Below are 66,003 nucleotides of genomic sequence, written 5' to 3'. Positions count from 1 at the left end.
CCCCTATTATTAGGTACACCTTGTTGTGTTTGTTGTTTTGCTCGATCGAATTAGGAAGTGTTTTATATAATGTCTGCTCTCGGAACAGCAGCAGCGGGGCCACACTGCGTAGATCTTATTCGGCTGATGCTGCCGTCGGCAATCGGCCATCGCCTGCCAACATAAACGCACTCTGGACTAGATCGGAGCGGACTGGAACAGGTTCGTCGCCTGCTAATCTGTCAGCGGCGCGCAGCACACGAGTCCCCCCAGGCGCAAGGCTGTGGACTTGCAGCGCTGCTGGTTTGATTGATTGGGGCCGCGTGAGATTATGTCACAGTGTGGCCGGTTGTGCTATAACCGAACGGTAGGACGATGATGATGTCGGATATGGCCGCCGCGGTAGACCAGCAATTAACGTTATCTGCAAATATTAGGTCAATTACACAATGACACGCAAAATGCTGTGTAAAAGCTTAGGAACATGCGATGGCAAGTTGCGATAGGGAAACTAATACCCTGAGGCGTCCATGATATAAGAATAAAGTATTTAGAATAACAAACTTTCACTAAAGATAATTTTCTTTTTTTTTTCGTCGTAACACGCAGTCAGTACCTTTAGGAATTTCCAAAATTAGGAAAATTTTCCAAAACATGAATTTAAAAACTTTACAGAAACATTTATGTTCATCGTTCTCGCTTGTTCCCGGATGCCTTAACACATCGAATTTTAAACCACCCAAGAAGTCAGATGGGTAGAATATTGCGACGCCACTTAAACGGAAATGAAACATTGTGATTTTCTGAAACTGGGACGTGGCTTTAATGTGACTCGATGTATTGCCAGTGTCTTCAATGCAATTTATTAGGAACAAACACCAAATTGAAAGATGTTGCGCGTGCTGCTTGGCTTAGTTCAAAACGTTTTTCCTACATACTTTTATTTTTACTTTGGATTTTTTAAAAATAATTCTGCAGTTATGTAGCCCTTGATTCACGCTGCAAATAATCGCAGTGTTTTTCCTCACAGCTAACAAGACTAAGATGCAGCATAATTCAATTGCAGTGGGAAATCTCTTGTCCACCTGAACGAAACAATATCGTCACCATCAGCGGCAGCAGGAAAGCCCACATAGGAATTGTATTTGTTTTTCCGTGACATCGTGTCGTAAAAAATGGCGCAAAGACTAGCAGAACCGATGCCTGCGAAACGGGGTGAAAAACATTTCCGCGGAAGTTGATGAAGCGTGCGAAAAAAGTAAACATACCACAATTGGAGCAAAGAAAACCATGCGGCTCCGGCTATTGAATTATTCAAAGAATGGTGCGATAAATTTCCCATCTTCTGCTTAGGTTTAGGTCGGTCGGTGTGGTACAATAATGCTATTGTCGTTGGATGATGATGCAATAAATAACAGCCGCCAATGCGATTTACGAGCTGGTCTTAGCCGTTCGGTAAGAACTTCGCTCTTCGCTGCTTCCCTGCGAGTTTTGCAAGATGAGAAACGAAAACATTAAAAAACACTAATCAATCCATCTAGCGGTGTTGACGACTTTCCTGTGCATACCAACAAATGTGAATAAGTCGTTTTTAGCCCGCAGCAAAACAAAATTTCCATGAAGAATTAGAAATTTTCCATAAAAAAAAATCGACAGTTGCTTATAAAGAAATCGGGGAAGGGTCGTTTGGCCGAAACCCATTTGGCCAAATGCCACTAGGCCGAAAGCTGTTTGGCCGAATATACCATTAGGCCGAAAGTCATCAGAGCAGACCAAAAAGCCGAAAGGGTCATTTGGCCGAAAGAGTCATTTGGCCGAAAGGGTCATTAGGCCGAAAGGGTCATTAGGCCGAAAGGGTCATTAGAACGAAAGGGTCGTTTGACCGATAGGGTCAATTGACCGAAAGGGTCATTTGGCCGAAAGGGTCATTTGGTCGAAAGAGTCATTTAGCCGAAAGGTTCGTTTGACCGAAATGGTCATTTGGCCGAAAAGGACATTTCACCGAAGGGGGCGTGTGGCCTAAAGGGTCATTTAGCCGAAAGGGTCATTTAGCCGAAACGATCATTTGGCCGATAGAGTCATCTGGCTGAAAGGGTCATTTGGCCGAAAGGGTCATTAGAACGAAAGGGTCGTTTGACCGAAAGGGTCATTAGGCCGAAAGGGTCATTTGGCTGAAAGGCTTATTTGTCCGAAAAGGTCGTTTGACCAAAAGGGTCATTTTGCCGAAAGGATCGTTTGGCCAAAAGGGTTATTTGGCCGAAAGGGTAATTTAGCCGAAAGAGTCGTTTGACCGAAATGGTCATTTGGCCGAAAGGGTCATTAGGCCAAAAGAGTCATAAGGCTGAAAGGGTCATTTATATGAATAGGACATTTGGCAGTGTAACTTCTGAACCCTTTGGCAATTTTCAAGTTGGAATGTAGAGCCAAGCAGGCCAAGTTTCAGTTTGACTGTAGATCCATTGAAGAAGAAGTTATGGAAGATTTCTAATTTTTCAGGGGAAGTTTTAGTCTTTTTGGTGTATTTGTATCGTGTTTCATATCGGACGCAGAACTTTCCCGAGATCCGGGTGTATAGCTCTGTTGTGTGCGATGTTTATCTCTGTAGTAAGGACGATCAACATTGGCGAAAATAGGGGGGGTGGCAGGGGGCCTGGATACGATGAATGCAACGATGCCTGTGAAAGACGCGAATGATCAGTTATTGACCGACCGAACTGACCAGCTGAAACGCTGGTTCGAGCACTTCGAACAACTTCTTCAAGTGCCAGCCCGGCCATCACCACCTCGGCATGATCTGCCTAGGATCCGACGTATAACACGCGTCAATAGCGAAGCTCCATCACTGCTAGAGATTCAAACAGCCATCCAAAGCATGAAATCGAATAAAGCTCGAGGGGTCGATCGCATGTCAGCCGAGATGCTCAAAGCTGACCCCATGACATCTGCTCAACTACTGCATCGTTTATTTCGTAATATCTGGGACACCACAACTTTCCCGGTCGACTGGATGCAAGGTATCTTAGTGAAGGTGCCCAAAAAGGGTGATCTGTCTGTATGCGATAACTGAAGAGGCATTATGCTGCGACTAAGATAGAACTCCCCCTAAAAAAATAGAAATTTCCCATAAAAAATTAGAAAATTGCCAATACAGAAATAAAAGCAATAAATAAACATAAAATTTCCACAAATAAAACAAAATTTCCATAAACAATTAAGAATTTTCCACAAAACAAAAATAAATAAGCAAAAATTGCAATTATGAAAGAAGAATTCCATAAAAAAATCTAAATGTTCCACGAAAAAATACAAAATTTTCATAAATAAATGATCAATAAAGAGAAATAAAAAAATAAGAAAATTTCCATGATGAAATATAAAAAAGCAATCAAACTGTGCTTTTTTTTCATAGATGACCCCTTCTTTAAAACCGTTTAAAGTTCATATAAAATTTCATCAGCTTTATTGTTTTCTTGTTTTTTTTTTAATGGAAATTTTCTTATTTTTTTATTGCTCGTTATTGATTATTTTGTGGAAAATTTTTATTTTTTATGGGAAAAAATATTTATTTTGTGGAAAACTGTGTAATTGTTTATTGCCAATATTGATTTATTTATGGTAATTTTGTATATTTATCCTGGAAGATTTTGATTTCTTTATGAAAAATTCTTCTTTTGTAATTTCTATTTTTGCTTTTAAAAATGCTCATTTATTTTTGTTTTGTGAAAATTCTTAATTGTTTTTGGAAATTTGTTTTATTTGTGGAAATTTTATTTATTGCTCATACCCTGATTTCTTTATTGGCAAGTTGTTTATGGAAAATTTCTAATTTTTCATGGAAATTTTATTTTGCTGCCATGTATTCTATCACCGTTACTGTTCCTCATCGTAATCGACGAAATTCTGGTAGGTGCGATTGACCGTGAACCAAACCGCGGGCTGTTATGGCAACCTATAACCATGGTGCACCTAAACGGCTTCGAATTGGCTGATGACGTTTCACTCTTCGCTCAACGGCCCTCTGATATGCAGAGTAAGCTCAACGATCTTGCCAAGCGCTTCTCTTCGACAGGCTTAGTAATCAACCCCTTCCAGTTTCACAGTAGCCGGGCAACCAGTGGAGAATGTTGGAAGCTTCCAATATCTTGGTAGCCAAATGGCTTCAGACGACAGTACCAAGATGGACATAGGCGCACGGATCGAGAAAGCAAGGGCTGCCTTTGCGAGTTTAAGAAAAAAATCTGGAAAAACAGGCAGATAAGTGAAAGCACCAAAATACGAATTTTCAACTGTAACGTGAAATCCACGCTGTTAAACGCTAGTGAAACATGGTGTGTATCAGTGGAGAACACTCAACGGCTGCAGGTGTTCATCAACAGATGCCTGCGGTATATAATTCGGACCTGGTGGCCTCACAACTGGATCTCAACCAACGAGCTCCATCGTCGTTGTCACCAGAGGCCGATAACAACAGAAATTTGGGTTCGGAAGTGAGGCTGGGTCGGCCACACTCTACGTAGGGGCGGAAACGAACTCTATAAACAAGCATTAGACTGGAAACATCACAGCAGAGGCAGAAATAAAAGAAGTCGACGAAATCTAACCTGGCAGCAGGTTAAAGCGATAGCTGGGCAACGCTCAGGACGGAGATCTTTCAAGTCGGCCCTTTGCACCACTGAAGGTGTACAGGATCCATAAGTAAGTAAATAAAGGTTTTTACTCGGATTATGATGGCCTTTCCGCAAACGTGACCTTTAACACTAGAAGTACCGAGCCAAGATTTGTAACGTAAAGTACCAAGGTCGCAAAAACGTGAAACGGCATCTTTTAGCACCAAGATCTCAGCCGATTTTCAATCAAATCTCTTGATTTTCTCACAGAACAATCTTTGGGATGTCAAAAATCGGCTGCTGAAGACAGATTACAACGGGCACTGAGAACCAGTCGGATAGATCCGTTCCACGTTTTTTGCAGCCTGTTTGTGGCCATCCAGCATGTTGCATGCAAGTCGTGCCGCACTGCTTGTATGCAAAATTATATGGAGCAGGAGAAACGTTTGGAAGAATCATAGTTCAGCCCAAGATTTTTGTATGTACAGGTTATCCGACTTGTCAATATCTCCAACTCAGCCATCTTGGATTTTTGTATGGAATTTATGCTCGTTTGTTTACGTTTTGCACTGAAAATGTATGTTTCCCCCTGCGCTGGTTATTCCCATCTACTGACGAAGTCGGATAACCTGTACATAAAAAAATCTTGGTTCAGCCATGAAAATCTAAGGATTATTTTGTGATTTCAAAGAATATGCGGAAACTAGATCCTTCCAAAACAAAACCTAACGCGTTTCTAAAAGTATGACAATTTTAGATGTTCAGTGCAGATATCGTGAAGAAGGAAAGCGGCGTTTTGAATATTGACAATTTCCACGTGATACACGCGATATACATTATTCTTCTGATTTTTTTTTATGTAGCAGAACAGAACAATGTTTGAATGAGTACAATATGATAGCAAACAATCGACAAAAAAGTAAATAAAATCTTTTATTATAATTGAAATTGTGGAAAGTAGGTACACAATTAGTTCATCATGCTATTCATGTTTACAAAATCTAAAATCTAATGAATATTGAAAACTAATTGTTTATTTCGGTATCAACATTACGTTGCAAGGTTTCCTTAGCCGTGCGGTGAGATACTACAAAGCGAGATCATGCTGAGAGTGGCTGGGTTCGATTCCCGGTCCGGTCTTGGAAATTTTCACGACTTCCATGAGCATAAAAGTATCATCATGCTAGCCTAATGATATATGAATACAAAACTGATCGAAGTGCTTAGAAACCTTGTAGTTAATAACTGTAGAAGTGCTGATCGAACATCCAACAAGCATATCCACAGAGCCTCTGATTTATTTTTCAAATATCTTTTTCTTTCTCTTTCTTTCTTCTGTGTATATAAATGAGTGTACATTTCCTCTGAGACAATATAACTTACGAATTGATGAACCGATTAGTATTATTTATGCACGGCTCGGTTTGGTTTAAAATGAGCTGTGTTTTATTGTAGAAAAGACATGAATTTTCACGGGGATAGTTAAAAAAAAATAATATGCAAAAAGTTGTTGAGTTGTGAAGAAATTCAAGACGATTTTACATAAATCGATCTAGAGTTCGTTGCTGCAATATTTGACATTTACAAAGCAAAAGTGTCGATCCCGGGCAACGCAGGGTCCGATCTGCTAGTTAAGCAGGAAAACTGAAAAGTATAAATAGCTTGCATATAGACCACATCACCACACTTCGGGCCACAATAGTATCCAATATTTCCTTTCTGGAGGCACCATTTTACGAGCTGAACCAATCTTTGTAAAGGATGTCATCGTAACCTTACGTTTAGTAACATTACGCGAATGAAGCCAAGTGTAATATGTCATGTCTATGCAGGCACTAGAAACAGAAAGCTGCTGTTACGCACAAAATTTGTTGAAAGCTACCAGATACCACAATTTGCACATAAATAATCAGTCTGGGATAAATTTGAAGGGTTCTTGTTGTAATTCCACCAAAAACTCTGTGGATTTCCATCAAAAATTTTCTTTTAACGGTCCAAAACTCTCTGAAAAACTGAAAACATTGGCAATTTCGAAAAAAGCCAAATTCTAAAAGCTTTTACAACAGTTCTCGGATATCCTGAGATAATTTTAAAAAATCATTCAGGAATATCAACATCATACATGTAACTCTGAGCAGATTCTAAGGGCCGATATGATCTGGGGATGTTCCTTTGAAATTATGGGGAATTTATTCTATTGAGACAGGACGGGCTTTCAGTGAAGATCCTAAAGAGTTTTCAGTTGATTTTTTGGAAGGATTGCCATTGAAGAAGCTGGATAATTTTCCAGTTATGCTTCTGAAAGCTAGTAGAATTATCAACGGAATTCCTGGGAGATATTGCTGAAGTAATAACCGCAGGAATTCGTTGATAAATACCTGAAGGAGTTGAAGGAAAATATATGAATTACTGCAGAAAATACAAAAGTAGTTCCAGGAGGATTCCCATGAGAAGTTTCTTCAAGGAATTCTAGTAGGAATATTTGAAGAAAGTTCATAAATAATTTCTAGAGCAGTTCCAGGAGGAACCCTCAGAGAAATTTGAAGAAGAACAGCTAGATTATTTTCAGGATCAATTGCAGGAGGAACTATGAAGGAATTCCAGAATGAACCTATATGTTAGTTCGTGGAGGATCTCAAGAGGAATTTATGTAGGAAATCCAGGAATTATTAGAGAAATTCCGGAAGAAACATCTGCAGGAATTCCCTGAGATACATCCTTAAGTATTCACGGAGGACCTTCTGAAAGGATTCTAACAGAAACGTCTAAAAGAATTCCAAGAGGAACTTTAGGAAGAACTCCTGGGTGAATTCCAGGAGGAATTTCTTGAGAAACTTCTTCTGGCATTCATCATACAGTCCATCCAGAAATTTCTCCTGGCGCTAGTCCAGAAATTCTACCCGAAGTTCCTAAAGAAATTTTTTCCGAAGTTCCTAAAAAAAATTCTTCCCGAAATTCGTCTTGAAGATCCTCCTAGAATTCTGTTCACAGTTCTAGAAGTTTATCTTGGAGTTATACCAGGAATTCCTCTCAAAGTTCCTTCAAGAATTCCTTATGGAATTGCTCCAGAGATTCCTCCTGAACTTCCTCCAGAATTCCTCCTAGAGTCACTTCAGGAATTTCTCCAAAGATTCCTCCTAGCGTCCCATCGGCAATTCTTCTTAGATTCCCTCCAATAATTTGACCTGGGGTTCATTCATGATTTTTATAGTTCCTGCAGGAATTCTTCTTGGAGTTTCCCCAAAAATTCTTCTTGGTGCTCATCCAGAAATTACTTTTGGTGATCTCATCCAGGAATTCGCCCTGAATTCCTCCAGGAATTCATTCAGAAATATTCCAGAAATTCATTCTAAGCTCCCCCAGGAATTCATTCTTCATTCCCCGGGAATTCATACTATGTTCTCTCGAGAATTCACTTTGAATTCTTCCAGGAATTCATACTGAATCTCCCCAGGAATTCGTTCTGAATTTCTCCAGGAAAATTCATTCTAAATTCTAAAAAAAAAATCTTTCTGAATTCCTACAGGAATTATTTCTGAATTCCAACAGGCGTAAGTTATTCCAAAAATTCCTGGAGTAACTCAAAAATAAGTTTCTGGAGATACTCAAAGATGAATTTTTGAAGAAACTCCATGATAAGCTCCACGAGGAATTACTGGATGAAATCCGGGATGAATTGCTGGAGGAACTCCAAAAAGGAACTTTGAGAAGAATTCTACAAGAACTTTAGAAATTCCTGAAAGAGCTCCTGAAAATCAAAGGAGAAATATTTGGAAGAACTCCAGAAAAAAAAACTCTGAGAGGAAATCCTGGGGGAACTCTAAGAGTAATTTCTAGAAGAACTCCAAGAAGAATTTTCGGAAGAATTCTCGTAAGGATTCCAAAAAGATATCCTGGATAAACGTCAGGTAGAATTCCTGGAGGAACTTCAAGAAAAATTCCCGAAGAAAAGCGAAGAAGAATTTCCGAAAAGACGCTTGGAGGAATCCGTGAAAGAATTCCCGAAGGATCTTCAGGAGGAACTCTAGCAGGAGTTCCCGGAGGATCTCCAGAAGTAATTTCTGAAGGAACTCTAAGAATAATTTTTGAAGAAACTCCAGGAAGGGTTCCTGAAGGAGTTCCAAAAAGATATCCTGGATGAACCCCATATAGAATCCCTGCAGGAATTCCAGGAAAAATTCCTTAGTGAACTCAGGAAGGAATCCTGGAGGAACTCCAGTAGAAATTTCTGGTGGAGCTTCAAGCAGAATTTTTAGAGAAATTCTTGTGCGATTTCCTGAAAGAACTACAACAAAGCAATCCTAAAGTACCTTCAGAATGAATTCCTGGGTGAATTTAAATGAATTCTTGAGGACATTCTGAATGAATTCCTGAGGGGATTCTGAATGCATTTGTGGTGGAATTCACAATGAATTCTGGGGGCTTTCAGAATAAATTCCTGGGGAAATTCAGAGTGTATTCCTGGAGGAGTTTAAGATGAATTACTGGAGGAATTCAGGAGGAAATCCTGGAGGAATTCAGAATGAATTTTTGGAAGAATTCAGAATGAATTTTTAGAAGAATTCAGAATGAATTCCTGGAGGAACTCAGAATGGATTCCTGGAGGAACTCAGAATGAATTCCTGGAGGAACTCAGAAATTTGGAAAAATCCCCGCAGCAAATTCAGGAGTATATTGTAAATAAAATGTAAATTTCAAAATTTTCTAAAATCGTGAATTCCCAAGTTTCTAAATTCCTGAATTTCTAAATTCTTGAATCTCTAAATTCCTTAGTTCCTAAATTCATCGCCGCCCACAACCAGGACGTTAGGCAAAAAGATTCATGTCTCGATTGTGTGCTGTTCAATAGATGGTATCTATTGCCTCCCATTCACATTTCGTCGCTTCATACTAAAGCGAGAGGCTTTCAATGTGTTGATTTTCAAATTATAGCTTTTGTTTATCGATTATCCCTCGTTCTTTGAGAAGGACGGAAAATAAGTAGGATAAAGCGGATAAGTAAATGAATATAAATCCCTAAATAAATCATGAGTCCTAATTTCCTAAATTCGATATATCGTCATTACTTGTCATTACTTACCAGTTCAGATTGCAGTTTTCAGCCTGGCCTGGCGCACTTGCGCTGCGAACCAACTTCCTTTCCCCCAATAACCATAATCTTATCAACAGCAATTTCTAATTCCGTTTTCTCGGTATAAGAAAATTATTTATTTTTCTTGCCCATTTTTCACAAACTGGATTTTTAGGAACACAGATAAAACTAACTATTAATGAAACATAATGTTAATTTTCGTTTGGCGTAAAATATTTGATGGTTTCAATTTGAACAGCTTTCATACAAGCAGTGCGGAACTACTTGCAAGCAACATATTGCGACTTGTAAGTGTTGCAAAAAACGTGGAACGGAATATTCCGCCTGGTTCTCAGCGGCCAATGTACGGATTTACAATCTTTAGTCTCTAACGAAATCCTGAAATCCTACAGATTGTAACTGTAAAGAATCATGACAATTGTACTGAAAACACCTGAGATGTATCGGGGCAAAGTTGCCGTTTGCAGTGTTAAATGGTCTTGTTGTGTAAGATTATCACGTCTATCTAGAGAGGAGAAGGTTGAGGGTTCGAGTCCCTCCAAGACACGTAGATTTTTTTTCGCGAATTTAGAATCAATTTGTCTATTTCGGGAACATGTTTTGACATGGACATTTCGTAGACTCCGTGATTGACCAAAACAATCGCAATTGCACAGAGAACCAATGGATGGAAGCATGGGACTTGCTCTCCAACCTCAATGTACACAGGCCGAGAGCTCTAGTATTTTTAAAATGGTCAATAACGGCGGGTGGTGTATTCAAATTGGATGTCGGAACGAGCTTTTTTGCTCATTTCGAATTCTAAAAGTTTCCTGTCAAATTGTTGGCAAGCTCATTTCCAGTTCTAGCGATTGCTAGAACATGAGAAATATATGGAAAGATACAAAGTAGGAGATATATGGGACGGGCCTGGGATTGAACCCACGACCTCCTGCGTATGAGGCAGAAGTGGTACCCATATGACCACGAAGCCCGTTTGTGCACATATTGCAGATATTTAACGAAAAGTTTCATATTTCTTTACGTCTTTATTTTTAATTACATGATACAGAACCTATTTATAAAAATATTAAACCTTGTTGAATTCCTCATGCCTGATGACCACCTTGACAATCGGCAAACTTCATCACCACATCGTCAACCCACAAAACCGATTCATCTCGAAGATGTTGGCTGTGGCAGAAAAACGTCGAAACGCCTTCATTTAATATTTAACCAATCGGTGGCGGCCGTAGGTGCACCACGGAAAGGGTTATTGATATTGAAGTTGTAAAGTTTTAACGCGAGGTAACTTTCAATTTCCAAAATCATTTAGCTGTGTGGCGGATGCAGCACTGCTTGCCTCGATGCTGAACCGTGAGGGCACTGCAAGAGGGAAAACTGGTAATAACAGAGTGGCATGTGTTCCTCGGTTTCAGATTGTGAGATCAACTGACCAACAGAGACACAGTGCTATGGGCAGTTAAATCGAAATGGTCAGGTTTGGTTTTCGGTGGCTTTGCAAGCACCTTCGTCATGTCATCGGCTTGCAGCCGTGCCTACCGATTGGATACGTAATCTCGATCACGTTTACTACTTTTATGCTTCCTATACTTAAGAAGCTTAATGGAGTTGAATGCAGCAAATAGGATCAAACATCCGTATCTAATTAAAACCAAGAAAGTTCAATCCACCTTATGATGGAGTTCAATGATCTCAAATAATGTGTAGATACTATAATTCAAATGATGATGAATTTGATCCGGTGGAAAAAAAAAACTAGAAGGGGTGTAGACTTGTAGTTGTTGGATGTTGATATATGTAATATGTATGTGACATATTTTGACTAATGTTTGCCAAAAAGGGTCAATTAGATTTTAATTTTACTGCGACAATTAGGCTAGAGTTGGTATGGCATATAGCCTTTTGGTCAAGGAAAATACATTTGTTTTTATTTGGCGGAAAATGTTCAAGGTTATTATTATTGTCTTTGAACCTCGCTAATAAAGACAACAATAATAACCTTTGAACATTTTCCGCCATATAGCAACAAGGATAATTGACCTTCTAGGTTAAATAGAATCACTAATTATTCTTATAGTTGAATGCATCATGACATGTATTCAGAAAAAATAGCACAAAACTTGATCTGCTCAAACCTGCAACTCAGCCAACTCGAAGCGCACCGCATAAGACAAATTGAGATGGAACTCAATTCCGGTCGACCGTCGACAACGTCTGTCCGATCGTAATTGCATTAATGGAAGACATGTGAATGTGGGTTTTTGCCCATATATGATAAGTACTAGGTTTGAACTTCTGGATCCCGCCAAAAGTTGTAGTAACCGTCTCGGTCTCCACAAACGAACGTGACGTTTGAATGGGCCAGACCTGAATGTTTTTGGCAAGGATCGACGCACGCTACTTTCCCTTGATAACTGGCGGCACCGTTCGATCTTGCGTCACGAGTTCTTTTACACAGATTCGTTAGTTAGCCATCGTCGTCGTCGTCGTCGTCGCGAGCCACAAAAACAAATAGAAGAGAGGCCTTGATTGAGATTTGCAAAACGCGGATCTCCCGCCGGCCGTCATCATGGCTGGGGAGACCACCGACCTCGTTATGCGGTTCGTAAGATGACTCCACTGATTTACTCTACGACATTGACTGCGGGTGGCAGTGATTGTCAACTTTCAACCCGGAATGCTAATCCATAGTTTAACACCGACAATTTTTAAACGATATTCGGCTATGTGTTACTTTATAGACTAGCTGCCTATGTTATGATACGATAGTTATTCTTATGTTGTTTAAACAAGTAGAACTTTGAGAGAAATTGAACGCGAATTGATACCCGACCGAGAAACACTGCTCCGCTGCTGTCGACAGATTCATTCCAACTTGCACATTCCATCAAGTTGTGGTTCCATTGAACAGAAGATCAAAAACGAAACAAATCGTGGTGAGTGGGTGCCTTTGGGCTTATTGTTTCGGCCCTGAACTGAAAGTAGGTACCACGCAGGAACTGTGACTTGGATTGAACTTCGCCGTGATGCTGATTGGCATATGTTCGATCCAGCCGGCGTTATAAGTTTGTCCTATGGAGGGTTTGAAAATGAGATATCTAATGGAGTTGAAAGTTGATTTTTCATCTAATGATGTAACGACGTTGACATGGTTGTCATGCTTGATAAATGAATTCGGTACGGTAACAAAGCCTTAGGAATGCTTGCTTGCCCTGCTGTAATACACATTTTGAAACGAAATAATGGATCCTTGACACAACCGGACAGCAGTTTGGTACCGGATCAATTTATGTGTCGTATTTCCAAGCATCTATTATATATCATAAGTTGGTGAGATGCTTTTGATACTGATGCTTGTCCGCTCGCTGCAAGAGGGCGTTAACCAGCAGAAGGAACCCATCAAGTCGGATCATGAATATTGGAAGCAAGTTTTCTATCGCAGCCTTACTGCTCTATTCATTCATCCATTTATTCATATCTGAAGTGGGTAGCGCACTTTTACACCTTTGCGCAAGGTACCCACTTTATGGTAATGGAAAATGCCATTCGCAATGAGTTATGTTTTTTGTCAACGTCAAGACTTGCACAGATAGCTATTTCAGAATTAGCAATCATCTGCTCTGCGGTGAATAAAACGGTATGCTAAAGCCGTCTACTCATTTCAGTTCAGCGGTTTTCTCTCGAGAAACATGCGACAGCATCTGCACTTTATTAACATCCAAAGATGTAATCTCCTTTCGCCATTGGTCATGAAATACTCTATTCCAGTGTTAATTACGATCTTCCGGTTTTACCTTATCGTCTGCACGTAACGGAATGGCTGTGAAACGAACTCGTACTACATTGGATCGATACCTGATTACCTGCTGCTACCTGTATGCTCTTTTTTGAATCTGTTACTAAACTATTTCTCTGACATGCTGCTTCCAACGCAAAGGTGCTCTTATCGTAGCATCTTGGTTGAAAAGTGAAACGTTTTGCTTGTAAAATCGAGTTGTATTTGCTTTCCCAACAGTAGGAGAGTAGGATTCAATATTCCACTTTCTATAATAGGTTGACGATAGTTTAGGGAAAATCAGTTTTAACTGCCATGTGATCAAATGGTTACATTGATGAACAACTACATAAACGAGAAATCAAAAATATTTGAAGTAAAATTATACTGCCGTCTCTTTTTTCTCACGGAAGTTTTATTCAATTTCCGTTAAAAGCAGGACTACCGTAATCCGGGGCAACATTGATCAGCTTAACCATATTCAAGGAATGAATAAAATAAAAAATTTTGTTATCATAATTACTAGGGGTGGTGGAAATTCGCGGCAAAATTTTTAAAATTTCGCGGACAGCCAATTTAAAAAATCTTAAAATTTGCGGCAATTTCGCGGTAAATCATGTTTCGGTACAAAAAATAAAAAAGACAATGTAGGTTCCATATTTATTTAAATTGTTGCGTTTATTAATTTCAATTTTTTTTTTAATTTTTTCTTTGAATTACTTGTCAAAAGCAATTTTTTTCCCGTTAACTTTTGGCGCTGGGAAGTGTTGATTAAATTGTACTGGCAGACACTACGTTCAGCATCTACCGACTTTCCAGGAATAGACAGATATTTCACCGCTATTTTGAAAGGCTGAGGAAAACGGAACGAGGCCGAATAAGAAAAAATAGATTTGAAACATACCGCGAGACGATCAACGTTGGAAAACTTTTTTCTCCAAACTGCGCCGAACAATTCCATAATGTGAGTATTGCAGGTCATGTGAATTCGGTAGTAGCCCTTTGAGAATCTCTAACTTTCCTAATGAATCCATATTTTTTAAAGTCTCTAACTATTTTTACAAAATTGTTCTGCAGTTTACTTTTGGCTCAACATTCGACCAATTTCGGACTCTGCACTTAAAAAAAATTCGAGTCGTCAAAAAATGTGTTGTTTGTCGAGTTGGTATTGACTAAGTCAAGAAATCTACTGAGGCAATAGAATGGAATAAAATTATTGACGGGAAAGGTTAATTTCGGGGTTTTTCGCGAAAATGTTTAAATTTCGCGGCTAACATCAAATTTCGCGGATTTCGCGGCTTCCGCGAAATCGCGAATTTCCACCACCCCTAATAATTACCTATTGTGAGTTGGTATCTTAATCTTGACTAAATTTGCTACTGAATGATATAATCTTCGAAAAAATTTGCATTTGCATTTCGCAAAAATTTTGCACCAAAATTTGGAAAAAAAAATCAACATTAATTTTTGAACTCACAGCGAGCTGCCAAAAAAGCACTCAAAGCAAATATATTAAAAAGAAATTGAGCTCTTGTACTGTGCGGTTGTCTATTCTTTTTGCTGAAGGAAGTTTTTGATACTACCCGAAACTATTTTAATTTCTACAGTTCTCAGCGTTATTTGTGCCTACTGATCTCGTTACGATCTTTGCTTGGACCCGTGCCTTCGTTTTACTTCGTTTAAGGGGTCCCCAGTGATGATAAATCACTGAATGAGATTAAAATTTAAATTTCTCAATTACTTGGATTTGCACCAGTCCAAGTAATTGAGATGGAAAAGAAATCTCGCTCTGGTACTTCCCAGAGGGGCATATATCAGAATTTTATTTAGTTCTCTTCATCAAAAGCGAACTAAATAATATGAAAAGTTCAGAAAAGGCCTGCATTATGTCCCACGTTCGTGTTACATGGGAACATTTCCACAGGCCTGGGGGAATTTTCAAAACCCCACTCAGTGCCGTAAGTGCCAAAAGTGGGGTCATGAAACCAAACATTGCCACATGGATGCTAAATGCATGATTTGTGGACGCCTCACACAGGAGAGAAGATTCCAATAATTTAAATGTGCCAATTGTGGGGGCAATCACAAATCCAATTTCTGGGAATACCCTTTACGCAAAATAGTTTTGAATTCCCGTGCATTTTCCAATGCCGGGAAATTCTAATAGGATCCCAGATTCGCCGGGTAAAAATATTACAAACGCTCAAAATCCGCAATCATTTGCCGGTAGAGCAATTCATACCCACCACAATCAACGAATAATTTTTTCTTCTACTTCTCACCGGATAGCAAACAGTTCGTCGAATTCAAATTATTTTTCAAACCTACCTACATATACAAGCGTCGCTGCAGGGGGAAGGGTCGTTTGGCCGAAAGTCATTTGGCCGAATTGAACATTTGGCCGAATAGGACATTTGGCAGGCGCATCACTTCTCACTGTGAAAAGTGAGTAGTGTGATATGAGACGACTCAATACTCACTCCTCACTGTAAAAAGTGAGAAGCGCAAAGTGAGTAGTGAGTTGTCTCACTCCTCACTTTGCACTACTCACCCTTCAAAGTGAGAAGTGGGAAATATGTAGTGAGACGTCTCATTTTCCACACCTCATTTCTCACTATTGAAATGACATATTCGGCCAACTGTCCTGCTCGACCAAATGTCCTATTCGGCCAAACGTCCTATTCTGCCAAATGACCTATTTGGCCAAATGACCCTTTCGGTCAAATGGTATATTCGGCTAAAGGCCCTTCCTCTCGCTGCAGACAGACAAAATTTCCTTTCTGAAAGTTTACCGACAATGAATGATTTTTCTACCCATTCATCAATGGAAAATAAATGTCATGGTCCTATTCAAGTAGCATGTCTAGTTCCGATTTTGATTTGCTAAATGAACAATTGCATCACATGATTGATGCAATGTTCAAAGCAAACACCAAAACTGAAGCTGTTCAGGTTAGTATCAAATTAACCCAAAAAAAATGTGATTGAATTTCGTTTCAATTAAGTTATGGGTCCTGTACACCTCCGGTGGTGCAACTGGGCCGACTTGAAAGATCTCCATCGTGAGCGATGTCCAGCTATCGCTTTACCCTGTTGCAAGGTTAGATTTCGGTCGACCTCTTTTATTTCTTTATTGAGGCTTCGTCGCCATAAGCCTCTGGGTCTGCCTCTGCTGCGATGTCCCGCTGGGTTCCAGTCTAATGCTTGTTTACAGATTTCGTTTCCACCCCTACGTAGAGTGTGGCCGACTTTCGATCCCGAATTTTTGTTACTATCGGCCTCTAGTGACAACGACGAGGGAGCTCGTTGTTTGCGATCCAGTTGTGAGGCCACCAGGCCCGAATTATATACCACAGGCTTCTGTTGATGAACACCTGCCGTTGAGTATTCTCCACTGATACGCATCATGTTTCGCTAGCGTATAACAGTACAGATTTCACATTAGAGTTAAAAAATCGTATTTTGGTGCGTTCACTTATCTGCCATTTTTTTCAGATATTTCTTAAACTCGCAAAGGCAGCCCTTACTTTTTTGATTCGTGCGCCTATGTCGATCTTGGTACCGCCGTCTGACACCATTTGGCTACCAAGATGCTTTCAACATTCTCCACTGATTGCCCGGCTACTGTGAAACTGGAGGGGTCAACTATTCAACGATTTAATTTTGTTGACGTTGAGGTCGTTGAGTTTACTTTGCATATCAGAGCGCCGTTGAGCGAGGAGTGCAACCAATTCGAGGAGTGCAACGTCATCAGCCAATTCGAAGTCGTTTAGGTGCTCCATGGTTACAGGCTGCCATAGCAGCCCGCGGTTTGGTTCACGGTCATTCGTACCTTGTGGCCCAATTCCGCCGAACGAGCTATCCGTCTGTGTGATCGCTAGTGTGCTAGTATCTTATCGAGCGTGCAACTCCGTTCGTTGCCCGACGAGGAAAGAGCCAAAATCATGGCCTGCTATTCACTGGTCAATGTTGGCAACCGAACCGTTATACGAATGATATTAGCATATCTGTCATCAATGCACGCTGGTAGTAGATTACCCTTTTTTCTAATACAACTCACCCTGACACGCACCTACCAAAATCTCGTCGATTACGATGAGGAACAGTAACGGTGATAGAATACATCCTTGCCGCACATCAGTTACGGCCTCGATGAGGCCAACGATTTTCTCAGGAAATCCCTTGCGTCTCAGGGCGCTTCACATATTCTCGTGATTGAGACGGTCGAAAGGTCGTAGTCAATGAATACCAAGTAAAGGGACTCTTGGAATTCGTTGACCTGCTCCATAATGATACGGAGCGTGACAATATGGTCCAAACAGGATCTTCCGGCCTGCTGCCCCCGGCGAGTCGCATCGATCTTCTCCTGAATCTTCAACGAAAGACCGTTTCACCGTGGCAACCTTTAGTTGAACCATCGTCCAACTCTCTCCTCCTGCCGACGAACGGCGTATTTCGCCGATGAGGAGGTGATGATCAGACGTGATATCGGCACTACGTTTATCCCGTACATCAAGAAAGCTCCATTTCCATTTTCAGCTGATGCAGATGTGGTCGATTAGATTTTCTGTACAACCGTCACGAGAGACCCACGTGACCTTGTGAACCGGTCGATGAGGGAAGAGCAACCCCCCGATCACCATGTCATTATTAATACAAAATGCTGCGAACAGCTCTCCGTTATCGCTCATTTCTTCGAGACCATGGCGTCCCATAATGCGCTCATGGTTCGAGTTGTCGGATCCGATCCTCGCATTGAAGTCGCCCAAACAGATCTTGATATCACCCTTAGGACTTCTATCTCCGACGGCAATGGGTTGGATGTAGAAGTTATTTTTGTCTTGACGATCGGCAGCATCGGTTGGCGCATACGGACCCGTGTGCGAAATCTGGCAACGATTAGCCTTTCACTTAGATGTTCCCACTTCAGTAGCGCAGAGTGTGCCTGGGCACTTAGTAGGAAGCCAACTCCGCGATGCTGGGGAGCGTGTTCGCCTCGTAAACCAGCGTATAGTCACGACGGCGTTCTGCGTTCTCCAAAGTTTGGCCAACGGACTTCACTCAGTCCCAGGATCTCAAGCTTCATGCGGCGTGCCTCATTGGCAAGTTGTGTAAATTTACCCTAGGGTTAAAACGTTCCATGTTCCTATTTCGCGCTAAGAGTCGTTGCCGTAAAATCAGTTCGTATTCTTTCATTATCGGATTCTCGAACAAATTGATATTTCGGAAACAGTAGGTTGTTGGCCCAAGATTCCCTATCCACCGGGATGGGGCTGCCAACTTAGGTATAGCTTCCGGGAAATAGCATTTCATACTCAGCCGCTGGATGCCAGAACCGACGCTATTGAAGTCGGGTCAAATTTCTTTTAAGTCCCACCGAACAGCAGGACTAGGCTAGTGTGCTTTGAGCGGCACACGCACGGTCGCTTTGATAGGGCCTGCTTGTGGACACATGCAGCTTTTTATAGAAGTTCAACAGAGCCCACTGTCGAACCCCACCACATCCTAGGCAGACCCCACAGGACGCCCCCCTTTCACTCTAGCTGATGTTAGAAGGACAACAGTGCCCAGGCTACACTACTAGCTAAATACGCAACGGAAGCGTGAGTATTGGAACTTGTGAGGACCAGAGCTATGTTAGACGCTCCTTCCCGGATGTAAACTCACCATTTCGTAGCGTTTTGCAACCTATTTTAGTATTGCCAAATGGTCTAACACCAAGTATACCACAAAGTCAAACCACGTCCTATTGAAAAACCAATCACGGTGTACACACCGAATTGCATATACGTATCGATTTATCTTTCTGTCAATCTATTTACTTAGGGAGCATCCACAAATTACGTAGCGCTTAGAGGGGGAAGGGGGAGTTGAGCAAATTATGACAATCCATACAAACTTTTTAGATGTTTCATACAAAAAGTGTGACAAAGGGGGGGGGTTAAAATTTCCCAATTCTTGCGTTACGTAATTATTGGATCTTCTCTTATGTGCGTTTGGTACTGCAATTAGATTTTTGAATTGCACAATTTACCCAGTCAACAATTTGGTACCTATAACTCTTGATATAAGTTATTATATAAGAACCAACTTAATCGTATATATTGCACATATTGGCTATATACGTACCATAGTGGAGGCGATATAGGTACATACGAGTCTTATTTTACTATTTTTCCCGACATCATGAGAACAGTATTACGATTAAAACATTAAAATATGTATAAAAAATAAAAACAAAATCTTACCAGCAACAAGTCTCGAACATGCGATCTTTGGATCTGAAGGCGAATACTTTACCATCGCACCATACTGCGCAGCTTGAGGTGAGATAGTTTATGGGGGATGGGTCGTTTGGCTGGAACCCATTCGGCAGAAAGTCATTTGGCCGAATGCCACTAGGCAGAATAAACCATTAGGCCGAAAACCATCTGGCCAAAAGGGTCAATTGGCAGAAAGGGTCGTTTGGCTGACAGGGTCATTTGGCCGAAAGGGTAGTTTGGCCAAAAGGGTCGTTTGGACGAAAGGGTCGTTTGGACGAAAGGGTCATTAGGCCGAAAGAATCATTTGGCCGAAAGGGTCATTTGGCCAACAGGGTTGTTTGGCCGAAAGGGTCGTTTTCCGAAAGGGTCATTTGACCGAATGGGTCATTTGGCCGAAAGGGTCGTTTGGCCGAAAGGGTCATTTGGCCGGAAAGCTCTTTTGGCCGAAAGGGTCGTTTGCCCGACTTGGTCATTTGGCCGAAAGCGTCATTTGAAAAGTGAGAAATTAGGAATCAGAAGAGAGACGTCTCACTTCTCACTTTCTGTTTCGGCGGCATGTTGTAAACAACTGAACATGTTAGTTAGAGTGAAAGTGTGTGTGCGACAATTTTCAGAATATTCTAAGGATTCATTCACATAAAGTAATATTTCACTGAAAGCATTAATGATAGAAAAGTATTGAAGTATTAAATTTCCCGTCATTTAGTCAACCCGTTATAATAAGTATAAGAAACTTGTTCACAATATGTGTGCCCCTCGGGAAAAAAGACTGAAAATTGTATAAAATGTTCAAGTTGATTCGAATAACATACTAATTTGAAAGTAAAACACAATGGAAGTATAGACACAAAAAAAACTAAAATTATAACTTTGGAATGTTCGTATGTTTGTGCCAAACGCATTTGATTGAGTTAAAACGATTTTCCACACAAATGAACGCTTCCAATCAGAGCCGTAGCGTAGAGTCCCAGCGCCCTTGGCGAAACTATCGTAGGGCGCCCTTCTCTTACTAAGGGAAATAAAAGCGCAAATTTTACATTCCGGGGCTAAATATTCATAAATTTCCTAGAAATGGTTACGAAAATAAACAAACGCATTTTTTTTCTCCAGAACCCACGTCTAGTAGATGGGTCAAGAAAGTCCAACTCTAGTCTAGGAATAAACTCCTATTTTGAGCTGGGTAGGTTGTTGACCGGAATCGCCATTCAAATCAAAAAAAGTCCAACACTAGAGAGAGTCTTTCAATGGTTTGGAGACACTATTGGGGTAAGTTGGATTAATGAAACCCAGCTTTAGTGGGTTGATTGATGTTCGGAATCGTTGTCAGTCCTAACTAGATCATGAAAAATTCAAATCTGTTGTGGCTTGGTTGTTCATTTGAAGGAACTAATAATCTAAGAGCAATATTAAAACTTAGATCTGGAGTGAGTTGATGAAAGTATGAAACCTTATTGGATCAAGTGGGTGGGTAAGGTTGGTGGATGCAATCGCCATCGAATCTATTCGATTGAATAAAACCCAAATCTGCAGTGGTCGATGGTCGGAATTACCATCGGTAAGAGAAAGGTAAAAACTCCAATTCAGGATCAATCTGCATTTAATTGTTACTAGAAAAAACGAAGAATAATCTGTAATGCACATTCTTATCCAATCAATTAATGCCCACTAACAATTTTAACAAAGAAAGTTTTAAATACCGAATCCTATGAATGTCACTTCATGTAATTTGGACTTCATGAAGAAGTTCTGAATAATATATCTCAAATCGAGTCTCAAATCAACACAATCCCATACCACTACTTCCTGGTTTCAGTCAATATCGCAAAGGGCCTTCCGGAATGTTGTCATTCGGTCGGTTATGGATGTAGTCCTTGAAGGAATTCAAATAGAAAAGCTGAATATTCTTTCCAGTATTTATTTCCCACGTATATTAAACATTAGGGGAGACTGGGTAGACACAGCCAAAAATAAATAACCATACGCGATTTCCACCCAGACCTTCTAAGAAATATAGTATTTAACTATACTGATGTATGACAGTCCTTAAATTATTGTTGTTATTGATACACAATGGAGTGCTGTCGAAAATCGACTTTTAAAATAATTGGGGGAATTTGATCCCTCTCCAAGAACTTGCTTTGATACAATTAGAAAGGTGTCCTCAGATATCTACACAATAATTAATTTTTCCTGCCAACCCTTCATCAAATCTGTCAAAAATTAAAATCCTGAGAACAGATTTTCTTGAATTTTTTCGCCAAATTTTTGTATGGGTGACTAATAAAGGACCATATTGAGGCAATGACTTCAAATCCAAATATCCTAAAACTTTGATGGAATATTGACGTGTTCATCAGTACAAATCTTTAAGCATATTTTATGGCTTTGTGCTGTGAAAAATCGAAAGCATTTGGTCATTGTTATGGAAAGTTGTTCAAATTTTGCGTGGCCAATAAAAAAATCTTTAGGGAGGTCAAAACATACAAACCGTCCCTGCAGAATAAATAAACTTGTCAATCCAAAAAATAACTCACCACATAAAGGTCATTTATCTAGAGGATCTGTACTATAAAAAACGCTAGAAAAAAAACTACTTTAGTTCTCGATAAAACAGGGGGTGATCAAGTCTTCCCGGGGATCAAGTCTCCCTACCTTCCCCTACGGTTATGGTAGACCCTCGAAGGCCGTAATAGTGGACAAAAATTTAACTTATTGGATCCATACAATATGAGTATCAAACTTCATAATTATCAATTAACTTTCTAAATATGATACACATAGATTTGTTTCTTTTTTAACAAACCATCCGGTTCCAAAAGTCCCTAAAAACCCGGAGAAGCAAGCAAAAAAGAAATGTTTTTACATATTTTTACCTTAGACTTTTAGATTAACTCACAGTCGATATTCTTCTTATTATTGGCATTACATCCCCAAACTGAGACAGAGCCGCCTCGCAGCTTAGTGTTCATTAAGCACTTCCACAGTTATTAACTGCGAGGTTTCTAAGCCAGGTTACCATTTTTGCATTCGTATATCATGAGGCTAACACGATGATACTTTTATGCCCAGGGAAGTCGAGACAATTTCCAATCCGAAAATTGCCTAGACCGGCACCGGGAATCGAACCCAGCAACCCTCAGCATGGTCTTGCTTTGTAGCCGCGCGTCTTACCGCACGGCTGAGGAGGGCCCCTAACTCACTGTCGATGAAGCAGGTAAATTTCTCCTGAGTAATAAAATTGTTCTATTCCTCATAGATTAAGCATTGATTTTGAAGACTGGCGCCCTTGGCGAAGGCCAACCTGGTCAACCACACGCAACCTGCAGCGTCGTAGCTGCTTCCAATATAAACTGAACTACAAAACGCCTTGTTCACATCGATGTGAAGAACATCCTCCAATTGTTTCAACCAATATGACCCGTCATGACGGGCCCTCCTTAGCCGTGCGGTAAGACGCGCGGCTACAAAGCAAGACCATGCTGAGGGTGGCTGGGTTCGATTCCCGATGCCGGTCTAGGCAATTTTCGGATTGGAAATTGTCTCGACTTCCCTGGGCATAAAAGTATCATCGTGCTAGCCTCATGATATACGAATGCAAAATGGTAACCTGGCTTAGAAACCTCGCAGTTAATAACTGTGGAAGTGCTTAGTGAACACTAAGCTGCGAGGCGGCTCTGTCCCAGTGTGGGGACGTAATGCCAATAAGAAGAAGAAGAAGAAGAAGACCCGTCATGACATAACACTCGTTCGACACTCGCTGATCCACATAATTTTGCCTGACCACTTCTTACTGATAGGAACCAATTTTTTGTGACCATTTGCGTAATAAAATTTCGAACTACCTTTGCGAACGCCACTCTCAGCCGTTAACTCACGACGTAACCGGATCACTTTCCCGGCTCAGAAGAAAACCGCCCGCTGACAGCCAAACGCAAACCAAAAAGCTCGCAGAAAATCGCTCCGGAACGAAAGAATTAACTTTCTCAATTCTCGCGCATTCGGGTCGGCGATACATTTGACCAAGCCTGTTGATATTATGTATTATGTTCCAGTGGCCGTAGTTTTTCTTTTCTTTACCAAACGAAACATAACCGAAGGGTTCCAATAAATGGTCGCGCACTTGACGAGGGAATTATCCGATACCGGGTGGCTTTTTTATCCTATTTTACGGCATGAACTCGTTGTTTTCGGTGCCAGGGGCCATCAACCATGCTGCCCAATTATCGCCTCTGGTAAATTTGTGCACGCCTGCCCAGCCCCAACTAAATGCGGCGTTAATGAGATTTAATGCGGGACTAATTGAACCACGGCCAGACACATCAGATGATAAGGCGCTACCGCGCGCCCGTCGTGGTTCAATGAGTCGAAACAGACAATGTTGTGGTGTGACGAGCTTTTCTTCGGCGCGAAACGGAACTGGGTATGTTACTATTCAGGCATTATAGTGTTGGAATCAAATTGGTCATAAAAAACGCTTGATTTGCAATTAATTCGATCATAATTTCAATTGAAGAGCCATTATTTAATAGGTGTTAATCCGCATAAATTGAATTCATCCTGTTGTGTACGGTGTAAGCGATTAAATGTAATGAGTCTGCAACGAATATTAAAATCTCTACTGAAAGAAGATGCTGTGTGTGGTTTGTTCATGTGTTTGAAGATTGTCATTGTATTTCGCCAATAGCTAAGTCAGAATTTATTCACTAGTTATATTTAGTATTTCAATTGAAAAGTATTCGACTGGCACTTAAACCACATATTAATGCAAACTCGTAACGACGAACAATTTGCTTTCTTCGCTTCAACGAATCAACATCAACAACAAACTAAATATTGAGCAGGGTAACTCGTGCCAACAACAATGGAATCAAAAACCAATTCCATACAGAGAGTATGCCCAATTACGTTCAAATCGAGACACGGAATGAACCTGGGGCAACTTGATATAAGCCAAACTTGGATTCCTAATTGCTCCCCAATATTGAACCACGATGCCCGATGGCAGCTATGGATCACGACATAGGTAAAATCGATTTTGTTTTCGTCAATAAACATTCGTAAATAGTTCCGAAGCAAAACAAGTTGAACATGACATCGATCAAATATCGGGCACGTGTAATGGACACATGTCTTCTATGTCGAAGAAAGCAACACAGGCAAACACCGCGTACCTAATATTGACTGCCGACTACGCCGGACGGCTGGAAGCAAAAAGTTGCGCAACAGCTATTTTTTCCCCTGATAGACACGACAAACGCGATTTTATAATCCATTCGGAACAGTAGGCTTGGATTTGCAGAAGCAGGGAAATGAATAGATTTGTTCCACTAATTGGGTTGCACTATTGTTGCCTTTCGCGCAGATCAAGGCTGTTAGACCACCGCACAAATAAAATGCTTTGAGATCACTACAATAACGAACCGAGTGGCACACACCGACCGACCCAATTTGACGTATAAAAATAATTCCGGTATTATGGCAAATTTGTAAATTCAGCTATTATGGACTTTGTTTTTTGTTTGTATTTATGACCCATTAGAATTTCGAACTAATTTCGTCACTCACTGAATGGGTAACAGAAATGTTAGCGTTTGCTATAGGTTAATATAGATTTGAAGCATGTAAAAAAATCCAAAATTCAATAAAGCGCGATCATGTGAATAAAAGTTGATTAAGTTGGACTTAAAGTCCATATTGATTTACGGCGAAAATATCTTGAATTCAAAATGATAATTAATCATTTCCTGTAACGATAAACTTTAAGAGCTTATCTACTACATCGAAATTTACATAAAAAGATGCCGCATGAAATTTCCGTTTTATGTTGGTAAAAGAATCACAAAGAACGTTATCTTCTCTAGGTAGGGCGAGATTCTCCAATACCGGACACATAGCCATTTAACTGTCTAATTATCCGGATTGTATTTATTAGTATACCATATACGCAAAATATGATCATTGACTATTCATACAAACTATATCAGACCATTTAAAAACGTTTTTCGACATTGTTTTAGATGATGAGTTTTGGTGCAAAAGTACCGGACACTATTCCGTTATGTTCATTGTTCAAATATAACCAAGTTCCTGTTACATGAGTGAAGATATCATTCATAATAGTAATATTTTTCATTTGATTTAAGTTGTAGATATTAAAATGTGTCAGTAGAGCTTATTTGAGTAGTAGTAGTAAAATTCTTCTTTATTTAATCATTTTCTGTTCTACAGTTATTATTTTTCTACATATACAGTGTTCGGCCGGCTTGGCCCTCCAACTTCAATTTTAAATTTTTATGATTACATTGTTATTTAAGTGTTTATGTATATCATATACTGTTAATATGACGGCCTTTAGGAGGCGCTGGTGTGTTTTTTTTTAAATTTGTTAACCTAACTACTATGTACACTAATATTTACAATAAAAATTTGATAACCTAGATTAAGAGCTTATTTGACTAAATTTCTAACATCCTACTCCAAATTCCTAACGTTTTCAATTACATCTTCAATTTTTGTTTCTGCTTATTTCTGTGGCAAGAAGAAACTTGAATTGAAGTAAATTTAACTAAACAGGTGTAAATAATGCCTATTTGATCACATAAAAAATCTCACTGTCTCACTGCTCCTCAGTTGCATTATATGTCTAACAAATCATGATGGTTGTTTAAAATATGGCTAATATTGACCATCTCCACATAACCAGAATGCATTCGATTGATTCTAATATTGTTGATTCAAACCTTTTAAAGTAAGGCGAAACATGAACATTTTTGGTATTTTTGACCATTTTCAAATTTTGTACGAAGTTTACAACATGGGGATCAAATATTCCATGCAGGTAAAGGACTTTTTAATAACTTTCTTTTGTACCACATTAAATGGTTGGGAGACTTCTGCAAATGTCGTTTTGAGAACTGTCTGGTATTAGGTGGTGTCTCCCTACGTCAGATTTTTTGTAAAATAGAATGCTCACAAAGACAGGTAGCTAATTTTCTGTCATTTGGTTAACTCGATCCGAAAATTCATTAGGGGACGAATTCTGAGGGCCCATTTATGAATGCAGTTTATCAATTCGGACATTCGGAAATCAGTCCTTCGCAGGAGCCTTCCTCAGCCGTACGGTAAGATGCGCGGCTACAAAGCAAGACCATACTGAAGGTGACGGGGTTCGATTCCCGGTGCAGTCTAGGAAATTTGGAAATATTCTCGACTTCCATTGGCATAAAAATACCATCATGTTAGCCTCATAATATACAAATGGAACATCCCTAAATTACGTAACGCTTAGAGGGGGGAAGAGGGTTGACTCAAGTGTGACTTTCAAAAAAAATGTCAGATGCTTCAATATATTACCTATAATACCACTATAGAGGTTATAAACAATAGAGGACGCTTGTCGCTGTCGTCACTGGCGAAACATCTTTTGCTGGATAGGGCACTAAATGTCAACAAAGGAAAAATCAGAACGTTTTGACAGATAGGTACCCAACATGTTTGGGAACGATAACAAAGGGAACCGCAGCGAAAATCGTCCTCTATAGTTTATGACCTCTATTGATGCTTCGATCCAAAAAGTGTGACATAGGGGGGAGAGGGTTGGAAATGGCCAAATTTTGCGTTACGTAATTAATGGATCTTCTCAAGTGCAAAAATGGTAACTTGAAATCCTCGCAGTTAATAACCTAATGAACAGCTGCGAGGCGGAAATGTCCCAGTTAGGGTGACCATATGGTATCCTAAAGGAGGACATGTCCTCCTTTTTCATTAAAAATCAGATGTCCTCCTTTTGCGCTAAAATGTCCTCCTTTTAAGATATTTTGAGAAAACAGTTGCATGAATAACCTTTTCTGGAAAAATTCTAATTATATATTATTATTTAATTTTTAATGAATCACCCACTTTGAGCGTGCTTACAGCGGCACACTTGGAGTTAACTTTCTGAAATTAGTATGGCAAAAGGCATCTAAGGTTCAATCTCTTAAAAATAAGCACCTTCATCGAAAAAATATTTGGTAGGCGTAGTAGCAGACACCTTCCTACATAACCGGTACCAAATAGTTTTTCATGAAAAGTTTCTATTTTCGAGTTTTTTTTTTGCTTTCTAAACAGAAATATTTTCCTTTAGGTTATCGAAGATATCAAAATGAATTGTGAGAAATTTATTGGGAAAACATACAAATACTTCTCAAGATTTTCTACGAGTAAACACCCATCGAATTGCTTTTTGAAAGCATCGTCCGGTATGTTTCGCTGGATATGTGTGGCAAAGAGCAGCCGCTTTGCGATGAATACAATGGAATAGAAATTTGAACTAATCAAATCAGTTTTTAGTCCTTTTTTATTTCTTCGGTTGAGAACTTTGTAGACTTGCCATACACTTAACGGTATCATTCTCATTCACATGCCTTAAATTGTGATTTTCAATGGTCTACTGGTCTACTAAGCATCTTGTGTTCGATTCTAATATAACCTAATGTTCGTTCAGATATCTATTTCAAAATGTACAGAATTGTATACGATGAGCTTTTCATATTAAGATTCTGTAGAATATCACGGAAAATGTCAGCATAATACTATTCTACATATGTTTACCGTTGATTTTAAAATTAGTTGAAGCGAAAATCTTGCCATTATAAAGATGGTTCTTGTAGCTTTTAATTGAAAAGTACTTTATGTTGACTATAATAAGAGTCGGAAATGTGAAGTAGAATGAAGTTGAAAAAGATGCCGAATTTGCCTCGACTTACAAAAACTTCTTCCAATACACTTTAGTGTGCAAAATTCTAACAAATAAGTATAATAATCTTAATCATATGAAAAACTAAAAATCGATCGATATTTTTTATGTCATCCTTTTCGATCTAATGTCCTCCTTTGTCACTACGATTTGGGTGAATTGTTCTCCTTTAGAAAAAATGCATATGGTCACCCTAGTCCCAGTGGGGGATGTAATGTCAATAATAATGAGAAGAAGAATATCAGTCCACAGATTCTTCAATGAGTTTTCTCGGCCAATTGTCAAATTCTATCAGCTGACTGATTCAGAAAGATGACTAGACTTACCAACATGGCCAAATAACTAATTCGATTTGTTTACTGATATTGATAGATGACGTAAACGCTGCACTGCCTAATAAAGTCAGGTTCAATTTTGATTAGGTTAGTAGTCCAATTTGGCCTTTCGACTATTTTAGTCAGATTATTATTTTTGGCAGTATATTAATTTGGATAGTTAATCAATTCGGCTAGTTAAATATTTTTCCTATTGATAGTTCGTTTAAAATTTGCTGGAAAGGGGTCATAAAATTATATTGAACAGAGATAGATAGGCGTTCATCAAGGAGGTGCGGCTCCAACAGCGTCTGTTCTGGCATCCAGCGGCTGAGTATGAAACGCTATTCCCCGGAAGCTATACCTAAGATGGCAGCCCCATCCCGGTGGATAGGGAACCTTGGGCCAACAACCTACTGTTCCCCAAACATCAATTTGTTCGAGAATCCGATAATGAAAGAATATGGACTGATTTTACGGCGACGACTCTTAGCGCGAAACAACGGACACGAATAGGAACATGGAACGTTTTAACCCTAGCCCAGCAGGGTAAATTGGCACAACTTGCCAATGAGGCAAGCCGCATGAAACTTGAGATCCTGGGACTGAGTGAAGTCCGTTGGCCAAACTTTGGAGAACACAGAACGCCGTCGGGACAAGTTCTGCTATACTCTGGTTTACGAGGTGTACACGCTCCCCGGCATCGCGGAGTTTGCTTCCTACTAAGCACTCAGGCACGATCTGCGCTTATGAAGTGGGAACCTAAAAGTGAAAGGATAATCGTTGCCAGATTTAGAACACGGGTCCGAAACCTTACTATAATCCAATGTTATGCGCCAACCGAAGCTGCCGATCTGCAAGACAAAGAGAACTTCAAGCCTGCGCATTGCGCGGATTCGTCGGCAGGAGGAAAGAGCTGGACGACGATTCAACACACGCCGACTGGAAGATGCCACGGTGAAACGCCCAACAAACATTCACTAGTTGAACTAACATCAGTGTGATGATTCAGTTCAGCACTGTGTTGAATTATGTCTGTACTATTTCTTATCGCAACTTCTGTTCAGGCTTTGTTCACACAATTTTGGAGAAGTTATACAGCTACAACATCTCATTTTGAAAAACAATTTCATTACCTGATTCGTTAAACCTCTAATTAGCATTTTACTTAGCCTTAATTCAGCTACATGTAAATTCTTCGAAAATAATAACGCATTGAGAGTAACATCATCAAGATCTCCATTGAACGTATTGCAATTGCTATTTTCATATAATCATTTTAAAATTTTTCTAAATCGGGTCTCGAACTGCTGATATTTGATCATCCGCCGGTAACGTTGCCATCCGCACCATCCTTGATTTGTAAGTTGTGGCATACCCAATGCAAAACATAAATAATCGTATGGCTGAATATGAATCATAACTGGACTCTTAATCAACAAGTCAATCTGTCAAACTACAGTTTGTTAATAACTGTACAAGATTTTTATTTCAACCATTGTTCAGCCAGTCATAACTATTCAACACTGGGAAAAAATATTAGAAAATAATGTCAAAACGATAAAATAAAATTCGTCTCCAATGATGGGGTTTATGAAAATTTAATGAATTTGTGTTCGACCTTGCTCGTCATCAATTGTGTCATCAATACCACACATGTAGTGAGTAAATAACTACACATATCGACATTTATTTACATATAGAAAAACAACTAGTACATAGGAAATCTGTAACAGACATCCAATATGGTCGATTTTTTATGAATTTGTTTGTGTTCGTTTCCGCACAACTTTACAACAACTGCGTGAATATTCTTCATTGCCCCAGCAATTTTGTTCGTTGTAATCTCCTACAGCTTTATAGATCAGGAATCAATTATGTATCACGAAACAATTATGTATTGCCCCACGAATATAAAAAGCCTGATTTTCCTTACCAATGATTAACAATGTCTTGAAAATAAATTATTATTTTCCTATCCAAATATCATCAATTCAAGCCTTCGCGATTTTATTTCAAACGGAAAAAACATAAACTATTATTTATAATATTTTCTTCCACTGTGCGATAGATCCGGTAAAGGTGAAATCCAATGGTTAAGAAGGACAACGGTTAAGAAGGATGTCTAATGCTTGCTTATGAATCTACTATTCAAACTCAATTCGACCACCCTTTTAGAGCATCACATCATAGTCGAACAGAGAATTTTGAAAATCATTAGTTCAGCACATTGATAAACTTCCCCAATGTGCTGAAATGTGATAAAACTAAAACGTTAGTTCGATCTCAAATAAAGGTGATAAACAAATAAATAGGCCAAGTCGAATATTAGTTGGATCAAATGCTGAGATGAAATCTGTCTAGCGAATTATTCAGCATCCATTTTATTCAGCAATGAAGATTACAAATAAACAATAATTCAACTAAGATGCTTATTTGTAGCTTGTCGTTGTTTGTTGGGCGGTCCTTCGTTGAAGAACTGGAGACACGTGCTGCAGATATTCCGGAAGGTGGCATCGTGGAAGACCAATGGACCGCCATCAAGAATGCCTTCATCGCCACCAGCGAGAATAATCTGGGCGAACTACGCACCCAGAGAAAACAATGGATCACCGATGAGACCTGGAGGAAGATAGAGGAGCGAAGAGAAGCCAAAGCCGCGATAGAGCGATCGAAAACCAGAGGAGCCAAAGTCTTAGCCCGTCAACGATACGTGGCTCTTGAGAAGGAAATGTCGACGGGACAAGCGAGCGTGGGCAGACTCTCTGGCCGACGAAGGAGAGAGAGCCGCCGCAACCGGTGACATTCGCCTCCTCTACGATATCTCACGACGCTTAAGCGGGGCGAAGATGAATGCAACGATGCCTGTGAAAGACGCGAATGATCAGTTATTGACCGACCCAACTGACCAGCTGAAACGCTGGTTCGAGCACTTCGAACAACTTTTTCAAGTGCCAGCCAGGCCATCACCACCTCGGCATGATCTGCCTAGGATCCGACGTATAACACGCGTCAATACCGAATCTCCATCACTGCTAGAGATTCAAACAGCCATCCAAAGCATGAAATCGAATAAAGCCCCAGGGGTCGACCGCATATCAGCCGAGATGCTCAACTACTGCATCGTTTATTTCGTAATATCTGGGACACCGCAACTTTCCCGGTCGACTGGATGCAAGGTATCTTAGTGAAGGTGCCCAAAAAGGGTGACCTGACTGCATGCGATAACTGGCCAGGCATTATGTTGCTGTCTACCGTTCTCAAAGCTCTGTGCAAAATTATCCTAGCCCGGATTCAGGAGAAGATCGATGCGACTCTCCGGCAGCAGCAAGCCGGATTCCGTGCCGGAAGATCCTGTGTGGACCATATTCTCACGCTCCGCATCATTCTGGAGCAGGTCAACGAATTACAAGAGTCCCTTTACTTGGTATTTATTGACTACGAAAAAGCCTTCGACCGTCTCAATCACGAGAATATGTGGGGCGCCCTGAGACGCAAGGGAGTTCCTGAGAAAATCATCGGCCTCATCGAGGCACAGTACGAGGCCTTCTCGTGTAGAGTGCTGCACAATGGGGTCTTGTCCGACCCTATTCGGGTCGTAGCTGGTGTGAGGCAAGGATGTATTCTATCGCCGTTACTGTTTCTCATCGTAATTGACGAGATTCTGGTGGATGCGATTGACCATGAACCAAACCGCGGGCTGTTATGGCAGCCTATAACCATGGAGCATCTAAACGACTTCGAATTGGCTGATGATGCTGCACTCCTCGCGTAACGGCGCTCTGATATGCAGAGTAAGCTCAACGACCTTGCTGAGCGCTCCTCTTCGGCAGGTTTAGTCATCAACGTCAACAAAACCAAATCGTTGGATGTAAACACGGTGACTCCTTCCAGTTTCACAGTAGCCGGGCAACCAGTGGAGAATGTTGAAAGCTTCCTATATCTTGGTAGCCAAATGGCGTCAGACGGCGGTACCAAGATCGACATAGGCGCACGGTTCAAGAAAGCAAGGGCTGCCTTTGCGAGTTTAAGAAATATCTGGAAAAACAGGCAGATAAGTGAACGCACCAAAATACGAATTTTCAACTCTAACGTGAAATCTGTGCTGTTATACGCTATCGAAACATGGTGTGTATCAGTGGAGAACACTCAACGGCTGCAGGTACGTAGGGGCGGAAACGAAATCTGTAAACAAGCATTAGACTGGAACCCAGTGGGACATCGCAGCAGAGGCAGACCCAGAGGCTCATGGCGGCGAAGCCTCAATAAAAAAATAAAAGAAGTCGACCGAAATCTAACCTGGCAACAGGTTAAAGCGATAGCCGGGCAACGCTCAGGATGGAGATCTTTCAAGTCGGCCCTTTGCACCACCGGAGGTGTACAGGATCCATAAGTAAAGTAAGTAATAGATAGGCGGCTTTTGAAATTTAACAAAACACAATAGTAATGAATATAACACCAGTTCGAATTATTCTAGAATTTAGACCAGAGTCAAATTTACCTGTCACAGTATGTTAAGAAGATTTTATTGATGTTATTTTTAAAATCAAAATAAAAAAAGAAGTATTTAGTAGAAGCAGCAACGTTGCAGTTTGAAATGCGGAGAAGTATTTTTAGAAGCAGCAACGTTGCAGTTTGAAATGCGGAGTTTTTCATATAAGGTGTATTGCGTTGAGATCCAATTTCAAAACTACAAAGCGATTTTAAGGGCACATAACTCCAAAAGCAAATGACAGGCAGAGGCAGAAAAACAGGTTTTCGCGTTTGCTAACTTGAAGAATACACGAAAAATAGTTTTCAGGTGTGCTAATCGCCAAGAAATTTCAATTCGTACGAGCACAAACGCGAGGTAAAGGCTAGTGAGGCCATTGTGGCAGCCATTTTTGGACTCTGTCGTAATTTATCTTAAAAAATCAAAATTTTCTATCTATTTAAGAAATATGCCTGAATGATTAAAAGTTGGCAAATCAATATATGTTTACAAAACTTATGAGAATTTTTGTTTACATCTTTATTATGGTGTTTTTTAAATCTTTAAATTAAGTGCAACACCGAGTGCGTGTTTTTTCTTGTTTCGGACAGCAGAACGATCGCGCGATCTGCCGAAATATTGTGTTCTGCATTGCGCGGCCGATAATAAAGTTAATCAGTTCAGTGCGTGTTTTCTCGTGTTTCAGATTCTCCAGCAAGCAAAGCGATCGGCCGGTCACCGAAATTCCATCCGTGTAGTGCGGTCGATAATTAAAATATTTAGCGTTTTTCTATTTTTTTTTGTTTTAAATCAAACTACACGCTATACACGGCATACCGTTTACCAAAGCGAACCCTGCCACAACACGTACCCCATATATCCAACATCTCAGTGATTTCTCGTGGAAGTGCAGATGACTCGTCGGCTTCTATCAAAGCGAGTATCACGTCAACAATTTCCTACCTATACCTTAATTGACCTGCATTCGGACACGGCCGGCGTTGGTATTGCTTATTTTTGGGGTCACCAGTTCTTACACATTGAAGATGATGTTAGTCCCAAACTTCATCTAATGGTTCTCTGTGAAATTACAGCTGGCCTGGCAATAACGGAGTAGCAACCGTGGGCGGTCAATCAAATTAAGTGCAACACCGACTTGTGAGAAATTTTATTCAAAAAATGTATTGCAAGTAATCGCTTTCCATAGGCGGGTTTTCAACTCACGACGATTAGTACGCTGACGCTGTCTCCAATTACGCTACAAAGGACATCAGTCAGCCTTTACGGTGAGAGTATGTTCTTCCTTCGTCCTTATTCTATCTCCCTCATCCTTTTTTCTTTTCCTTTCTTCCTTTTCCATTCTTTTTTTTACATCTGTTTATTCTTTTTTTTATCTCCCTTCTTCCATCTTCCTTTTACTTTCTTTTTTCTATCTCTCTGCTTCTTCATTCTACTTTCGGCTTTTTCGTTCTTCTTCTTCATTCCTCAATCTTTCTTCTTCCTTCTGTCTTTTGCTTTTTTCTCCATCTCTCTTTCTTCTTCATCACCCTACTTCTTCTTCTTCTTCTATTCTACTTCTTCTTTCTTTCTTCTCCATTTGTTCTTCTAACTTTTCCCTCGTTCTATCATGCCTTCTTCTTTTTTCTTCCTGTCTACTCTACCTTTCTCCTTATTTCTTCTTTCTTCTCCCTTCTTCTTTTTTCTTTCGTTTTTTTTTACTTTTTACTTCCTATATCTTCTTTCTTCCTTCTGCTTTTTTTCTTCTTCCTTTTTACCTCTTCGTTCTTTTTTCTTCCTTCTTATTTTTCTTATTTCCCTCTGTTTCCTACCATTTTCCATCTTTCGTATTTCTTCTTCTTTTTGCCTTGTTCCTGCCTTCTGCTGCTTTCTGCCTTCTCCCTTTTTAGTTTCTTCTTCTTTCTTTTTTCCTTTCCTACTTCCTTTACCCTTCTTCTGCTTCTTTATGCTTCTTCCTTTTTACTTCTCACTTCCCTCTTTCTTACTTCTTACCTCTTACCCTCTTATTTCTTAGTTTCACTTCTTATTTTTCCCTTCTCATTTCTCAATTCTCATTGGTCTCTTCCCATTTTTCACTTCTCATTTGGCCTATTGACAGTCTAATGATAATTCGACCTAATGATAATTTGACCGAATGACCTCCAGTTTAACGGCATGCAATTTTATATTTATTTTTTGTTTCTACTCTGATGTCCTATATGTCAGTAGAAAATTTCTAATCACTTACGGAAATCTCAATCGAATGCCATCGAAAATAAAGCTTTTAAACGTTATTTTTAATAACAGTATTCAATAACATCAACGCCTTCAAATATAAATGCAATCATAAAATTTATTTAAAAAGCCGACGTTAATTTTTTTGCGGGAAGAATTTCGGTAACGATGTCTGAAATCCCAGTTAAAATTACCGAAGTTAGGCAACATTTCCACCAATTATGGATGTATTCCAGTCAAAATACATACGCTTGACATTAATCCCGACTATTTTTACCTCCGCGTTATCACGTATTCTTCATTCTTTTCAGTGCGTAGAATTCCCAAAATTCGAGCAAAACCTCGTAATAGATAAACCAGTATAAAATGTGACCCAGTGTACTCTGATGACTATAGTTGCCAAACTGTTTTTTTCAATTATTTTTAGAAAAAATATAATTTAATCAATTTAAATAAAAATATAAGGGGTACTTTTTTTTAAGTGAAATCAAAGTGTGAGAAAAAAACTAAGTAATAAAACTTATTTATTATTTATTTTTATTATTATTATTCACATTGTAAATTTAATATGTTAAAAGGTAGGGGAAAATACCTATTCTTGGCAGTCTAAGACATTCGTCAAATTGAATGATAAAAATAATGAATAATTACACTAAAACACAGGTCCAGTTTAACTGGTATACATTTGTATGCTCTTTCTTTGATGGTTGGTGTTCACTAAATATAACAGCTTTCACCACAAACTCAGTAAATTTAATATAAAGTAACAGGTTAACGTTTCTTCTGTTGGCATAGCAATTTCTATTATCAGCAATGAGTTTGCTCCCTTTAGCAACTAGACATGGAAGTAGAAAACTGGTAATGTATTGGTGCCAAATGCTGGTTGTTTATATTCTCCAGTAGTAAAATTCATTCATATTAATCGGCCGCACGCTCATCTCGCTTCACTCAATTTTGAAACAAACTGGTTTAAAGCAAAACATGAATTTTTAGCCTTGGCATCAATTTTATGTCATGTAGACAGATAGGCAAAAGCATTTAAACACATTGCAAAACAAATTTAACCCTTATGCGGCCAACAAAAAACAGACGTGAATGGCAGATAGGGCACCCGTGTACCCAGATATTTACCGTTTCATAACTTTTACCATTTTCAACCTATTTGAATAATGTTGGCCATTTTAGAGAAAAGAACTTAAATGCTTTTTGTTCGCTGCCAAGATTTACATTTTTTGTCTTTTGTAATGCCTTAGAGTCTTAGAGTTTTGTAATGCTAAAAGTCTATCAACCAGTTTCAAATAAACAACTTACTCTTTGCGGCCTTTCATCAAAAAAATCATGGTGGTTGTGTACAAGATACGACCGCTCGACATAACTACGTAAAACCAAATCTATACACATAAGAATGAATTTTTGTCTGTCTGCCCTTATAGACTAGGAAACGGCATGAACATTTGTATGTAAAGGTTTTTGGAAACGATGAAGATTCTTATGATGGTATTAGACCCCTACTCTTCTGGAAGGGGGACTCCCATACAAATGAAGTACAAATTTCTGCTTTAATCGAAAATTAATCTAAAAAATGGAATCCAAATTTGCGAATTTCGAATACTTAACCGTCTTTTAAATAATGTAACAAATATATAATTAATCAGTTTTAGGTGAAACGAAGCTCGTCGGTTCTAATAGTATAGTATATTAACAATATATTCCACCTCGTGAGTCTTCATATGTTGAATAATGGGCAGCACTGTCCTATCCAGCCGCTGGAGCCACCCCATTCTTACACTACGTTTCACAGTTGAATAATAGATAATACCCTAAAAGTAGGCAATTATTTATGGTTGAAATGCGCTATGTAGGAACGGGGATGGTTATGATTTTTTTGATGAGCTTGGAAAGTATTGAAGTTGCAAAAGGAAAACGGTCCTGTCAGCCACATAAGGGTAAAAATACTACGGTGTTGCTATCACTTTTGATATAATTCATGGTCTGCGTAAAAATCTGAATAGAAGCATTTGTATGTTAACACTTTTTTTAAATAAATGCCATTGCCGGATTTTTTGTTCGTATTTTTCCTAAAATCAAATCACAAAGAATTGTGCGTGGTATTTTTTTAGCGTGTGTTTGATATGCTCACAAACACATTCTCTCGCTCTATTCCGAAGTGTGCTGCTGCCAAAGAAAACGAACAGTCTCGACTTTATTTAGTAAAACATAGAGCAAATATTGCATAAATTTGCTCTTTGTGGTGACAATCAAGTGGTGATAAAGTGTTAAAAGTAGTTTACGTACCTAATTTGTCATGTCACGGAATACAGAGGAGAAACAGGCGATCCAAAAAAGTAAGTAACAGTTTGCTTTTCATGCGCTGCTTTCTTTGGCAATGCAATAATGGCAAGGATTTCGTAGGTGCAAATTTGTTTCGGTGATTAACACATCAAATCTTGTTACTTCTACACGAACAACTTATTTAAATGAAAGCTTATACTTGAAATTGTGTGATTGAATCAAAATTATGTTCATAAATAGTGTATGTTTGCTGGAAAACGCAAATATTGTTGAGGGTGCCAACAACTGTCGCACCCTGCCAAAGCCGTATTCTACCCTATATTTAAAATATAAATATATTTTTTAAATTATTTTTAGAAGAAATTCTGATTACTATCAGAAATCAAGGTGGATGTGATCCTCGATTTCAAGCTAGGATAAAAATCACAGAAGCATGAGAATTACTACCCACAGCCACGCCCATCTTCACCATAACTTGGGATGTAAGTGTTGATATATAAATTACTTACTTGATGAAAGGTTGACGACTCAGCGACACTTTCATAAGTACCATGGAGTTGGATATTGGGGGATGTATTCGTGAGCACAGATTAGCCCACCAGTGACGTGCGAAGCTCTTGTTTGCAAAAGCAGTTTCGTACTTTTGAAATGTTGGTGCCGAAGTGATCACACAAAAGTTCATGCTAAATGTCTCCATTTCCGCAATTTCCACGCAAGTCTAACACAAATGGCGTGTAGACAACCCATATTCGATGACATTCATCACCAGCGACCGTATCACCGTCAAATAGTACCCCTTCAGAGCATTATTTTGCCATGGATCTTTACGCATATCGCTGGAAAAGATCGGCCGCAGTCAACTACCTACCTTCTTGTCACTGCACTACCGTTTCAAATCGATGAATGGAATGGAACAAAACTCGATGGCAGAAAATTGATGTCGTAACGGCTTTGCCGATCGCCACACGTTGACATCCTTCCTATGCAACCGTATCGACGACCGGGTTTCCATTCATTCCAACAACCGTACCGGGGTCCGAAGCCAGGTCCAAAGTTAAGCGCGATAACTTATCGCGTAATACCTATCGCAAAATAGGAATCGTTGCTCCCAGAAAAAAGGGCAAAATAACACCCTGACTAATCCAACTAGTACTAATGGTCGATTCTACCTTGATTGTTGATAGATCTCAGCCATGAGCACTGTAGCTCTTGATTAATTTAGTCGTAAATTGTTAATGCAGAATCTCATTTTAGGCTAACATAATTTTGTCGTGGTGGGCGACAAAATATGTTCGTACAGCCACACACAGCAGGTCATTTCAATTTGTCTTAAATCAATTGTCTCAAACCAAAAAATAATTTTTCACTGAAGAGAGAGCTTTTCATCTCAGCTTACAAGAAATACAAGAAAAAGGAAAAAAAACATGACAGAAATGAAACAGATCGCACAAATAATCCGGATCGTGTGAAATTGTGTTTCCTCACTTTTCTTTGACTTGGGTTTGGGTATGAGATATGTAGTGGAAGGACAAAAAAATGATCGGAGACCCCCAAGCCAAGCTCGCTATCTGCTAGCCATCTAAACGGCACCGACGGTGACGCGACCAAGCTAACGGCAAGTCGGAATCAGAATCCGGGTTGACGTATGGGATACCAGCAACTGGGCTACGACGATGTTCGAAAAAAAAGAGTGAAATAACTTATCATGATCGGTTTCCTGATGCAGATTTTTGCTCGTTACATGACCAGCACGACCGGTAATGAAGTGCTGCAGCTCGGAATCCATATTCCGGGAAACTGGATATGTAGTGCAGTTATCTGGTACAGGTTTCCACATGTGTCTATTTAATCGTAGTACAAATGAGTAATTCAGATCAATTTTATATGAAAAATTTATTTTTTTATATCGATAGACCATTTTTTTGTGGCATACAAATTCTTTACAGATATCTAGGGACACGGCAAGTATTTTCGTCTGTTCGTCGTAGTCTCGAAAACCAATAAAAGAGACGCTTTTTTGTAAAACTCATACGTACCAAATCGTAAGCTCAGGAGAAACGTTCTGCTATAGTGGAGTTCTAGCAAATGTACGTTGCTTTCGTTGGTTTTAGCCCCTATGACGATGGACGGAAATACCTGCCGTATCCCTACTTATTATTTTTGCCATCAGAACTGATTGTGATTGAATCCATTCAACTTAGGCTGGATCTCAAAATACACATCGAACAGGTGGAAGATGATTTATGAGCTTTCTGTAGACTACGTGGCAGCTATGGGCCGAGTGAAACAGAGACAACTTTCGTGTACTGCATAGGAAATGAACTGAATGAATGTACTATATGAATCTCACAATTTTACAAATGACAATATTTTGTACAGAATCATAAGAATTGCTAGCTCGGTGTATGAATAGGAAGGTTCTAATATGTGTTAAATATAACACTCTAGGTCTAGTATATACAAACTTGTGTGTCATCGCGGAAATATAGCATGGTGAAGAATAGGAAATCAAATTTAAAATACTTCCAAAAAATTGTAAAAATTTACAGTATTTTGACAAAAGGATTTCATGAAAGAATGTTAACAAATACTATACTTTGATACCTAGTTATCGAGTTTTCTAAAATTTTCAGTTTTAAGGCTTAACGTTTAGGTTTATTTTTTTTTATTGTTAGTGGGCCTGTGCACGAATAAAAATATTATCGCAATAGAATTCCTTCGATTATTCCTCCAGGAGTTCCTTTGGAAATTCCTTCAACAATTCCTCCATGAATGCCTCCTAGATTTCTGACGAAAGGTTCGCCAAGAGATCCTCCAAAAGTTCCTTCCGGAAATTACTCAAAAAAACTCAATGACTTCCTTCGGAAATTCTTCCAAGGGTTCTACCGAAAACTCCTCCATGAGTTCCTTCGCAAGTCCATCCAAGAGTTCCTAAGGAAAGTCCACCAGGAGTTGTTTCAGAAATTTCTCGCGAAATTCCTCCGAAAGTTCCTTCGGAAACTCCACCAGCATTTCTTCCGGAAGCTCCCCAGGAGTAATTTCTGCAAAAATCCTGCCAGGAGCACCTCCAGTATTCCTCCCAAAATTTTACCGGGAATTACTCCGCAAATTCGTACATAAATTCCTAAAGGAGTTCCTCCGAAAATTGCTCCAAGAGTTCTTCCGAAAATTCTTCAAGGAGTTCCTTCGGAATTTCATATAGGAATTCCTCCGGAAGTTCGTACAAGAGTTACTCCAGAAAAACTGCCCGAAGTTCCTCTGTAAATACCTCCCGATATCTCTACAGGAGCTCCTCCTTCAATAGAAAGTCCGCCAGGATTTCTTTCAATAATTGCTCCAGAAGTTCCGCCGGAAGTTACTTCAAAAACTGCTACCAAAATTCCTCTGAAAGGTCCTGCAGGAATTCCTCCAGAAGTTTCTTCGGAAATTCCTCCAAGCGTTCCTCTTCTTACGGAGTTCCTACGATTTTTTTTTCAAAAGCTCCAACGGAATATCCGCCTGGATTGCATTCAGAAAGTCCACGGCGTTGAACTTCATTTTAAGATTTAAAAAACACCAAAATAAAGCTAAAAAAATCAGATCTTACTGCAGTAATTACTCCGATAGTTACTTCAAAAACATCCGAAATACCTCTGCATTAGGGTGGTCGGTATTGGCCATTTTTGTCAAACACCGGTTTTCGGTATTTGATGGAGTCAAAACCGGTAATACCGGTAGAATACCGGTTTTTGTTAAAATTACAGGTAGTAAAAGAAAAACTTTTGATTTGGACTTCTGGATGAAAAACAATATTTGTTGACAAATTTTAAATGTTAAAATCATTGCTTGTTGAGCTGGGCAAAGCGAAACTTAAGTAGACATTACATACTGAGCGACTCATCTCCCAATCCGCATTGGATTTTGTTAGCAGCCAACTACTGAGAATGCCCTCTCTGGTTCAACCGAAGTAGGACGAATAATTCCAAGACCGTCGAAAATCAGTGTCAAATACTTGCCCTTAATTCCTTCCGATTCATGTAGGAGAATTCCTTACGGATTGAATGCAAGGATCCTGGAGTCAACGTATTTGCCACCAGCAACGCAAGTGTTTTGCTTTGCTACAGTCTCTTCACAAGTTGTTCTTCAACCGATAAACCAGAAAAATATACAAAGAGGCATCTTCTTCGTACCGATCGTCAGGTATGGTCGTTGTCTCAGTTTTAACGATCGCATCAGGAATGATTAGACGCTTCAAGATCCCATACGCTTGCCTTATCAAAGTAGCTCTGGATGCCTTGAAGAAAATGCCAAAATCGTTTCTTATCAATTGCTTCACGGCAGAATTATTCAAAAAAAGCAAAAAGATCGGCGTATTTTGATCGTCTCTCTTGGATTCATTCCTTAAAAGCATCGAAATAGTGTCGGAAATTTCTGTGGCTTGATTTGATAATAGTTCCAACGTAAATTGGAACGGTACGTCGACTTCATATAGAGAGCAGAACTCACAGAGCAGTTGTTCCACAACAGCTTGAACAGGTTCGAGGGCTTGAATTATTTCAGCGTGCCTTGGCATCAGCCACTAATTCAAATTCTTATCCGAATTCAGAACGGACATATTTTTGCAACAGTTTTTATAATTTCTTACATTGTGGGAAAATTCTGGACGATATCAACAATGTTCATTGAGCTTGAGCTTGAGCTTGATTGACTGCTCGTAGTTGCTACTCCATTATGACCAGATCAGCTGTTCTTGCACAGGGAACCAACAGATGTTTGCTTGGGACTAGCACACATCTTCAATGTACAAGTACTGGTGATCTCATTTGTTAGGTCATACTGGCGCCTGCCACGTCAGAATGCAAGTCAATGTAGGGAAGGGGGAGGAAATGTTGATGCAATCACTCGTCCACTGCAAGCCGAATATACCTCTGCACTTGCCACGAGTTCATGCGGAATTTGTTGGATTTTTTTTTTTGGGTTAGGTTCGAGAGGCAGAGGTCCGTTGCCAATGTGATAGATAGGATGGATTTTCTAATTGTATGTAGGAAACGAGCTGTTTTTTTTATAGTTCATTTCCAATTCTAGCAGATTACTGCTAGAATACTCAAGTTGAAGGTATAGGAATAGTAATGGAAACGGTATGGAAGTCCATTTCCAGTTCTAGCGATTGCTAGAACATGAGAAATAAAGAGAAAGATACAAAGTAGGAGAATGGAACGGACCTGGGATTGAACCCACGACCTCCTGCGTATGAGGCAGAAGCAGTAGCCATATGACTACCAAGCCCGTTTAGATATCAACAATGTTCATTGAAGAAAAAGTCAGATTTTTTATACTGACAGCAAAATTTTAAATACCGGAAATACCGGTATTTTCCGTCTCTAATACCGGTATTTTCGGTACCCAAAATTGGGCGGTAATACCGGTATTACCGGTTTCGGTACTACCGGTTAGACCACCCTACTCTGCATGTTCTTCTAGGAATTTCTCCAGGAGTTTTTGAGGAAAAGTTGTTTCAGAAATTTCTTACAAAATTCCCTCAGGAGTTCCTTCGGAAATTTCGCCAGCATTTCTTCGGAAATTCTTCCATGAGATCTTTGTGAAATTCCTTTGTGAAATTCGAATTTCTTCGAAAATTCGTACAAGAATTACTGCGGAAAATCTCGGAGTTCTTCCGAATGTTCCTCTCGATATGCCCGCAGGAGTTTTCTAGGATGTTCTCCAGGAGCTCCTTTAAAAATTCCTAAGGATTTCTAATGGAGAGTCCGCCTGGCTTTCTTTCAGAAATTTCTCCAGAAAATCCTTTGGAAGCTACTTCGAAATCTTCTTCCGAAATACCTGCTCCTGCAAGTTGCTCCAGGAATACTACCGGGAGTTTTTTTTATATTCTTCCAAGATTTTTACAGAAAATTCCTCTAGAACAGCGATTCTCAACCTTTTTCTTGAGAGGTGCCCCTTCGAATTTGTCCTTTTATTGAGGCACCCCTATTTTTCTGCTGTAAATGAAAATAAGAAAGGAGGCTTCTGAGCCTCTTGAAAGGAGGCTTCCAAACCTCTTGAAAGGAGGCTTCCGAGCCTCTTGAAACGAGGCTTCCGAGCCTCTTGATAAGAAACTTCCGAGCCTCTTGAAAGCACACTTCCAAGCTTCTTGAAAGGAGACTCTCAAGCCTCTTGAAAGGAGGCTTCTGAATCTCTTGAAAGGAAGCTTCCGAGCCTCTTGAAAGGAGGCTTCCGAGCCTCTTTGAAGGAGGCTTCCGAGCCTCTTGGAAGGAGGCTTCCGAGCCTCTTGGAAGGAGGCTTCCGAGCCTCTTGAAAGGAGGCTTCCGAGCCTCTTGAAAGGAGGCTTCCGAGCCTCTTGAAAGGAGGCTTGAGGCCTCTTGAAAGGAGGCTTCTGAGCCTCTTGAAGGAGGCTCTGAGCCTCTTGAAAGGAGGCTTCCGAGCCTCTTGAAAGGAGGCTTCTGAGCCTCTTGAAAGGAGGCTTGAGCCTCTTGAAAGGAGGCTTCTGAGCCTCTTGAAAGGAGGCTCTGAGCCTCTTGAAAGGAGGCTTCTGAGCCTCTTGAAGGAGGCTTGAGCCTCTTGAAAGGAGGCTTGAGCCTCTTGAAGGAGGCTTCTGAGCCTCTTGAAAGGAGGCTTCTGAGCCTCTTGAAAGGAGGCTTCTGAGCCTCTTGAAAGGAGGCTTCAAGCCTTTGAAAGGAGGCTTCTGAGCCTCTTGAAAGGAGGCTTCTGAGCCTCTTGAAAGGAGGCTTCTGAGCCTCTTGAAAGGAGGCTTCTGAGCCTCTTGAAAGGAGGCTTCTGAGCCTCTTGAAAGGAGGCTTCTGAGCCTCTTGAAGGAGGCTTCTGAGCCTCTTGAAAGGAGGCTTCTGAGCCTCTTGAAAGGAGGCTTCCGAGCCTCTTGAAGGAGGCTGAGGCCTCTTGAAAGGAGGCTTCTGAGCCTCTTGAAAGGAGGCCTGAGCCTCTTGAAAGGAGGCCTGAGCCTCTTGAAGGAGGCCTGAGCCTCTTGAAAGGAGGCTTCGAGCCTCTTGAAAGGAGGCTCTGAGCCTCTTGAAAGGAGGCTTCTGAGCCTCTTGAAAGGAGGGCTGAGCCTCTTGAAAGGAGGCTTTGAGCCTCTTGAAAGGAGGCCTGAGCCTCTTGAAAGGAGGCCTGAGCCTCTTGAAGGAGGCTTCTGAGCCTCTTGAAAGGAGGCTTCTGAGCCTCTTGAAAGGAGGCTTCTGAGCCTCTTGAAAGGAGGCTTCTGAGCCTCTTGAAAGGAGGCTTCTGAGCCTCTTGAAAGGAGGCTTCTGAGCCTCTTGAAAAGGAGGCTTCCGAGTTCTCTTAAAAGGAGGCTTCTGAGCCTCTTGAAAGGAGGCTTCTGAGCCTCTTGAAAGGAGGCTTGAGGCCTCTTGAAAGGAGGCTTCTGAGCCTCTTAAAGGAGGCTTCTGAGCCTCTTGAAAGGAGGCTTCTGAGCCTCTTGAAAGGAGGCTTGAGGCCTCTTGAAAGGAGGCTTCTGAGGCCTCTTGAAAGGAGGCTTCTGAGCCTCTTAAAACGAGGCTTCTGAGCTCTTGAAAGGAGGCTTCTGAGCCTCTTGAAAGGAGGCTTCTGAGGCCTCTTGAAAGGAGGCTTCTGAGCCTCTTGAAAGGAGGCTTCTGAGCCTCTTGAAAGGAGGCTTGAGGCCTCTTGAAAGGAGGCTCTGAGCCTCTTGAAAGGAGGCTTCTGAGCCTCTTGAAAGGAGGCTTCTGAGCCTCTTGAAAGGAGGCTTGAGCCTCTTGAAAGGAGGCCTGAGCCTCTTGAAAGGAGGCTTCCAAGCCTCTTGAAAGGAGGCTTCTGAGCCTCTTGAAAGGAGGCTTCTGAGCCTCTTGAAAGGAGGCTGAGCCTCTTGAAAGGAGGCTTCTGAGCCTCTTGAAGGAGGCTTCTGAGCCTCTTGAAAGGAGGCTTCTGAGCCTCTTGAAAGGAGGCTTCAAGCCTCTTGAAAGGAGGCTTCCAAGCCTCTTGAAAGGAGGCTTCTGAGCTCTTTGGAAAGGAGGCTTGAGCCTCTTGAAAGGAGGCTTCTGAGCCTCTTGAAAGGAGGCTTCTGAGCCTCTTGAAAGGAGGCTCTGAGCCTCTTGAAAGGAGGCTTCTGAGCCTCTTGAAAGGAGGCTCTGAGCCTCTTGAAAGGAGGCTTCTGAGCCTCTTGAAAGGAGGCTTCTGAGCCTCTTGAAAGGAGGCTTCTGAGCCTCTTGAAAGGAGGCTTGAGCCTCTTGAAAGGAGGCTTCTGAGCCTCTTGAAAGGAGGCTTCTGAGCCTCTTGAAAGGAGGCTCTGAGCCTCTTGAAGGAGGCTCTGAGCCTTGAAAGGAGGCTTCTGGAGCCTCTTGAAAGGAGGCTTCCGGGCCTCTTGAAAGGAGGCTTGAGCCTCTTGAAAGGAGACTCTGAGCCTCTTGAAAGGAGGCTTCTGAGCCTCTTGAAAGGAGGCTTCTGAGCCTCTTGAAAGGAGGCTTCTGAGCCTCTTGAAAGGAGGCTTGAGGCCTCTTGAAAGGAGGCTTCTGAGCCTCTTGAAAGAGGCTGAGCCTCTTGAAAGGAGGCTTCTGAGCCTCTTGAAAGGAGGCCTGAGCCTCTTGAAAGGAGGCCTGAGCCTCTTGAAAGGAGGCTTCTGAGCCTCTTGAAAGGAGGCTTCTGAGCCTCTTGAAAGGAGGCCTGAGCCTCTTGAAAGGAGGCCTGAGCCTCTTGAAAGGAGGCTTCTGAGCCTCTTGAAAGGAGGCTTCTGAGCCTCTTGAAAGGAGGCCTGAGCCTCTTGAAAGGAGGCTCTGAGCCTCTTGAAAGGAGGCTTCTGAGCCTCTTGAAAGGAGGCTGAGCCTCTTGAAAGGAGGCTTCTGAGCCTCTTGAAAGGAGGCTTCTGGGCCTCTTGAAAGGAGGCTTGAGCCTCTTGAAAGGAGGCTTCTGAGCCTCTTGAAAGGAGGCTTCTGAGCCTCTTGAAAGGAGGCCTGAGCCTCTTGAAAGGAGGCTTCTGAGCCTCTTGAAAGGAGGCTTTGAGCCTCTTGAAAGGAGGCTTCTGAGCCTCTTGAAAGGAGGCCTGAGCCTCTTGAAAGGAGGCTTCTGAGCCTCTTGAAAGGAGGCTTCCGAGCCTCTTGAAAGGAGGCTTCCGAGCCTCTTGAAAGGAGGCTTCCGAGCCTCTTGAAAGGAGGCTTCCGAGCCTCTTGAAAGGAGGCTTCCGAGCCTCTTGAAAGGAGGCTTCAGATTTTCCTTCGGAAGTTCCGGGAATTCTTCCGGAAGTTCCATTTGGAATTCTCCCGTAAACTCCTCCGGGAATTCCTTCAGAAGTTCCTACAGAAATTCCTTCCGAAAACTTCCAAAGGAATTCAAGGAATTCCTGGAGGAGTTTCCGAAGGAATTCCTGGAGGAATTTCTTACGGAATTCCCGGAGGAATTTACGGAAGGATTCATCAAGCGGAAGAATTTCTGTAGGATCTTCCGGATGAGTTCCCGAAAGATCTTCCAGAGGAGTTCCCAGAGGAAAATACGGAGGAATTCCTGGAGGAATTTCCGCATGAATTCCCGGAGGAACTTCTGCAGGAACTTTCAAAGGAGATCATGGAGGAACTTCCGAACAAATTTCTAAAGAAACTTTTGCAGGAATTCCTGGAGGAATTTACGGAAGAAGATTTTGCAGAGGAGTTCCCGTAGGAACATGCGGAGGAATTCCTGGAGGAACTTCCCCACGAATTCCCGGAGGAACTTCTGCAGGAACTTTCAAAGGAGCTTATGGAGGAAAATCCGGAAAAAAATTCTAAAGAAACTTTTGCAGGAATTCCTGGAGGAATTTACGGAAGAATTCCTGGAAGAACTTCCGAAAAAAATATTGGAGGAACTTTCGAAGAGGAACTTCCAAAGGAATTCCTGGAAGAACTTCCGAAGGAATTCCCAAAGGAGTTTACGGAGAAATTCCCGAAGGAACTTCCTGAGGAGTTCCCGGATGAACTTCCGGAGTAATTCTCGGAGGATCTTCTGGAGGAGTTCCCGGAGGAATATACGGAGGAATTCCCGGAGGATTTTCTTGAGGAATTATTGGAGGAACTTCCGAAGGAATTCCTGGAGAAACTTTCGAAGGAATTCCTGGAGGAACTTTCGAAGGAATTCCTGGAGCAACTTTCGGAGGAATTCCTGGAGGAACTTACGAAAGATTTCACGGAGGAACTTCCAAAGGAATTGGAGGAACTTCCGGAAGACGGTAGTCCTCCATAAATTCCTGTGCAAACTCCTCTGTGATTTTTTGTCGAAACTCCTCTGGCAGTTCCTACGGAAATTCCTCACAATATTCTTGCTAGAAAAAAAATAGGCGCCTTGATGCTTAGTGGTGGGCTACTGCATTTGATTGATTGAGTGATATACATAAGAAAACCACTATTTCATGTATCAGTCCAACAATATATTGATCTCAACACTCAAGGGTCCTCCTCGAGACAAACTACCACCGAAAATAACTCTCACCGTCAGTGCACTCCCTCGCCGAACCACACCACTGTGTTTCCATCAGCCGCGGACAATCCAGCCCTTGATCCTTCGAGTGTTTCACCACGACCCGCGTGCGAGTGCGCTTGCCCAACCCACACGACTGGCTGCATGCGCTCCACTCGGACCACTTGCTGACCTCGCAGTCGTTGATCTGCTTGACGGTTTCGTTTTCCTGCTTCCGGTTGAAGAGGGCCAACTTCTTCAGCAAACGTTTGCGTTGCTTGTTCTTGAGCTTTTTCATCTTCTTGTGGGCGTTATCCGTTCCGTGGTACTCATGAATCTGAATGTAGGAGTGTTTAATTTGTAGTTGGTACTTCAATGCATATAAATTAGCCACAAAATTACCTTCGTGAATGTCACCTTTGCGATAACTGGAAGGTGTTTGATTTCCGGATAAAAGAAGCTACTGGCAAAATGATTGGGATAGCGGGCCGTAATTTTCTCGATCACATTCGGTGGATTGGTTGGCCATTTGGGAGAAGTGAAAGTAAGTCCATTGCTGGTACCTGCATCCACGGGGTGTAGATCAACGGTTATATTGTCGAGCCATCGTCCTTCGGAGCACAGCTAAAATATCGTCCAAAAATTAGAATTCCATAAAAGTGGGCTTACTTTCAACGACCAACTTACATTGTACGAATCCAAACCGATGAACCAGTCCGGTGAGGGAATGATCTTAGTGATGAAAGAGACCATGTGGTGACGACCGTCAACGAAAAACGTTCCCTGTGTAGATCCAGCACCCTTCGGTATCTTAGGCAAATGAAACTCATCATAGATAATGGAATTTTGGCTGGCCAACTCCTCCTGCAACGTGCGCGCATGGGCTGATTCAGCAAAGGCTTGCACAGCCGGTGACGCATAATCCTTCATTCGGAACAAATGAAATGAGTTGTTGTGGGATTGCCCTGTGCAAAAGAAAGTGAAATGCCATTAAAAGAAAACGATTAACTTCAATGAGTTACACTATTTAAATGAGCAACAACAAACGTAATCCTCCCAGATTCCCTGACCTTCCGCAATAAAACTTTGGTTATATGCAAATTCGTCGGCGCTCGCGCCCATAGCTCCGGATAAGTGCTGCTGCCCGCAGCTTCCAAAAATCCATTCGTTTTCATTTGATCTGACGTAGTCAGAGCATGGGTAAAGTAATACCCACGCTTAATGGTCTCTTGTTCATGGATTTATTCATTGAGGCGGTAACTAAAAGTACGTCCGATCTGCAAAGCTGCTACCGTTGTGTTTGTTCGGATTACTGCGCAACCAACGGTGCGTAACATTGGATCGGCTTAACGAATGACCAATAAGCGACAGAAGTCCGGTCGTCGGTCGTAGAGATGGAAAGGTGTTCATAAAAGCCACTTTGTGGTGAGACGCGGTTAACCAGCGTGAAGCGATGCACGTGCCAGGCGTTACGATTAACCCTCTCCCGCCCATGGTGTCTGTGGTGCACCATCAAATTTTGCACCTTCTAACCTTCATCGAATTGTTTCAACAACAAAAAGGAATATTAAACACATCTTTATGGATCCATTAGACTGCAAATATAATCAATTTTGAGTACAAATAGTGAAACTATTTAAAACAATCAATTAACTATTGATTTACAATCAAAATCTTTTTTTTCCGTCTTCCACTAATTTTGGCTATGCCAAATAACTTTTGTTCTACCATTTTTCTTAAAAATGATTCTTTCCTATTCAAATCTTTGAAAAAGTCGTGGGCGGGAAAGGGTTAAAGGGATCCGAATGAATTGAAGATTATGTTTCCATCGGTTGTGATAAGTAGTGATGACTACATGATTGTTTTTCCATATTTAAAAATGTGTCGCGTGTGGTGTCACGGTAATGTGGGAAAATTGGGACCAGTTCAATTGGACAGTGATTAAAGTTCGTATGGAAGCATCATTTGCCTTCTGACATTTACTAGAGAAGGCTCATATAGTCACCGATATGCCAAATGCACAGCATACACAACTCACAAACCGGAACCGGGGATGGTGATTTGGGCATATATTTTATTGAAAACAAACACTGGAAAGCCACTTGCTGTTAAAGCAAACCACGTTATGTGTCGGACAAAATAAGCAAAGCTTTGAAGAAATTCGTTTACATTTACAAAATTAATAAAATGCTGTTGATTACAAAATAATGTACGTCGAATTCACAAAATAATCCGATATATTAAAAACATTATGCAATCCAATACGTATAAGCCAAACTAAATCAAATTTAAATCGAATCTAGATTGAAAACAAATACAATTCAAATCGAGTCTTAATCAAATCCACATCCAAAATCCAAATCCATTCCATATCCAAAGAAAACAAAATCTAGATTCAGTTCAACTCCAATTCAAATCCTTATCCAACCCAAATCAATTCTAAATAAACTCCAAATCCAATCCAAATCCATTTCAAATCCGATCTTAATCCAATCAAAATACATTCCAAATCCAAATCCTATCCGACTACAAATACAAATTCGATCCGTTTTGGACCAATCAAATCCAATCCAAATTCAGTCCAAAACTAAATCCAATTCAATTGCAGTCCAAAACCAAATACAATCAAAATCCAAATGCAATCCAAATAAACCCAAATTAAATCATATTCCAATCCAAATACAATCCAAAGTTAATTCAAATACAAATCAATCTTAACCCAATCCAAATCAAATCCAATTGGAAGTTTGGAAGATGATATTAGCATTTCCATATCATCAAATCCAATTGTTTTACAAATCCAATCCGAATCCAATCCAAATTCAATCCAGACCAAATCCAAATTTAATCAAAATCCAATTCAAATCAAATTCAAATGAAATCCAAATCCAATTTAAGTAGTATCCAAATCGAATCCAAATACAATCCAATTTACTCCAAAGCCAGTTCAAATCCGACACAAATTCGATTCAAATTAAAAACGCAATATAAATTCAATCCAAATCCAATCAAAATCCAAATCCAAGCCAAATCCAATTCAAATCCTTTCTGAATCCATCCAAAATCCAATTTAAACATAATTCAATTCCAATCCAGTCCAAATCCGCCCAACGCCAAATAAAATCCAATCCAAACCATCAAAACCATACAATTAAAATTCAATCCAAATCAAAACCAAATTAAAATCCAAACCAAATCCAATACTAATACAATCCGAATCCAATCCAAATCCATTTCAAATCAAAATCCAATCCAAATCCTTTCCAAATCAAATAAAAAATAACTCCTAATCCAATTTAAATACAATCAAAATCCAATACAAACCCAATCCAAATCATCTAAATCCATTCGAAATCCAATCCAAACAAAATTCACATCTGAATACAATACAAATCCAATTGAAATTAAAACACAACATAAATCCAATCCAAATTCAATCCAAATCCGTTCCAAATCAAATCCAATTCCAATCCAAACCAAATCCAATACAAATCCAAATCAAATCTAAAACCAAATCCAAACCAAATCCAATACTAATACAATCCGAATCCAATCCAAAACCAATCCAAATCCAATCCAAATCCAAATCAAACCCAAATCCTATCCAAATCAAATAAAAAATAATTCCTAATCCAATGGAAATCCAATCGAAATCCAATACAAACCCAATCCAAATCATCTAAATCCATTCGAAATCCAATCCAAACAAAATTCACATCTGAATACAATACAAATTCAATTAAAATCAAAACACAATATAAATCAAATCCAAATTCAATCCAAATCCGTTCCAAATCCAATCCAATTCCAATCCAAACCAAATCCAATACAAATACAAACCGGAACCAATTTCAATTCAATCCACATCTAACCCAAATCGTATCCGAATTGAAGTCATTCCAATCCAAATCCTATCAAAATAAAATCCAAATCCAATCAAAATCCAATAAAAATCCAATCCAAATCAACAAACAAACAAAACAAACCTTAACCCAATCCAAATCCAATCCAACTCAAATACAAAACAAACCTTAACCCAATCCAAATCCAATCCAAATCAAAATCTAAATCCAATCTAAATCCAATCCAAATTCAATCTTAATCTATTTAAAATCGAAATCCAATATAAATCCAATCCAATCCCAATCAAATTCAAATCCAATCCAAATCCAAGTTCAAATCTTAATCCAATCTAAATCCTATCCAAATCTAATCCAAATCCAATCCAAATACAACCCATATCGAACCCAAATCTATATCTAATCCAAATACAATCCAAATTTAACCCAAATCCAATCCAAATCCAGTATGAATCCAAAACAAATCCAATCCAAATCCAATACAAATCAGATCCAAATCTAATTCAAATCCAATCCGAATCCAATCCAAATTCGATCCAAATCCATTCTAAATCCAATCCAAATCCAAATCTAAATTCAATCCAAATCCAACCCAATTCCAATCCAATCTCAATCCAAATCTAATCCAAATCCAATGCAAATCCAAGCTAAATCCAATCCAAATCCATTCCAAAACCAATTTGAATCCAACCCATATGTAACCCAAATTTCATCCGAATGCAATCCAAATCCAAACCAAATCCAATCCAAATCCTATCCAAATCCAACCCAAATCCAATTCAAATCCAATCTACATCCAAATCCAATCCAAATCCAATTTAATCCCAATACAAATCCAGCCCAAATCCAATCCAAATGCAATCTAAATCCAATCCAAATCCAGTTCAAATCCAAAACAAATCCAATCCAAATCCAATCCAAATCCAATAAAAATCCAAACCTAATCTCATTGAAATCCAATCCGAATCTATTCCAATCCAAATCCAATCCATATCCAATCCAAAAACAATTCAAATCCAATCCAAAACCAATCCAAATCCAATCCAAATCCAATTTAAATCCAATCCAAATCCAATCCAAATTCAAATCCAATCCAAATTCAATCCAAATCCAATCCAAATCCAAACCAAACCCAATTCACATCCAATCCAAATGCAATCCGATTCTAATCCAAATCCAATTCAATCGAATCTAAATCCAATCCAAATCCAAATCTTAATCCAATCCAAATCCACTCCAAATCTAATGCAAATGCAAGCTGATTCCCATCCTAATCCATTACAAAACCAATTTTAATCCAACGCAAATGTAACCCAAGTATCATCCGAATCCAATCCAAATCCAAATCCAATCCAAATCCAATCCAAATCCAATCCAAATTCAATGCAAATCCAATCCAAATCCAATCCAAATCCAATCCAAAACCAATTCAAATCCCATTAGAAAACAATCCAAATTTAATTTAAATCCAAACCAAATCCTATGCAAATCCAACCCAAATCCAATCCAAATCCAATCGAAAACCAAACCCAATCTAAATCTGAACCCAATCTAATTCCAATCCAAATCTAACCCAAATCCAATCCAAATCCAGTAGAAATCCAAAACAAATCCAATCCAAATCCAACCCGACCAGTAGATAGTAACAGATTTATATCAGACCTTGTTATTCTGTTACAGCAGTTTTTTATAACAGCGGTTGTTATAAAACATGTACCATTAGTAGTTAAAATAACAAAAATTATAACAAAATCTCTTCTAGTTCTAACAAAAATATTACTAAATATGTTATTAATTGAACAAAATTATAACTCGTTGTGTTACATAAAAGCGGTGAAAATAGCTTTGTACTTATAACAAATTATGTTCTTGCAAAGATTATGATTATCCATAAATGTAGGCAATTATCTTGTCCAGCTGGTCCAACTTTGAAAGTAGATTCAAGTTATACTATAGGTGGTACTTAATTTTTTTCCAATTCCCATCTACCAAAATGTAGGCAATTTTTTCTGGGGTAATAAAACAAAACACATTGTGTTATAACTCATGTTATGACGATCATAAATTTCCTATTCTCCATCTGGCAGAGAATTTATAACAAAATAGTAACCACGTTTTGTTATTTGTAACACATATTGATATACACATTGTGACAAAATCCTGTTATGACTAACCAGTCGGGAATCCAAATCCAATCCAAACCAACCAAACCAATCCAAACCAATCCAAACCAATCCAAACCAATCCAAACCAATCCAAACCAATCCAAACCAATCCAAACCAACCAAACCAAACCAAACCAAACCAATCCAAACCAACCCAAACCAACCCAAACCAACCAAACCAACCCAAACCAATCCCAACCAATCCAAACCAACCAAACCAATCCAAACCAATCCAAATCAAATCCAAACCAACCAACCAATCCAAACCAATCCAAACCAACCAAACCAATCCAAACCACCCAAATCCAATCCAAACCAATCCAACCAATCCAAACCAATCCAACCAATCCAAATCCAATCCAACCAATCCAAACCAATCCAAACCCAATCCAACCAACCAAATCCAATCCCAATCCAAATCCAAATCTAATCCAAAACCTAATCCAAACCAATCCAAACCAGCCAAATCCAATCCAAACGCAATCCAAACCAATCCAAACCAAATCCAAACCAATCCAACATCCAATCCAAACCAACAAACCAACCAAAATCCAATCCAAACCAATCCAAACCCAATCCAAAACCAATCCAAATCCAAACCAATCCAAACCAATCCAAACCAATCCAAACCAATCCAAACCAACCAAACCAATCCAAACCAACCAAACCAATCCCAATCCAACCAAACCAACCAAACCAATCCAAACCAATCCAAACCAACCAAACCAACCCAAACCAATCCAAACCAATCCAAACCAACCCAAACCAATCCAAACCAACCAAACCAATCCAAACCAATCCAAACCAACCAAACCAATCCAAACCAACCCAAACCAACCAAACCAATCCAAACCAATCCAAACCAATCCAACCAACCAATCCAAACCAGTCCAAACCAACCAAACCAATCCAAACCAATCCAAATCCAATCCAAATCCAATCCAAATCCAATCCAACCAATCCAAACCAATCCAAACCAGCCAACCAATCCAAATCCCAAACCAATCCAAACCAATCCAAAGTCCAACCAAATCCAATCCACATCCAACCAAACCAACCAAACCAATCCAAACCAACCAAACCAACCAAACCAACCCAAACCAATCCAAACCAACCAAACCAATCCAAACCAACCAAACCAACCCAAACCAACCAAACCAATCCAAACCAATCCAAACCAATCCAAACCAATCCAAACCAATCCAAACCAATCCAAACCAACCAAACCAATCCAAACCAATCCAAACCAATCCAAACCAATCCAAACCAACCAAACCAATCCAAACCAATCCAAACCAACCAAACCAACCAAACCAACCAACCAACCAAACCAACCAAACCAATCCAAACCAATCCAAACCAATCCAAACCAATCCAAACCAATCCAAATCCAAGTCCAAATCCAATCCAAACCAACCAAACCAATCAAATCCAATCCAAAATCCAACCAACCAATCCAAATCAAATCCAAATCCAATCCAAACCAAAGTCCAAACCAACCAAACCAAACCAACCAAACCAGTCCAAACCAATCCAAACCAATCCAAACCAATCCAAACCAATCCAAATCCAACCAAACCAACCAACCAATCCAAGTCCAATCCAAATCCAATCCAAATCCAATCCAGATCCAATCCAAATCCAATCCAAATCCAAACCAAACCCAATTCAAATCCAATCTAAATACAATCCGATTCTAATCCAAGTCCAATCCAAATCCAATTCAATCGAATCTAAATCCAATCCAAATCCAAATCTTAATCCAATCCAAATCCACTCCAAATCTAATGCAAATGCAAGCTGATTTCCATCCAAATCCATTACAAAACCAATTTAAATCCAACGCAAATGTAACCCAAGTATCATCCGAATCCAATCCAACCAAACCAGATCCAATCCAAATTCAAATCCAATCCAAATCCAAATCTAAACCAATCTAATTTCAATCCAACCAACCCAAATCGAATCTAAACCAATCCAAAACCAATTCAATCCCATTCGAAAACAATCGAAACCTAATTTAAACCAAAACCAAATCCAATGCAAATTCAATCCAAATAGAGTCCAAATACAATCGAAACCAGAAAATCCAATACGAATTCAGTCCAACTCAATCCAACCAATCCAAACCAATTTAATCCAAATCAAATCCAACCAAACTTAATCCAATCTAACCAATCCAAATCTAGTCCAGATCCAATACAACCAATCCAAATCCAAATCCAATCCAAATTAAACCCAAATCCAATCCAAATCCAATCCAAATCCAATCCAAATCCAATGCAAATCCAATCCAAATCCAACCCAAATCCACCCCAAAACCAATACAAATCCCATTAGAAAACAATCCAAATTTTAATTTAAATCCAAACCAAATCTATGCAAATCCAACCCAAATCCAATCCAAATCCAATCTACATCCAACCAATCTAAATCTGAAACCAATCTAATTCCAATCCAAATCTAACCCAAATCCAATCCAAATCCAGTAGAACCAAAACAAATCCTATCCAAATCCAACCTGACCAGTAGATAGTAACAGATTTATATCAGGCCTTGTTATTCTTTTACAGCAGTTTCTTATAACAGCGGTTGTTATAAAACATGTACCATTAGTAAGTTAAAATAACAAAATTATAAATAAAAAATCTCTTCTAGTTTTAACAAAATATTACTAAATATGTTATTAATTGAACAAAATTATAACTCGTTGTGTTACACAAAAAAGCGGTGAAAATAGCTTGTACTATAACAAATTATGTTCTTGCAAAAGATTATGATTATCCATAATGTAGGCAATTATCTTGTCCAGCTGGTCCAACTTTGAAAGTAGATCTGCTATACTATAGGTGGTACTTTCACTTTTTTCCAATTCCTATTCTACCAAAAATGTAGGCAATTTTTTCTGGGGTAATAAACAAACACATTGTGTTATAATCTGTTAAGCCATGACGATCAAGGAAATTTTATTTCCTCCATCTTTGGCAGAGAATTTATAACAAAATTATTGCAAGTTTTGTTATTTGTAAACATATATTGATATAAATCCAGATAAAATTTTACAGACTAACCAAGTCGGAATCCAAACCAATTCAAATCCAATTCCAAATCCAATCCAAATCCATTCGAATTCCAATCCAAACCAATCCAAACCAAATCCAAATCCAATCCAAACCAATCCAAACCAATCCAAATCCAAACCAAACCAAATCCAATCCAAACCAATCCAAACCAATCCAAACCAATCCAAACCAACCCCAACCAATCCAAACCAACCAAACCAATCCAAACCAACCAAATCCAAACCAAACCAACCAAACCAACCAAACCAATCCAAACCAATCCAAACCAATCCAACCAACCAAACCAACCAACCACCCAAACCAACAATCCAAACCAATCCAAACCAATCCAAACCAATCCAAACCAATCCAAACCAACCAAACCAACCAAACCAATCCAAACCAATCCAAACCAACCCCAATCCAACCAAACCAATCCCAATCCAATCCAAACTAATCCAAACCCAATCCAAACCAATCTAAACCAGCCAAACCAACCAAAACGCAATCCAAATGCAATCCAAACCAATCCAAACCAATCCACATCCAATCCAAACCAATCCACATCCAATCCAAATCCAACACAACCAATCCAAACCAATCCAAACCAATCCAAACCAATCCAAACCCAACCAAATCCAATCCAAACCAATCCAAACCAATCCAAACCAATCCAAACCAATCCAAATCCAATCCAAACCAATCCAAACCAAACCCAAACCAACCAAACCAATCCCAATCCAATCCAAACCAACCAAATCCAATCCAAATCCAACCAAACCAACCAAACCAATCCAAACCAATCCAAACCAATCCAAACCAATCCAAACCAATCCAAACCAACCAAACCACCCAAACCAATCCAAACCAATCCAAACCAATCCAAACCAATCCAAACCAACCAAACCAATCCAAACCAATCCAAACCAACCAAACCAACCAAACCAATCCAAACCAATCCAAACCAATCCAACCCAATCCAACCAATCCAAACCAATCCAACCAGCCAACCAATCCAAACGCAATCCAAACCAATCCAAACCAATCCAAACCAATCCAAATCCAACCACATCCAATCCAAACCAATCCAAACCAATCCAAACCAATCCAAATCCAATCCAAACCAATCCAAACCAATCCAAACCAATCCAAACCAAACCAAACCAATCCAAACCAAACCAAACCAATCCAAACCAAATCCAAACCAATCCAACCAATCCAAACCAATCCAAACCAATCCAAACCAATCCAAACCAATCCAAACCAATCCAAACCAACCCAAACCAATCCAAACCAATCCAAACCAATCCAAACCAATCCAACCAACCAAACCAATCCAAATCCCAATCCAAACCAATCCAAACCAATCCAAACCAATCCAAACCAATCCAAACCAATCCAAACCAACCAAATCCAATCCAAACCAATCCAAACCAATCCCAACCAATCCAAACCAATCCAAACCAACCAAACCAACCAAACCAATCCAAACCAAGTCCAAACCAATCCAAACCAATCAAACCAATCAAACCAATCCAAACCAATCCAAATCCAAATCCAAACCAATCCAAACCAAACCAATCCAAACCAGTCCAAACCAATCCAAATCCAATCCAAACCAATCCAACCAATCCAAACCAATCCAAACCAACCAAACCAATCCAAGTCCAATCCAACCAATCCAACCAATCCAGATCCAATCCAACCAATCCAAACCAAACCAAACCCAATTCAACCAATCTAAATAACAATCCGATTCTTCTAATCCAAATCACATCCAAATCCAATTCAATCTAATCTAAACCAACCAACCAAATCTTAATCCAATCCAACCAACCCAAATCTAATGCAAATCCAAGCTGATTTCCATCCAAATCCATTACAAAACCAATTTAAATCCAACGCAAATGTAACCCAAGCATCATCCGAATCCAAACCAAATCCAAACTAGATCCAATCCAAATTCAAATCCAATCCAAACCAAATCTAAACCAATCTAATTTCAATCCAAATCCAACCCAAATCGAATCTAAATCCAATCCAAACCAATTCAATCCCATCTGAAAACAATCGAACCCAATTCAAATCCAAACCAAACCAATGCAAATTCAATCCAAACAGAGTCCAAACACAATCGAACCAGAAAATCCAACACGAATTCAGTCCAACTCCAATCCAAACCAATCCAAACCCAATTTAATCCAAATCCAATCCAAGTTCAAATCTTAATCCAATCTAAATCCAATCCAAATCTAATCCAATCAATATCCAATCCAAATCCAATCAAGATCCAATCCAAATCCAATATAAATCCAATCTAAATCCAATCCAAATGTAATCCAAATACAATCCAATCCAATCGAATCTTAATCTAATCCAAATCAAATCTAAATCTAATCCAATCCAAATCTAAATTCAATCCAAATCCAACCCAAATCCAATCCAATCTCAATTCAATCAAAATCTAATCCAAATCCGATGCAAAACCAATTCAAATTCAACTCATATGTAACCCAAATTTCAACCGAATCCAATCCAAATCCAAACCAAATCCAATCCAAATCCAACCCAAATCTAATCCAAACCAATCTACATCCAAATCCCATCTAAATCTAACCAATCTAATCTAATCCAAATCTAATCCAAATCCAATCCAAATCCAGTAGAAATCCGAAACAAATCCAATCAAAATCAAATACAAATCTTATTCAAATCCAATCCGAATCTAATCCAAATCTAATTCATATACAACTCCAATCAAATCCAAATCCAATTCAAATTCACTTTAAAACAAATCCAATCCAAATTCAATCCAAAAACAATTCAAATACAATCCAAATCTAATCCAAATCTAATCCAAATCCAATCTAAATCCAATCCCAAATCCAATTCAAATGCAATCCAAATCCAATCCAAATCCAATTCATATTAAATCCAAATCCATTTCTAATCGAAATCCAATCAAAATCCAAATCCAATCCAAATCCAAATCCAATCCAAATCCAAATCCAATCCAAATCCAATCCAAATCCAATCCAAATCCAATCCAAATCCAATCCAAATCCAATCCAAATTCAATCCAAACCCAATCCAAATCTAATCCAAATCTAATCCAAATCCAATCCAATACAAATTTAAATCCAATTCAAATCCAATCCAAACCCAATCCAAATCCAATCCAAATCCAATCTAAATCCAATACAAATCCAATCCAAATTCAATTCTAATCCAATCCAAATTCAGTTCAAATTCAAATCCAATCTAAATCCAATCCAAATCTTATTCAAATCCAATACAAATCCAATCGAATCCAAATCCAATCCAAATCCAAATCTAAATTCAATCCAAATCCAACCCAAATCCAATACAATCCCAATCCAATAAAAATCTAATCCAAATCCAATTCAAATCCTATTCAAATCCAATGCGAACCAATTTGAATCCAACCCATATGTAACCCAAATTTTCTCCAAATCCAATTCAAATCCGAACCAAATCCAATCCGAATCCAATCTAAATCCAATCCGCATTCGATCCAAATCCAATGCAAATTCAATTTAAACCAATCCAAATCCACCCAAATTCATTCCAAATCTTAACCAAATCCAATCCAAATCCAATCCAATCGAATCTATTCCAATCCAAATCCAAATCTAAATTCAATCCAAACCAATCCAATCCCAATCCAACAGAAATCTAATCTAAACCAAACCAAACCAATTCGAATCCAACCCAAATCCATTCCAAATCCTATCCAAGTCCAATCCATATCCAATCTTAATCCAATCCAAATCCAATCCAAATCCAATCAAAATCCAATCCAAATTCAATCCAAGCCAAATCCAAATCCAATCCAAATCCCATTCAAATCCACTCCAAATCCAATCCAAATCGAATGTAAATGCAATCCAAATCCAATCCAATCCAATTCCAATATAAATACAATGCAAATCCAAGCCAAATCCAATCCAAAACCAATTTGAATCCAATCCAAATCCCATCCGAATCCAATGCAGATCTAATCCAAGTCCTTCCCATGTCCAATCCAAATCCAATTTAAATCCAATCTCAATCCAAAACCAAATCCAATTCAAATTCAAGCCAAACCCAATCCAGATCGAATCCAACTCCCAGATCCAATATAAATCCTTTCCAGATCCAATCCTTATCCAAATCTAAATCCAATCCAAATCTAAACAAAATCACATCCAAATCCAATATAAATCAAATCCAAATGCATTCCAAAATCAAATTAAATCCAATCGAAAATCAATCCAAATCCAGTCAAGATCCAATCCAAATTCTTTCCAGATCTAAATTAAATCTAAATCCTATTGAAATCGAAACCGAACATAGATACAATCCAAAACCAATCTAAATCCAAAACCAATCCAAATGCAATCCAATGCCAGTCATAATCCAATCCCAGCCCAATCCAAATCTAATTTAAAATTAAACCAAATCCTAACCATATGTTCAATTCCAATACCAATTACCACCGGCTAAAATAACTGTTTTAGTAACTACTATTTCGTATTAAGATTTCAGATTGCGCAAACACAAACACCAGACAACAAACTCCATCATTTACCAAAAAAAAAGCACTTTCTACTTGCCACCTTCCATCAAGCTACGAGGCGACGATGTTCTACTGGAGTATATAATGCCAGTAAGAAGAAGACTTGCCACAAACTATCCATCCAAGCATTGATTCGGAAGCACTCTTTCCAAAGTCCGTCTCAATTTGTAATCTGAAAACTGCTTCTCAACTGGAAGCTTCTCTGCTAGCCTGTGTAGCTGGTAATATCCGCTAAGAAAGTGAATGTTGGGCTAGCTCAACGATCAATCCATATTTCAACGTATTATCGAAACGACCAGCTTCACGTTCCCTTTACACTCAGGCAGCATATCGATTCAGCAAATCCTGAATAACTTCGATATCATTTTTGACACGGATGATTACCTACTACGACTTGCTGAAGGATAATGCCATAATTCTCTTATTTCCCAGGGAGTCGAGAATGTTTTCCGCCCGAAAACATTCTAGACCGGACCGAGAATCGCATCGATTGGAATTCTATATGCCTCTGCTCGCAAGGCTAATTGGACACCCAGATTTAAATGATTTCTCCATAAATAATCGATTAAGCCCAAAGAATATCAATGGAGCTTTAACAAATTATATTGCTTTCACTAGTTTCAGAGCCTGTGACTGTAAAACATGTTGTTACGTTATCAAGGTATAATTCATTTTCTTCCTTGTTTAGAAAATTTTCTTTTTGAGATTCTAACCCTAGAGTTTTTAGTAATCATCAATAGCCTCCGAAAATATAGGAATTTTATATGGAAGCATAGTGATATTTTTAGATTTTTTAGCATGGAATTTTAGATTTCTATCTGGGATGTAGAGGAGCGGATCAGCACATCGTCCAGAAACTTTTTGGCCTTGTATACAGCACGGTTTCCGTAAGCCGGTATCCTGCAATCCGGTCTCTGCCATGCGGACGCCGTACTCACTTCCACACTTCTGACAGTTTCCGTATTCTACAATGGGAGGCACGAATTATGTAATAGATTTTTCCGGGTGTTTCGACCCCATTTCACTTACAGTAAAAAAAATCATGCATATTTATTCTATTTGTGTGTGATTAAATCTTGCTAACATGCTGGGCCTCCTCTAATCCTTAATGCTTGTCCTTGTGCTATTATTGATTGCGAAGTTTCAAACCCGGATTAGCATTTCTACAAAGTTTATCATTTGTCTATCACATTGTGACCTAATGATCCAACCATTCGAAAAGAATTTCCCACTCAAAAATTGAATCATCTGAACCAAAAATAAATTCCATGAATTCACTTACCGTAGGTGATGCTCCACTGTGGTGAAGGCCGAAACTCGGGATAGTGCTTCGGAAATACCTTCTTGCTCCAGTTGGCCACCAGCCTGATCCGGTAGAAGACGAGCGCTTCCGAGTCCGAGCAGCTTTCACTTTGGAAAACCGCCCCATCGGCGATCGTCGAATCCATTTGCAGCAGCAATAGCAATGGCAGCAGGACGGTGGGCTGCAGCCGCGGCAGCAGAACTAGTTTCATTTTCATCATTTCAGCGTAATCTATTTTACGATTTTTTCCTCCCCGTTCGCTCTCTGCTGTACTTGGAAGCAGCACTTTTCACACGACAGTTTGGAATTTCTTCACTTCAAGACGGTGCAATCCAACGCGTGGTGCAATAGATGGCTGACGGTTATGTTGGACCGAAAGGTTCGCGGCGAAGGTGTGTCCTCGAAACAATTTCCAACCTGCCAATCAAATCGTCTAGACGAATCAATCACTCGCGGGTTAATCGGAGAAAGGCACCTTTTGTATGACTAAAATGCACCGAAGATCACAGCACTTTATGACACTGGGTAATGGGAGCGCCAATCACTTGCACTTGGGGCAAAACCCAGATCACCTCGGATCGCACGATGTCACATTTGTTTGCCGAGAGAAGAGTCAAAGTTCTACCGCGCCGGGCGAAATCACACCAAAGACTGAGTCATCTGCTGCCGACGGTTTCTTCGAGAGGCGTGAACAGAAACCGAAATGTAGGTTTAATATTCCGCGAATAAATAACACCGATGACTATCAACGACCCGTCCAGGCGCGATCACGGTGATCTCTTTAACTTCACTATAAGTGTGTGCTAAAAAGTCAAACAGGGAACGAACAAATCCTCGTCGTCGTGCTCATTAGCAACTGGTTCATATGTAACTTGTTAGCATTTCGGTTCAGCCGGAGGGCAAGCAAGATTTCCATTTGAACAAAATGTTGGAAACCATCTGCTGTAGCGCTTAGATTAGCCGACAAATAAATGATGATCACAATGAGAGGCGGATCGGCTTTAGTTGATCTTACCAAATTTGAAAAATCAAGTGCATGGAGCAGATGGACACGTTGTGATCCGATGGGAGTATCGACGTCCAGAGTTCGGTTTTTAGTGGATGGGAGAATACTTTTCTTTTGCTACTTTTGGAGCACTTTTAAAACAGCGTGTAGGAATTAAGTGCTTGGTGCTTAATAATGAAGTTGAAATCATTCCGTCCGTTTGTTCTCCGATTGTGGTAGCATCTTCTTACTAAATTGAGTTTGGTCCAAAAACCTTTTTTTTCGTCACCTGTGTATCACTTGTTTATCTCATTATCGTGAACAGACTTTTTCAATTTTCTTTTAAAATATTCCAAACTTTTAACTCAGGATTACGTTCTTCGGGAAGGCAGGGGGGTCATTCTATAGAATCAAATTTGAGACCGTCACGAAAAGTGGTCAGGATGTATGGGCTAATAACTTAGCCGTCGTCCAACCTATTTTGGTGATTTTGGTATCAATGAATCGATGAACTATTGAAAACAATGGATTGAAGGCGCTAAGCTATTGAAAAATTGAATTTCGCCGGACACTGTTGAACTTGGTAAACCAACCAATACCGTTTGTGCATCGCAAGAACAGACAACAAATGCGAGCAACTTACTGCCGCTAACCGCAAGTCAGACTTATCTGTATATGGCGCCCATATCCAGATAAGTCTGACTTGCGGTTAGCGGCAGCTTACGTCCTTGGTTCTAATCCTCAGTTTGATCAAGTTTCCATAGTTAGTGCACACTTGATGGTGTGGCATCGGAGCCGGTTCGATTGTGGTTGCAACAGCGATGTTCGTACTATAAAATATGGTTTTTACCTATCAACTGAGTTACAGAAATCAAATCGACACTACATACTCCAGTATTGGCCGCGTAGAGCTATGGAAAAATTTGACCGAGAAAAACTTCCCTGGGAAGCTTACCACACTGATCAAAGCAACGCCAACTGTGTGAAGATTTCGGACGAACACTCCAGTTAGTTCGAATCGACAAAAAGCTGCATGCGTCCGCAAACAGATCAAAGCGACCGAGTCACTAAGGGGTAACTGGACCAAAATCCTGGCCAAAATTATATTTCGGCGTTTTCTGGTAGGTTTTGCATTTATGATGCAAAAAAATAGTAACAATCGATTTTCGAACATTTTTACAGGTGCAAATTCACCTACCAGTGATAAATGACCTTTCTTGATATGATCAAAAATTAAATTACAAATTGATGCAGAAGCGACAGCTCCATGACAGTTTATTTTCACTCACTTTTGTCCTTAATTCGCGGGGGAAACGTGAAAAATGAAAAATCTCGCATAGCATTTGATAAGGGCCTATTACAGAAAGGTAAACATTAATCGATTCAAAATGAAACTTTAGATTTTCAGCTCATATTTCACAAGTTTATTATATTTTTAGCAGCGAAAGCTACTCAGAACGTACAATCAACACTGATTACTCACGCATAACATCAGTTGCATCGGAAAATTTGAACTTGATTAAACAAAAGTCTGGCTATTGTTTTTCATTTTCATTTTTTCATTTTTCATTTTGCAGCGTTTGGTGGGGCAATGAGAGCGCAAGTCAATCCAAAGCCGATAATAGAGAGGGTAATGGCAGAAGAGTCCGTGCAGACCACTTGAACGCCATGGGGTAGGATAAGGATGGGGTGAAGTGAGGTTCGGATTTGGAATCGACTCGACACTAATGCAAAATGTAATTGAATGCAAACTAGTCAATGATCAAAGGCTAAAATGATAATTTCAAGATTTCTAGTACAACGTTTTTCTAGTTATTAAAAGCAATGTTTAAAATGCAATGTTTTCTTTTTTCCCTTAGAAGCATCTGATGTGGTTCGAAGGCCACTTAGTCATATAGTAC

At 39.7% G+C, this 66,003-nt stretch overlaps 1 protein-coding gene across 1 annotated transcript; it reads right to left on the bottom strand.

The window, feature by feature from the left end:
* Nucleotides 1-48,097: 48,097 nt before the first annotated feature.
* LOC134221968 (spondin-2) lies at nucleotides 48,098-63,879 on the bottom strand. Its single transcript, XM_062701126.1, has 4 exons — nucleotides 63,097-63,879; nucleotides 48,836-49,113; nucleotides 48,551-48,772; nucleotides 48,098-48,485 (listed from the first exon to the last, which is right to left on the bottom strand). Exons 1-4 carry the CDS (start codon nucleotides 63,335-63,337, stop codon nucleotides 48,159-48,161), a joined length of 1,068 nt encoding a protein of 355 aa, XP_062557110.1. The 5' UTR covers nucleotides 63,338-63,879; the 3' UTR covers nucleotides 48,098-48,158.
* Between the last annotated feature and the right edge of the window lie 2,124 nt (nucleotides 63,880-66,003).

Source organism: Armigeres subalbatus, chromosome 3, assembly GCF_024139115.2.
Source record: "Armigeres subalbatus isolate Guangzhou_Male chromosome 3, GZ_Asu_2, whole genome shotgun sequence".
NCBI classification, from domain to species: domain Eukaryota; kingdom Metazoa; phylum Arthropoda; class Insecta; order Diptera; family Culicidae; genus Armigeres; species Armigeres subalbatus.
This window is presented reverse-complemented; position numbering and strand designations above follow the sequence as displayed.

Excerpts from the sequence above, each read along its gene's own strand:
- LOC134221968 (XM_062701126.1), bottom strand. The coding sequence starts at position 63,337 with ATGATGAAAATGAAACTAGTTCTGCTGCCGCGGCTGCAGCCCACCGTC. Across the intron at positions 48,773-48,835 it reads TCGGTTTGGATTCGTACAAT|CTGTGCTCCGAAGGACGATG; the intron begins GTAAGTTGGTCG and ends ACGATATTTTAG. Across the intron at positions 48,486-48,550 it reads CAAAGGTGACATTCACGAAG|ATTCATGAGTACCACGGAAC; the intron begins GTAATTTTGTGG and ends TCCTACATTCAG.